This window comes from Scomber scombrus, chromosome 13, assembly GCF_963691925.1.
Source record: "Scomber scombrus chromosome 13, fScoSco1.1, whole genome shotgun sequence".
NCBI lineage: Eukaryota > Metazoa > Chordata > Actinopteri > Scombriformes > Scombridae > Scomber > Scomber scombrus.
The window spans coordinates 29,034,861-29,106,949 of record NC_084982.1 but is presented as its reverse complement, the minus strand read 5'-3'; the positions used below and the strand labels follow the sequence as shown (position 1 = coordinate 29,106,949).

General features: G+C 39.6%; 4 protein-coding genes across 5 annotated transcripts; 3 read left to right on the top strand and 1 right to left on the bottom strand.

The window, feature by feature from the left end:
• Positions 1–13,207: 13,207 nt before the first annotated feature.
• Positions 13,208–15,447, bottom strand: c1ql2 (complement component 1, q subcomponent-like 2). Its single transcript, XM_062431891.1, has 2 exons — positions 14,863–15,447; positions 13,208–13,387 (listed from the first exon to the last, which is right to left on the bottom strand). The coding sequence occupies exons 1-2, from the start codon at positions 15,442–15,444 to the stop codon at positions 13,208–13,210; spliced, it is 762 nt and encodes a 253-aa protein (XP_062287875.1). The 5' UTR covers positions 15,445–15,447.
• A 23,231-nt stretch (positions 15,448–38,678) lies between these two features.
• On the top strand, positions 38,679–49,714 carry LOC133993027 (metalloreductase STEAP3-like). Of its 2 annotated transcripts, none has more exons than XM_062431862.1 (6): positions 38,679–38,815; positions 40,050–40,541; positions 41,400–41,727; positions 44,327–44,526; positions 44,621–44,785; positions 45,884–49,714. In XM_062431862.1, the coding sequence occupies exons 2-6, from the start codon at positions 40,056–40,058 to the stop codon at positions 46,163–46,165; spliced, it is 1,461 nt and encodes a 486-aa protein (XP_062287846.1). In that variant the 5' UTR covers positions 38,679–38,815; positions 40,050–40,055; the 3' UTR covers positions 46,166–49,714. The 2 variants fall into 2 exon arrangements, with proteins under 2 accessions (XP_062287846.1, XP_062287847.1); XM_062431863.1 differs by having other exon boundaries at positions 38,711–38,815; positions 40,047–40,541.
• Positions 49,715–51,729: 2,015 nt separating this feature from the next.
• Positions 51,730–61,305, top strand: c13h2orf76 (chromosome 13 C2orf76 homolog). Its single transcript, XM_062431890.1, has 5 exons — positions 51,730–51,956; positions 56,756–56,806; positions 57,165–57,202; positions 59,057–59,138; positions 60,987–61,305. The coding sequence occupies exons 1-5, from the start codon at positions 51,824–51,826 to the stop codon at positions 61,061–61,063; spliced, it is 381 nt and encodes a 126-aa protein (XP_062287874.1). The 5' UTR covers positions 51,730–51,823; the 3' UTR covers positions 61,064–61,305.
• A 1,035-nt stretch (positions 61,306–62,340) lies between these two features.
• Positions 62,341–71,668, top strand: LOC133992970 (acyl-CoA-binding protein-like). Its single transcript, XM_062431779.1, has 4 exons — positions 62,341–62,462; positions 66,195–66,312; positions 68,200–68,262; positions 71,284–71,668. Exons 1-4 carry the CDS (start codon positions 62,448–62,450, stop codon positions 71,355–71,357), a joined length of 270 nt encoding a protein of 89 aa, XP_062287763.1. The 5' UTR covers positions 62,341–62,447; the 3' UTR covers positions 71,358–71,668.
• Positions 71,669–72,089: the final 421 nt, after the last annotated feature.

Here is a 72,089-nt window from a genome sequence, read left to right as displayed (position 1 = left end):
AGTACTACTACTACTACTACTACTACTACTACTACTACTACATAAAGTACTACTACTACTACTACATAAAGTACTACTACTACTACTACTACTACTACTACTACTACTACATAAAGTACTACTACTACTACATAAAGTACTTCATGTACTTCCCCACTCAGTAAACATGTCAGATATCTCTTGATATGAACTCAGACTGCTGAAGCTCAATAGAAGCTGATCATCTACTGTTATGAACTCCTCCTTGACATCTTTCCTTTGCTTCCCACTCAAACCTGTTTATATTTGGTTGGTCCTCGTTGTTTGACACCAATGTAGAGCAGCTGACCAGATCTTGTTTTGTCCACTTAAGAAATATTACTGAACTCAGATCTGTAGTTTCAACTGCTGAACTACAGATGATTAAACATACCTTTATCTCATCTCAACCAGGCGGGGAGCTCCGGTCCTCTGAAATGAGGCCAACGCGGAAGTAACTTAACACTGCATTCTATCAAAAGGCCACCAGGGGGCGACCGTTTTGGTGTCAAAAGGACTTCCGTCCCTATACAAGTCAATGGAGAATTCACCAACTTCTCACTTGATTTCTAACCTCAGTAAACGTTTTCAAAATGTGTTTATGGTCTCAATCGCTAGTTTAAAGCCTTCATCAATGCAGTATGATGTTCATTTGGGACATTTTGGCCTCCCTGATTTTATATGTGACGATAAAGCAGGGTATGCATTAGGGCGTGGCTACGTCGTGATTGACAGGTTGATTGGTTCACAGGTTCAGGAGGGCGCCTCATGCTCCTCCTGATGCCCATATAAGTAGAATCTGTGGGGGGGGGGGGGGGTTTTACCCGGCATGCACCGGAAATTTTCAAGATGGCGCTGCTCAGATCCGAAACTAATCGCTTCCAAGCAGCAGTCCACAAACCAATGGGTGACGTCACGGATGTTACGTCCATTTTATATACAGTCTATGATCTCAACACACTTTTTCTCTTCTGGTTCTTGATCTTCTGCACAATTCAATCAGATATGGGTCAGTGATAAATAAGATTTAACAAGATGAGGAATACACAATTATGTTAAACTAGTTTTAAAAGCAGCATCGGGTTTGTTAAAATGTACATTTAGTATTTTTGTTGGTTTTATATCATTTGAAATGACATTTGCACCATTTTTTACCAAAAGTAAGACTGAATGCTCCTGAAAATGTCAAATGGTGTAACCACAAAAGAATGATAAATATTAAATATGTTATCCACCTACAGTGTATTTAAGTGTATTCTTGCATATTTGTCATATTTCTTTTTTATGTAATTAAAAACCTACATACACATTGTTGAAGAAAACAGGAAAATATGTTTGTCACTGTAACAAAAGCAATTATAAAAGTTACTTTCTGCACCTGGAATTAGAGCAAGAGTTTTTTGTGATACAGACGAGAGTAAAATTAAGAAAGTTTTACTACCTGCAACAGAAATGTGCGTGAACCTGTTGAACTCGGCGACAGTGTGGCTCTCAGGTTTGCCCCAGCGCTCATCGAGGCTGCTAATTGATGCTGTTCTGTTTCAAGAGTGTGGGCCTGGCAGCAGCCGAAATCATCAGCATGCTGCCCCCCACCTCAGGAAGTGTTGGCATGCAGGACCGGCAGAGAAACCCCAGTTTAATCGGTCAAATGTGACCAGAAAGCTGAGAGGAAAAGAGAGGCAGCTGATATAGGGACAGTGTGGAAGTCATTTCTGTTATAATTAGGGGGGGGGCAGCTTGGTTATCTCCTCTCTCTGCAAAGCACTGTTCATATGTGTGATGCAGAGCTGATGAAGAAGAGACGAAAAGCAATCACATCACACATGAAATACATCTTTCATGTCCATACTGACTTAAAATGTAAATTCCCTTTGACATTTAGTTACATAAATGACATTTCAGTTGTTGTTTTGTTTAGTTTTTACATATGAAGAATTGCTTTGAGTTTATTGTGTGTTTTCCAACTGTTGTTTTCAGCTCAGCATTTTAAGTTTGTGGATGGAAGTGCCGACAAGACTGCTGTAGTTACCATTATCAGAGATTTATAGTCAGTTTATGAAGAGTCCAGCACAAAGCATTAACCCTCCTGTTGTCCTCGAGTCAAGGAAAGAAGGGAGGGAGGAGGCGGGGAGTTACGGCCAACGCGTAACTAACTTTAAACTGCATTCTATCAAAAGGCCACCAGGGGGCGACCATTTTGGTGTCAAAAGGACTTCCGTCTCTATACAAGTCAATGGAGAATTCACCAACTTCTCACTTGATTTCTAACCTCAGTAAACGTTTTCAAAATGTGTTTATGGTCTCAATCGCTAGTTTAAAACCTTCTTCAATGCAGTATGATGTTCATTTGGGACATTTTGGCCTCCCTGATTTTATATGTGACGATAAAGCAGGGTATGCATTAGGGCGTGGCTACGTGGTGATTGACAGGTTGATTGGTTCACAGGTTCAGGAGGGCGCCTCATGCTCCTCCTGATGCCCATATAAGTAGAATCCCTGTTTTTATTTCTCCCAGCATGCACTTGAAATTTTCAAGATGGCGCTGCTCAGATCCAAAACTATTCACTTCCAAGCTGCAGTCCACAAACCAATAGGTGACGTCACGGATGTTACGTCCATTTCTTATATACAGTCTATGATTTTTACATTGTAAGTAAACATCTGAGAATATGTTTTTCCATTATAACACACTCAATGATAGAATACATATCTGAACAGTATCTCTAATTTGCATGTGTTGTTTGGTTTTAACCTCACCGTATGATCACGTTTAATTATCGGGAAGGTGTTTTGCTGCCAGGTGGTGTTGATACATCATCCCTTGACAATGAGACGAAGTGACAATACATCAGAGTCTAATTAAGCGAGTCTTTAATCACACGGACAAGAAGACGTAACGTAGGAGAATCTTCAGTGTGATTTAGAGCAATGAAATGATTCTGTAAAAGATAAGAGAGGAGGGTAAGTGAGGGTAAGAGTGAGGGTGACTCTGTCAGTCGGGGTATGATATCGTCATCTGAGCTGTTTAAATATAAACTGCTCCTGAGGCCTACAGATAGTCATTGTGGGCTCAGCTGCAGCGCTTTGGGGACAAAATGCCTTTATCTGCGACACACTATCAACATCTCTCGCACGAAACATCCACTTTTTTTTCCTGCCAAATCATGTCAGAAAAAGCAGTCAGCCGAGTTATCTGCGTTTGACTTTGACGTGCAGCAGGTGAGTAAAAACGCCGCGTCATGACAACAACAAAAAAACAAAAAAAAGGGTGATGGCATTTCATGGAAATCGTGTTTAATATGCTAATCACTGCTCATGAATTTTAATGTTCCTGGAGATGAGCCTTGGGAAACCCGCGGACCCTTCCACACCGAGTCCCTTGATACAGTCGGGAAGCGTCTGTGCTGGCGACCTGCAGGCCGCACATGCACACGCCAGTCACATGCACACGTCAGTCACATGCCAGTCACACGCCAGTCACATGCACACGCAAGTCACACGCCAGTCACATGCATACGTCAGTCACATGCACACGCAAGTCACACGCACACGCCAGGCACACGCCAGTCACACGCACACGCCAGTCACACGCACACGCCAGTCACATGCACACACCAGTCACATGCACACGCCAGTCACACGCACACGCCAGTCACATGCACACACCAGTCACATGCACACGCCAGTCACACGCCAGTCACACGCACACGCCAGTCACATGCACACACCAGTCACACGCACACGCCAGTCACACACCAGTCACACGCACACGCCAGTCACGCGCCAGCCACAAGCCAGTCACATGCACACGCCAGTCACACACCAGTCACATGCACACGCCAGTCACATGCACACGCCAGTCACACGCACACGCCAGTCACACGCCAGTCACACGCACACGCCAGTCACACACAGTTGCTGCATGTTGTTGCTAAGAGAGGAAACGAGCTCTGTGTAACGTGACAAATGTATATGAAGCTGTTGAGAAGAAGAAGAAGAAGAAAGATGAACACGGAGTCTAATTTATCGAACAGACAGAAATCCACAAATCCTCCCATAAATCCTTTCACCTGCTCCGTCACACACACACACACACACACACACACACACACACACACACACACACACACACACATACACACATACACACACACACACACACACCTGCACTTTCAATCAAGCCTCAGACATTTTTACATTTAAACCCGGTTCTGTTAAAGCTATACACACTCGCCCAAATTCCCTAAGAGCCCATTCTTACTCTTTCCATTATTTATCAGCTCTCTGACGGCTAGAGCTGACTTCTGTTTTAAGATGATGACGCACAAATGGAATAAAGACAGAAACAGTTACTGTTCAAAGTCAGGCGAGGAAATACAAAACTATAAGACTCACCAGGAAGTAGAGGAGATTCCCTCTGATGTAATTAGCTGGATGAGCAGATGTGTGTTAACAAGGACACTGACAGGACATTACAGATGCATTAAGGACAGTTCTGTCAATATAATGGCTCAGTGACAAATAAGTATTGACAAGATGAGCAATTCATAAATCAGTTAAACTAGTTTTAAAAGCAGCATCAGGTTGGTTAAAATGTACATTTAGTATTTTTGTTGGTTTTATATCATTTGAAATGACATTTGCACCATTTTTTACCAAAAGTAAGACTGAATGCTCCTGAAAATGTCAAATGGTGTAACCACAAAAGAATGATAAATATTACATATTTTATCACCTACAGTGTATTTAAGTGGACTTATACTAATAATGACTTCATTTAAAACATGTAAATGTTTCCTGATCTCCATGGTAACCCAGAGTAAATGTAATATTTAGAAAAATTGTATTCCATTACCTTTATTTAATGTAATGTAAGATTATTATCTATAGAATGGAAGACAACATTCATACATATATATATACATATATGTATATATATATATATCACTCTGAAGCAGGAGGGAGGACGTCGGGATGGATCACAGGCATAAATGTTTAAAAAAAATATTGCTTTAAGTCACTGCAGACTTCTATCTGACACATTTACAGTCTTTTTAGCATCAAATTCCCTCCCTCAATGTAAGTGATGGAGGACTGTATCCACAGTGTTTCCACACAGTCATTTAAAAGTAGATGATCAGCTCCTATTGAGCTTCAGCAGTCTGAGTTAATCATATCAAGAGATATCTGACATATTTACAGTCTTTTTAGCATCAAATTCCCTCTTAGTGTTTCCCTGTAGAGCTGTGGTGGAAGAAGAGGAACTTTGGCTGGACTGTGGATTTTGTCCTGCATCATTGAGTGATTGTGAACCTGTCCTCTGAACACTATCTGTCCAGCTTTAGGGCAGACATGTGACCCTAAAACACCTCAAGATCCTTCAGTGAACCTTTTTAGATGTGAAGGATTCAGGAGTGATGCTGGTCTGTACAGTATGTGACCCTTTGATCTGCAGGGTGATGAGGAGGCGTGTACTTAGCTGATCTAAGTCTGAGGATTTCACAGATACAGTTTCTTATGACTCGTGTCTACAAACTAACTATACGATTCTCATGCAACATAACTACATAATTCGTACATATTTCAGAAGTATGATATTTAGGGTTTAACTAAATTTTTCACCACAAGAGACAAAAAAAGAAAGAAACTCCAGAATATTCCCGCAGTAATGCACCACTCGAGTCCCTTCTCCCTCTTTTCAGAGCATATTGGTATTCTTTGTAGTGAAATGTTTCCCCTAAGTGCTCTTTTTGCCTTCGCCTCGGTTTGCTCTCTAAGAGACAAACCTATTTTAAACCGTTGCCTCTTGTCAGAAAAAGTTAGTGTGTGATGCCAAACGCTCGCCGGCAGCAGCGTCCAGCTCCCCTGTTTGTTTCTGGGAGTGACAGAGAGCGTCTTGTTGTTTTATTAGTGCTGGTGCAGAGGGAATCGAGCATCGGTGTCAGACCTCTGGCTCAGGTGTCAATCAGGCACATAAAGGATGCACCTGCCCGCCCGCGGCCCCTCTGAAAGCAGGCTAAATGAGAGCGAGGCAAAGAAAGCAACAAATAAAGTGTTTTATCTCAGCAGTGCTGGGGTGTCCCGGCGTCGGCACATTTTTTTATGTAGCGCCATAAAAACCTGTTGCCTTTCATTTAGCAGAGAGGCTTGTGCGGAGGAGAGAGGGTGACAGTAAAGCAACGCGTCTAATGAAGTCTGACAGCTGCCGACAGAGATGGAGATTTCTGCCTCAATGGCTCACAGAGGATTTAACTTTTTGATTCAGAGGTCTGATTTGTGTATTCTGTAAAAAAAGAGGAAACATCTAAAGCTTTTTTTTAAATATAAATGTGTGGGTTGATTGTTTAACCCTCCTGTTGTCCTCGAGTCAAGGAAAGAAGAAAAGATGGAAGGATGGAAGGATAGAAGGATAGAAGGAAGGAAGGAAAGTTGGGAGGATGGAAGGAAAGATGGAAAGATGGAAGGATGGAAGGAAAGATGGAAAGATGGAAGGATGGAAGGAAGGAAGGAAGGATGGAAGAAAGGAAGGAAAGATGGACGGATGGAAGGAAAGATGGAAGGAAGGAAGGAAAGATGGAAGGATTGAAGGAAGGAAGGAAAGATGGAAGGAAGGAATGATGGAATGGAGGAAGAAAGAGAGAAGGAGGGAGGAAGGAAGGAAGGAAAGAAGGAACAGTCAAAACAGATGGGGTCAATTTGAGCCAGGAGGACGACACGAAGGTTAAAGATGCACTGTCTCAAATCTGAAATGTAAAGAGAATACATATACATACATATCTCAGGATTATTATAGTTTTGAAATTTTTATTAGTTTTTTTAAAGCTTAGTTTTACGGTCAGTGACAAATAAGGAAGATGAGCAATTTCAAACATATCTTAAAAACTAGTTTTAAAAGCAGCATCAGGTTTGTTAAAATGTACATTTAGTATTTTTTTTGGTTTTATATTATTTGAAATGACATTTGCACCATTTTTTACCAAAAGTAAGACTGAATGCTCCTGAAAATGTCAAATGGTGTAACCACAACATGTGGTTTATAACTTTACTGGTAGAGAAATATCCAAGTTGGGGAAGCTTGTCACATATTGGTTTATACATATATGGTTTCATAGATTTAGTTCTTTCTTTCTTTTAAGAGAGCAGAATGAGCAGGAACTTTGTCAGGAAGACAAATAAAGAGCCAGACTCCTCCAGATGTGAAGCTCAGAGCAGTCAGAGAGATAAACTGTATAAAAAAAGGCACTTAACAGAATGATTGTTCCTGTTTATGTTCTCTTGGTGCAGGAGATGTTAGGTTGTTGTATTTCGATTAAACTAAACATTTTAAATATTTTTTAAGACTGTATACATTTTTTATTTTTCCCCATTAAAATAACACAGAGACAACCAACCTCCATGATGTCTTACTGCCAACCTCCATGATGTCTTACTACCAACCTCCATGATGTCTTACTACCAACCCAACGATGGGGTTATTTGTCACAAGTGCACAAGACATATTTGACGGTTCATATTTTTAGAACAGAATCAGCTGAAGGACAGTAAGACCTCTCTATTACTACCTGACACTTTAGACTTTCATTACAAATTAAAAGGGAATTTATTCAGTACCAACCCCATTCTCCCCTACATGTTTATGAGCTCTAAAAAGGTTTTTTGTTACCAAGGTGAAACACAAGAGATATCTCATGATGGGTCAAAGCAAAGAGCTCTCCCAACACCTTCACAACCTGATTGTTGTAAAACGTATCAACAGGACTAGTTACAAATGGATTTCCAGTAAGCACCATTGGGACAACGTTTGTGGAAGGAAGTAGAGATCAGGGTTCATAAGATTCATGTTTTGATGTGTGGATTTCTGCAGTTAATACTAAAGTCTGGTGAAAATGTCATGTGAATGTCTTCATTGGAAATACACTACCGGTCAAAAGTTTTAGAACAACACAATTTTTCCAGTTTTTTATTGAAATTCAAGCAGTTCAAGTCCAATGAAGAGCTTGAAATGGTACAAAGGTAAGTGGTGAACTGCCAGAGGTTTAAAAAAAAAAAAGGTACGGTAACCCAAAACTGAAAATTATACAAAAACACTTAACCCTCCTGTTGTCCTCGAGTCAAGGAAGGAAGGGAAGAAGGAAGGGAGGAAAGGAGGGAGGGAGGGAGGGAGAAAGGAAAAGAGGGAGGAAGGAAAGAAGGAAAGAAGGAAGGTAGGACAGAGGGAGGAAAAAAGGAAAGAGGGAGGGAGAAAGGAAAAGAGGAAGGGAGGAAGGAAAGAAGGAGGGAGGGAGTAAGGAAGGAGGGAAGGAAAGGGCACAGGACAACAGCTTCAAGCTTCATAGTGATCGTAGTAAGCAAGTCTCAGTACTTGGAGTTGCAGGTCTGACAGGTTGAGTTGCAGCTAGAAAGCCATTGCTAAGATGTCAGAATAAGAAGAAGAGGCTTGCCTGGGCCATGAAACACCACCAATGGACTACTGAAGACTGGAAGAAGCTGTTATGGACTGATGAATCAAAATGTAAAATATTCTGTTCATCACGCAGGAGTTCTGTAGCCGTCGAGTAGAAAGGATGGTTCCTCAGTGTGTGACATTAACCCTCCTGTTGTCCTCGAGTCAAGGAAGGAAGGGAGGAAGGAAGGAAAGAAAGGAGGAAAGAAGGGAGGAAGAAGGAAGGAAAGGAGGGAGGAAGGAAGGAAGGAAGGGAGGAAGTAAGGGAGGAAAGAAGGAAGAAGGAAGGAGGGAAGGAGGGAAGGAGGGAAGGAAGGATGGTTCCTCAGTGTGTGACATTAACCCTCCTGTTGTCCTCAAGTCAAGGAAGGAAGGGAGGAAGAAGGAAATAAAGGAGGAAGGAAGGGAGGAAGAAGGAAGGAAAGGAGGGAGGAAGGAAGAAGGAAGGAAGGGAGGAAGAAGGAAAGAAAGGAGGAAGAAAGGGAGGAAGAAGGAAGGAAAGGAGGGAGGAAGGAAAGGAGGAAAGAAGGAAGAAGGAAGGAGGGAAGGAAATGAGGGAGGAAGGAGGGAAGGAGGGAGGAAAGAAGGAAGGAGGGAGGGAGAAAGTAAAAGAGGAAGGAAGGAAAGAAAGAAGGGAGGAAGTTAGGGGGGAGGAAAGAAAGAAGGATAGAGGGACGGAAGGAGGAAGGAAGGAAAGAAGGAGGGAGGGGGGATGGAGGAAGGAAAGAAGGAAAGAGAGAGGATGGAAAAAAAGAGAGAAGAAGGGAGGGAGGAAGGAAGGAAGGAAGGAAGGAAGCGAGGAAAGAGAGAGGAGGGAAAGAAAGAGAGAAGGAGGGAGGAAAGAAGGAACAGTCAAAACAGACGGGGTCAATTTGACCCGGGAGGACGACACAAAGGTTAACTGTTAAACATGGAGTAGAAAGGATGGTTCCTCAGTGTGGGACATTAACTGTTAAACATGGAGGAGGAAGCATGATGGTCTGATGTGTTTCTGGATCCAGGGTCGGCTACCACAGCATTCTGCAGCGATGCCATGCAGAACCCTCTGGTATGCACGTAGTTGGTCAGGGGTTCATCCTACAGCAAGATAATGACCCAAATCATAAGTCCAAGCTATGACACAACTACCTTAGGAACAAATACCAAGATGGTGAGCTTGAAAAAAAATTTTCAATAAAAAACTGGGAAAATTGGGCTGTTCTAAAACTTTTGACCCGGTAGTGTGTATTTACTGAAAGAAATGTTGACGCGTCCAATACTTATTTCCCCCGCTGTAGGTGAAGGAGTTCAGCAGTGTGACTCTTACATGGACTCAACTTTGAAATATACCTGAGATAATACTTTGATTCAAATAGGATTTTTCATGCAGGACTTTTACTTGTAATACAGTTTTTTGTTTGTTTGTTTGTTTGTTTGTTTTTTACATTGCTGTATTTTTACTGCAGTAAAGGATCTGAGTACTTCCTTCACCACTGCTGGGCGGCTGCCTGCTTGCCTGGCTGATAATATTACCATTTGAGAGAGAGACAATAAGACAGACAGAGCTTGTGTTCATGTGTGTCATCCCAGTGTGTGTGTGTGTGCGTGTGTGCGTGTGTGTGTGTGTGTGTGTGTGTGTGTGTGTGTGTGTGTGTGTAACAGACAGATGGCCTTGTCCTGGACACACAGCTCTGCATGCATATCTTGTGGTTGACGGTGATCCATTTGTGTTCTGATAAATGTGGAGATTACGTTTTTTGTCTCAGCGCCTCATGCTTTATGAGTGTCCCATTAATTAAGTCAACAGCTCAGCACATCAAACTCCGTCCAGGACCAACGTCCTCGTTAAAACCTGGACTTGGTGGCCATGGGACACCAGCCGCATGCTAAGCGCGCTCTTAAGATCCTTAAGGCATGGAGCGTCACATCCCGCGGGTAAACATGCGTTATTCATCCAGCCAGCTGTTACCTGGAGCTTCATGCTTGTGCAAGTGTGCAGAGGTTGATTAATTTTATTTTGTTTTTTTTAATATTCTTTTCACTCATCCTGGGACTGTTGGGCTGAGAAGTACTGACAGTGAAAATGTCACATTTACCTGCAGGGTTGTTCTCCTCCTGTCCAGCTTTTTTTACGAAACTTTTTTAAGAGTCTCAACGTAATAATGAACAGTACAAAGGCCCTGTTGAATCTGCAGGGATCTCATTCTTGTTCTTCCAAAATGAATACATTTTTGGTGGCTTAAACATGCCCGAAAATGTGCAGCTCTGCCAGACTGAGCAACAATTTTGATATTTTATGATTCACTGAAAGGGGGTGAGGCAAAATGGCCCAACAGCGCCAACTAGGCAAATGAAAAAAATTGAGCCCCTCGTTTCAGATTGACGTAGACGAACAAAATTAGGTACACTTATGTATCATGTCAAGAAGCACAGAAAAGTCTCTTGGACCCTTCCCCTAACTCCAACCAGAAGTCGGTCATTTTGATTAGAATTTTTACGATTTTGCTGCCATTTTCACGATTTCCATGCATCATTCGTTAACTAACTCCTCCTAGAGATTTCATCCGACTGACTTCAAATTCACTCAGTATCATCTTAAGACCTTGAATATGAAATGTTATAAAAATCTTTGGCCCCCGTTACACCTGGTCGGTGTGGCGGTGCTACGAATTTCGAGGTTTCACCATAAATATTGTTTTAATTATATATTTGCAAATGTGTTTCAACATACACTCTCCCAATAGTGTCCTCATATCCCAAAGCTTTGATGTTTTTTTCCCTTGTGTACTGTACACCCACATTATTCTTCTGGGACCCCAAAATGTCCCCAGTTTTTGGACTTTTTCTCTAATCTTTGATTTTTGCTGAAATATTGGATCATTTGAACATTTATTGAAATGAAAGCATGTGAGAAGTTTAGAGGGGAAAATCAGTATTTGGTGGAGCTGTTAACAACTCATAGACATCTGAAATGTGAGCCGACTACACACTGCTGTCTGGTTTCATCTTTAACAATGTGTTGTATTTATAAAGCTTGTTATATTATCCATTGTGTCAAATCTGCATCTGAAAAGTAACTAAAGCTGTCAAATAAATGTAGTGGAGTAGAACGTACAATATTTCCCGCCTGCATCCTGCTCTACAGTCACATTTTTCCTGATCACATTAACCCTCCTGTCGTCCTCCCGGGTCAAATTGACCCCGTCTCTTTTGACTGTTCCTTCTTTCCTTCCTTCCTCCCTCTTTCTTTAATTTTTTCCTTCGTTCTTCCCCTCCTTCCTTCTTTCTTTGCTCCCTCCTCCGTCCATACTTCTTTCCTCATTTCATTCCATCCTTCCTTGCTTCCTTCCTTCCATCCTACTTACTCCTTTCCTTCCTTCCTTCCTTCCTTCCTTCCTTCCTTCCTCCTTACCTTCCTTACTCCTTTCCTTCCTTCTTTCCTTCCTTCCTTCTTTCCTCCCTTCCTCCTACCTTACTCCTTTCCTTCCTCCCTCCCTCCTTACTCCTTTCCTTCCTTCCTTCATTCATTCCTCCCTTCTTCCTTTCCCTCTTTACTCCTTTCCTTCCTTCCTTCCTTCATTCCTTCCTTCCTTCCTTTCCTTCCTTCCTCCTTTACTTCCTCCCTCCTTTCCTTCCTTCCTTCCTTCCTTCCTTCCTTCCTCCTTTCCGTCCTCACTCCTTTCCTTCCTTCCTTCCTGCCTTCCTTCCTTCCTTCCTTCCTTCCTTTCCTTCCTTCCTTCTTTCCTTCCTTCCTTTCCTTCCTTCCTTCCTTTCCTTCCTACCTTCCTTCCTCCTTTCCTTCCTCCCTCCTTTCCTTCCTTCCTTCCTTCCTTCCCTCCTTTCCGTCCTCACTCCTTTCCTTCCTTCCTTCCTGCCTTCCTTCCTTCTTTCTTTCCTTCCTTCCTTTTTTCCTTCTTTCCTCCCTTCCTTCCTCCCTTCCTCCTCTCCTTCCTTAACCTGAGGACAACAGGAGGGTTAAACGTTTAGCTTCAGTTTCACAAAGTCCCAAACCAGCATAGAAAACATATCATTTATTGAAATTATTGATCATACTGGAATACGAAGACATATAGAAACATTTTTGCAACACTGGATTGACGGTTACTTGTGGCCTACAGCCTATATGGGTCCACTGATTTTTATTTCTTTTTGAATAAATATATACATAAGTGCTTATAGACTGCATATATCTTAGTGAGACACACTTTCAAGCAAAGAAAAATAGCATCACATCACACAGCAATGTCCTCTGTATACAGGGTGGGCATCAAGGCGTATTCAGTTCAGTTTAAATACACCCCTGAACAGGTCAATTAATAACCTCAACTCCACAAAATACACAAAGAGACAACGCAACAACACCTGCACTGCAAATATAGACTGTGAATCCGTCATGTGAATGCGGTTAATCTGGAGCAGAGTCTCTTATTTTTCACAAACCAATGGAGGAGAAATAAATCTGGGGTCGTTATTTTTTTGCAGAATCGTTAGCTGTGATTTCACTTATTTCCAAAGTTGAACAAACAGTTTCAGAGGAGTCCTTGAAGAGTGTGAAGCTGCTGTGGAAATAAATTGATTAAAAAAAACAAAAAAAACCCCCACAATAATCCACACAATTTAAAAAGAAATGTTGGGTTTTAAGACTGAATATGAAGCTATAAGTGGCATCTTCCTCTTGTCAGTCTGATTAACTGTGTGTCTTAAATTAAAAATGGAGTTTATTTCTGTCATTGCAGTTCTGGGATGGAGTGGTGAGAGTATCCCACATTAGTCCGGGTACAAAAGGAAACCGGAAAACGTGCTGTATTTGTTGTTATTTCCGCCGTGCGCCTTCCCGCCGTCCAGCTTCACGTAAATCTCGTCCCCGGAGTCCAGATGCAGGACGACGCTGTTGCTTGCGTAGTCGTAGTTCTGGTCTGCGTCCTGTGCTATGGCGCTGGCTCGGACCTGCAAACGAAGAGAGAGAGAGAGAGGGAGAGAGAGAGAGAGAGAGAGAGAGAGAGAGAGAGAGAGAGAGAGAGAGAGAGAGAGAGAGAGAGAGAGAGAGAGAGAGAGAGAGAGAGATTTGACCCCAGCAGTGAAACCCCTCCACCCACACTGTAAGAAATGTGTGTAGAATTAACACCAAAATGCTGTAAATTCATGACATCAAAAAACTGTAAATGGAGCATTGTTTACTTTACAATAATATTTAGTAAAATACTAAACCAAACATAACGGTTCATTTTAAAGAAAGAAAAAACAACATAATCCTTTGTAGAAATGAGGTATTAGTGTAGTTTAAACACAGAAAAACCGTAATACAAAAATCAATACAGTGCAGTTTAATGACATTATTAACATTATTATATTATATATTATAACGTTATGTGTCAGGTTGATTTTTGATCAGTTAAATATGAGTCTTATAATGAGGCTTTTTTTAGTTAAATAATGTTTGTTTGGTATTTTTCAGTGTAATTGAAACAACTGGATGTAAATCTTACTGAAAGAATTGGTTTAATAACATAATGCTCATGCTAATTTAGCAGAAATCCAATGGGTGAATTTACTGGATTAAAATGTGATTTAATGCATTTTTTTACTGTTACATTTACAGGTTGTTCTGTAAAGCTGATTTTACAGTTTGACCGTATTTTTTACAGTGTTATTCCGGAAACCACAGCTGCCAGTTTTTTTTTCCTTTAAAAACAACAGGATCTTTTTTTTTTTACAGTGCACTCTCCCCACCAATAGACTCACATGGTTCATTTACAGCAGGACAATCCCAACAATCACACATAAACTCCAGATCACCATAAAGCAAGTTTATACATTAACTGACCAAACTGGATAAAATAAAATAAAATAAAATAAAAACAACATCGATGCCACAGCCAGGGGCGATTCTAGGATCAGACCTTTAGAGGGGCCCCTGCTAAACTACTCATTTCACTGCATAACGTAAATTACAACAACAAGTATTCATACATAGTAGAGTGTTCCACTATAGTGTATAATAATAATAATAATGGTTCAGAATAAACAATGACAGATTTCTACAGAGAGGAGGCTGAGATAGTTAACAAACCCTGAGGGAAACACAATGTTAATGACAGAACTATCCAAAGTACATTAAAGCTGTTAATAAAACTATTAAAAGATGACAATGATCATTTATTTATTTTTAGAGGTGCTGAGATCAAATTTAGGGGTAGTTGAACCCTAAAAAGGGTCTAAAATCGCCCCTGGACCACAGCGTGCTCGCTCTCCATGGCTCTGTTGCGCATTAAACAGCTGATTCACGCACGATGCAATAACCGTAATTTATGTATATTTAATGCACACACACACACACACACACACACACACACACACACACACACACACACACACACACACACACACACACACACACACACACACACCAGGAGAATATTTACCTGTCCGTTTTTGCACAGGTCAGCCCACATGCTTGTCCCGTCTCCTCCGCGCATCAGCACGTGATAGGTGAAGTAGTAAATCCCAGACACCTGGCAGGTGAACTTGCCGGTTGTGGGGTCGTAGTGGTTCCCCAGGTTCGTGATGATGTCGTCAAACCTCAACACTTCATATCCCTCGTGAGGGTTTTTCAGACCCACATAAAACGCGATCTTTGACCCTCCAATAGCAGAGCCCGGTTCTCCGCTGGTGTCGGTGCGCGCTGTGCCCGTTAAGCTTGGGTACCCGATCTTTCCCGCGTTCCCTCTGTCCCCCGGTGGCCCTCTTGGACCGGGTGGGCCAGGTTCCCCCGGTGGACCCCTCGGCCCAGGTTTCCCCGGCCGACCCGGCTCTCCTTTAGTCCCTTGAACAAAACTCGGGGAAGGGATCGCGCTCAGGTCCTGCATGACCTCCAGAGCCGTGGCGCTGGGTTTGGGGTTGTACGGGTCACAGATCATCCGGCAGGTGCCCATCATCTCATAGTGCGCGTCGGTCTTGGAAGTTTGGACCAGAAGAGGAATCGCAATGATGAGAGCCAAAACCATGACGATGCCAACCACAGCAGCCACGATTCTCTTCCTCTGGAGAGTCCGAGAAACAAGCGCTAAAAAGTCCGTTTTACTTTGGGACGTAATGGTGGAAGAGGGTGAGAGCGCGCGCACAGAGAGAGAGATGGACCAACAGGGAGTCACTCAGTGTCAGGATGAAGGGACAAGAGAGAGAGAGAAACAAACACGCTGTCACCTCCAGCCCGGTGCAGCCTGCAGCAGTTGGGTGTCTGTGTCACTTCACTTCACGCAGCTGACAGCAGGAATATTGGGTTTGGCATGGCGGCACGCGGCGGGTCTCCGAGCACAAACAGGCTCCCAGCGGTTTTTGTTCGTCTGCAACAAGCGAGAGGAGTCGAGACCGCTGACGTAACGAGTTCAGGGCAAAGCCTGTTGCAATTTGGATTAAGACTGTGAACAATAATCACGCCATCTTTATGTATGAATTATAAATCCCTCTGCATAGCTTCCAGGGAATAGGATCAGGAAGCATCACTGACACTTTAGCAGACTGTGAGACATTTCCTCTCTTATCTCCTCTCCTTTAGAGAAAAGCATCTAGATGCAGGATGTGTCTTTGAGAGGAGGGGCTGAATAAATTAACTCACATGAAGCTGCTCAAAAGTACAGTTATTAAACTTGATTTAATTCTCGTTGACATTGAGATCTCAGAGAACAGCAAACATTGATAATCAGCATACAGAGATAATAAGACTAGACAGAGTAATGCAAACAAGGACACAAGCTTTAAAACCTCTCAGGGGAATGACATCATTTAGTTAAATCTACAATTTAGAAGGTGCAGAGTGCCTGAAACCAGCTGTAGTATTATGAGCGATGTAGTATGCAGTATAACAGTAAAAGTACTGCAGTATTATGAGCGATGTAGTATGCAGTATTACAGTAAAAGTACTGCAGTATTATGAGCGATGTAGTATGCAGTATTACAGTAAAAGTACTGCAGTATTACAGTAAAAGTACTGCAGTATTACAGTAAAAGTACTGCAGTATTATGAGTGATGTAGTATGCAGTATTACAGTAAAAGTATTGCAGTATTATGAGCGATGTCGTATGCAGTATTACAGTAAAAGTACTGCAGTATTATGAGTGATGTAGTATGCAGTATTACAGTAAAAGTACTGCAGTATTATGGTGATGTAGTATGCAATATTACAGTAAAAGTACTGCAGTATTATGAGTGATGTAATATGCAGTATTACAGTAAAAGTACTGCAGTATTATGAATGATGTAGTATGCAGTATTACAGTAAAAGTATTGCAGTATTATGAGCGATGTAGTATGCAGTATTACAGTGAAAGTACTGCAGTATTATGAGTGATGTAGTATGCAGTATTACAGTGAAAGTACTGCAGTATTATAGTGATGTAGTATGCAGTATTACAGTTAAAGTACTGCAGTATTATGAGCGATGTAGTATGCAGTATTACAGTAAAAGTACTGCAGTATTACAGTAAAAGTACTGCAGTATTATGAGTGATGTAGTATGCAGTATTACAGTGAAAGTACTGCAGTATTATGAGTGATGTAGTATGCAGTATTACAGTGAAAGTACTGCAGTATTATAGTGATGTAGTATGCAGTATTACAGTTAAAGTACTGCAGTATTATGAGCGATGTAGTATGCAGTATTACAGTAAAAGTACTGCAGTATTACAGTAAAAGTACTGCAGTATTACAGTAAAAGTACTGCAGTATTATGAGTGATGTAGTATGCAGTATTACAGTGAAAGTACTGCAGTATTATAGTGATGTAGTATGCAGTATTACAGTTAAAGTACTGCAGTATTATGAGCGATGTAGTATGCAGTATTACAGTAAAAGTACTGCAGTATTACAGTAAAAGTACTGCAGTATTACAGTAAAAGTATTGCAGTATTATGAGCGATGTAGTATGTAGTATTACAGTAAAAGTACTGCAGTATTATGAGTGATGTAGTATGCAGTATTACAGTAAAAGTACTGCAGTATTATGAGCGATGTAGTATGCAGTATTACAGTAAAAGTACTGCAGTATTATGAGCGATGTAGTATGCAGTATTACAGTAAAAGTACTGCAGTATTATGAGCGATGTAGTATGCAGTATTACAGTAAAAGTACTGCAGTATTATAGTGATGTAGTATGCAGTATTACAGTAAAAGTACTGCAGTATTATGAGCGATGTAGTATGCAGTATTACAGTAAAAGTACTGCAGTATTATGAGCGATGTAGTATGCAGTATTACAGTAAAAGTACTGCAGTATTATGAGCGATGTAGTATGCAGTATTACAGTAAAAGTACTGCAGTATTATAGTGATGTAGTATGCAGTATTACAGTAAAAGTACTGCAGTATTATGAGCGATGTAGTATGCAGTATTACAGTAAAAGTACTGCAGTATTATAGTGATGTAGTATGCAGTATTACAGTAAAAGTACTGCAGTATTATGAGCGATTTAGTATGCAGTATTACAGTAAAAGTACTGCAGTATTATGAGCGATGTAGTATGCAGTATTACAGTAAAAGTACTGCAGTATTATAGTGATGTAGTATGCAGTATTACAGTAAAAGTACTGCAGTATTATGAGCGATTTAGTATGCAGTATTACAGTAAAAGTACTGCAGTATTATGAGCGATGTAGTATGCAGTATTACAGTAAAAGTACTGCAGTATTATAGTGATGTAGTATGCAGTATTACAGTAAAAGTACTGCAGTATTATAGTGATGTAGTATGCAGTATTACAGTAAAGTAGTGGTTTGGTCCTCTGACTGATATATTATTATTATGACATCATTAGATTATTAATAGTGAAGCATCAGTGTTAGAGCAGCATGTTACTGTTGTAGCTGCTGGAGGTGGAGCTAGTTTACACTACTTTATATACAGTTAGCTAGTTTAGTCCAGTGGTTCCCAACCTAGGGGTGGGGCCCCTCCAAAGGGTCAGCAGATAAATGTGAGGGGTGGTGAGATGATTAATGGGAGAGGAAAGAAGAACAAACTAAGTTCTGATACATAAATGTGTTTTCAGTTTTTGGACTTTTTGCTTTTTATGATCATCAGTATCTTCTGTTAAAATCTGATGTTTTATTGTGTCCTCCATCCTGATTCCCTTCTTTTCCTCCAGTCATAATTGCTGCAGCCACTAGAGGACTTCTGTCACTTTAATATGGACGTTGTTCTGGAGCACTTGCTGAAATGACTGATTCTGACAGTTTTTCTTGGGAAGTCTTATTTACTGATTACAGGCTGACCCAGCTGTCTAAGCACAGACCATCATGAGTTCAGCAAACCTTTGTGTTCTTACTGTACTGAAATCAAAGCACTTTGTTTGCAAGTCTAGCACTCATTATACATTTGTATTAATATGGCATGGTACTTTTATTTTAACTCTATTAAGTCTTCTATGAAAACTGCTTTTTATAGACAAACCTTCTGAAAGATCTGTGTTGATATATATTTATTCAAAATATTTTCTTTATTTTACTATTCATTCATTTATGCTGCTCCCTTTGCTTCAGTGTTTTCTTATGTAGCCTATAATATTGATGTGTTAGTAATGCCATGTGTGTGTCCTGGGTTTTAGTTGTGTGTAATTGTGCAATATGTGGTTCATGTGGCCTCTCAGCACAGAGGAGGAGGAGCATTCTCCAGGAGACTTTCTGATGAAGTCATTTTAAAATTCACAACTTTCAAACAGCTGATGTATCCTATATTATCCATGTATTGAGCATCGTCCAAGACTTCATCCTCCTCTCCAATATGATGTCGAACCTGCCGACCACTTCATCTTTGTTAAAGTGTCAGTGATAAATAAAGGTTGGCAAGATGAACAATTCAAAAATATATTAAACTAGATTTAAAAGCAGCATCAGGTTTGTTAAAATGTACATTTAGTATTTTTGTTGGTTTTATATCATTTGAAATGACATTTGAACCATTTTTTAACCAAAAGTAAGACTGAATGCTCCTGAAAATGTCAAATGGTGTAACCACAAAAGAATGATAAACATTACATATTTTATCACCTACAGTGTATTTAAGTGGACTTATACTAATAATGACTTCATTTAAAACATGTAAATGTTTCCTGATCTCCATGGTTACCAGAGTAAATGTAATATTTAGAACAATTGTATTCCATTACCTTTATTTAATATAAAAGTTATAATGTAAGATCATGCCAAACTAGTTGATATGGTGTTTTATTGACAATTTACTGTTTTTAAGTAAGTTGAATTATTTGGTACAAAGTTTTTATGGTTACACCACTTAGACATTTTTGCCATAATCCTCTAATATATTCTCTCTAAATGGATTAAAAGCAGAAATTTGATGCTGGGTCCACAAAAAAAGAATGTGTGCAAGTTATTCATACGTTTATTTTCACATTTTAACTCCTTTAAATTTAAACTAAACCACATGGACACTAATAAAACATAATTGACCCATATGTTTATGTCCAACAGCAAAGTGAAGTTAGTCAGTCTGACCTCGTCCGTGCACGAAGACAAACAGCTGTTTATGAGCTTCAGACGGCTGAAACTTCATCTTGCGAGTTTCATTCACCACAAACATAAAAATATCTCATAATTTTTGAAAGTTTTCAGCAAATTTAGTCATAAACTTTGATTCCCTGTAGATTGTACAAGCAGAATTATGGAAAGTGCCACTCCACCAGTCCAAGCCGGATTGTGGTGGGAAGAGAGTTAAACTATTTATGCTGCAGTCGCCCAGTTGGGGCCCCCCCTCCACTTATGGGTGTGTTGAATAAAGTATGGAAGTTATGACTCGATTACTATGATGAGGTGTCCTGTGACCCTGCTAGAGGTTAGACATAGCAGCTCTAACACCCGGGAGGAGCTGCCTTCATGTGTTTGTCATCCAATGGTTTCAATCCTGACAGATCTTACATCATCTGGCTTCTGGTTTCAAACTAATTGAAGCTTAGAGGTTCCCGATTGGAGGACACCATGGGCTCTTGGAAGCGCCTCCATACGCTGCACCACCACCTTCAGCTTCTGGGTGAGGCAGTTGGAGCCTTCGAAAAGTTGGCTGGTGCCCATTTTCTGTTCACCTAATCTGCTATAGAGGCACGACTTGCTTTCTGTCGGCAGGATCAGCTAATCCTTATCTCCAAAGATCCGGGATTTAGCCTCTCCTCATATCCCCTTGTCTCAGCAGGCTAAGCTAGCAGCTAACAAAGCGCCCATGTTGATTCCCAGGAGCTCCTCCACACACACACACACACACACACACACACACACACACACACACACACACACACACACACACACACACACACACACACACACACACACACAGAGAGAGAGAGCGCTGCTGCATGAACAAATCCATGCAGACAAGTGCACACAAACAGGAAGCCCCAGAGCCCCCACAGTGCACAAATGAAATGATTATGTTGGTGATTAGCATCCGTGTGAAAGCATCAAGAGAAAAAAAGCTGAAATAAAACAGATTCACTCTCAGCTTGATTTTTAAAAATTGAGTAATGCATATTCATCGTGTGTGTGTGTGTGTGTGTGTGTGTGTGTGTGTGTGTGTGTGTGTGTGTGTGTGTGTGTGTACTACAGTATTCCCCATGGTAAACAAGGTCAGCGGTGGCTATGGGCAATGTGTGTCTTGCCCACCCAATTAGGATTTTTTTCTCCTTTTTCCAGCCAATGGAAAAATATTTTTAAAAATACCGGTAAAATGTCTAACTTCTGAGTGGGTGGGTAACCTACAGCCCCCCACCCCCCTACCCCCCCAGAGCAGACAGAGCTCTGAAGTAGACCCGTCTGCTGCACAGTGTCACTTGGAGGATGCTGAGGGGAAGGGGTGTTGCTATGACAACTATGGACTCTTATGGCTCAGGCTACACACACACACACACACACACACACACACACACACACACACACACACACACACACAGGTCAAGACAAAGGAAGTAAAAGCACACACACACACACAAACGCACCAACAACAAACCAATCAAAAATCACACAAACCTTTAACCAGCTCCTACTCATATATGTATTGGAACAAATTAATAAGAGGTTTAGAAGAGGGTGATTGCCATGAAACTTCACTATTAACCCTCACATACTGTTCATATTCTCTCCTCACAGTTTGTTCTCCTCATAAAAAGCATCTCTACCAAACATTGAACCACAGATGTGTTTAGAAAGCATCAATAGTCGATCTGACTGATCAATAAATGTGATTAAACCTTGATTCATGTTTCAGAGAGCAGAGAGAGTGTATTTTTTAGCTTTTACACCACTAAACATCTCCTATCACACAATATCATGTCCTATTTTACCTCAGACATGAAAATATAACACTGCAATAATGATTGAAATGTTATTTAACCTTTGTGTCGTCCTCCTGAGTCAAATTGACCCTGTCTGCTTTGACTGTTCCTTCTTTCCTCCCTTCCTTCCTTCCTCCCTTCCTTCCTTCCATCTGTCCTTCTTTCCTCCCTTCCTTCCTTCCTCCCTTCCTTCCTTCCATCTGTCCTTCCTTCCTCCCTCCCTCCTTCTTTCCTTCCCTCCTTCCTTTCCTCCGTCCTTCCTTTCTTCCTTCCTCCCTTCCTTCTTTCCTTTCCTTCCTTCCCTCCTTCCTCCCTCCCTCCCTCCTTTCCTTCCTTCTTCCTCCCTCCCTTCCTTCCTTGACTTGGGGACAACAGGAGGGTTAATGTAAAGTGTAAAATGAGCAGAACTTTCTGGAGCTGTGGGGTTTATTGTAGAACCATTAGAGCCATCAGTCTTCACTGCTACATCATAAAAAGAAATCCTCATAACTACTATCTTATTAAAACTATTAACTATTCATTTCACTAAAACACATGTCAATAGATACGGAGATAATCTGACCCAGAACAGCCTCAATGGACAAACATTTGGAGCATCTATACAAAAATATAACATTTAAACATATTTTCATTTTTGTGCATTTTGGGCCACTTTAGGAAAAGTCATCACATTTCAGAATAAAAGACATTTGGGGCGTTTTTACAGTTGTTAAATTAAACCTGAACAGTATGTAAGAGATTGACAAAAGGTTTATTTCAATTCATTAGGAAAGCTATTGGGCAATAAATGGAGAGAGAAAAAACACACATGCATCTTCATGTCTGAAAGAAACAAATACAACTTTAAATTTACACAATAAATCTCATACACGTTGACATGAGGTCAATGATGTTGTCAGTTAAACTAAATGTACTTAAGATGAGATGTGAACTAAACAATAAGATAAAACCTCTCACCAGGTCTGCTGCCTTGTGTGAAGGTGAAAGAGAATGAGTGAGAGGGAGTGCAGTCTTTAAATAAGGCTCGAGTGGATCAGTTGAGCTAAATCAGGACAATTAGGGCGACAGGGTGAAAATAAACAAGAGAAGGACAGGTTGAAAAAGGAAATGAGGTAGGTGAAGAAACGGAAGTGGAATGAATAAAAGAAAATAGTGAGTCTTTACTACATTCATGTGAAAATACAGTTTGAGCTACTCGTGAATTTCCACCAGCAGTCCATTTGCATCAATTCAAATGTAAATGATGAAGGGAGAAGGAAAGTCTGAGGAGACAGATCTGTGAGTGCCAGACACATCGACTTTATATAAAGATGGACATCATGACAGTTCCTCAAAAGCGAAGCCAAAACATCTCAATCGCCACCTGGTGTCTGACTGCAGTATAGGTCCTAAGTCCCACCCTCTCCGTGTCCACAGAGGGGACATGAGCCAAATGAACTGAGAAATCACAAGTGCACATCAAATAGATTTTTCCCAAAGATGGTTTCTATAATTTTTCTGAGTTTATTTTTAATTAGTAATTTGATGATATAAAAAGGAGGTGTGAGGTCATGATTGACAGCTGTGACAGCCGCTCTGAGACCTCCGTCAGACGGTGGGACAGCTGAGGGGTTGTGACCCTGTACCTTCCACAAACACTGCCCCAAAGCAGCTCCATCTCTGTGTTTGGTGTCTTGAAACCAGCAAAACAGCCTCAGTGTGTGGACATGTGCACTGCCGGTGAGAGTATTGGTGCTAGTCCTGTCACAATAGGTACTTTTATTGGACGATATATTGTCTCAGAAATAATCCCGATAAACGATATTATTGTCATCTGAAGATCATTTTATACCACTGATATAATGATAATATAATAGCATAATAATGTAAAACCACAGACTGCCATTATGGTTGGGGACAGAGTTATTTACCTTTAATTCTTCTGCAGTCTCCACTCAGGACGAGCACAGTGAGGAATGGAGGACACTACTCACTTAGCCAATGTGACATGATTAGCCTCTTAGCTGCTAATGTGAAGTGTGGTAATACTGAGGTCAAAGGTCATGTCCATGTATCATAACATTATTGTACGATAAGTCCATATATAGACGTGATTATGTCTATATTTACGTTATTTCTACGATAAGTCGATATAAAGACGTGATTATGTCTATATTTACGTTATTTCTACGATAAGTCGATATATAGACGTGATTATGTCTATATTTACGTTATTTCTACGATAAGTCGATATATACACGTGATTATGCAGATATTTACATAATTGTACGATAAGTCGATATATAGATACAATGATGTCTATAATAACGTTATGTACGATATGTCCATATATAGACGTGATGATGTCTATATTTACGTTATTTCTGCGATAAGTCGATATATAGACGTGATGATGTCTATATTTACGTTATTTCTACGATAAGTCGATATATAGACGTGATGATGTTTATATTTACGTTATTGTACGATAAGTCGATATACAGACGTGATTATGCAGATATTTACATAATTGTACGATAAGTCGATATATAGATACAATGATGTCTATAATAACGTTATGTACGATATGTCCATATATAGACGTGATGATGTCTATATTTACGTTATTTCTGCGATAAGTCGATATATAGACGTGATGATGTCTATATTTACGTTACTTCTACGATAAGTGGATATATAGACGTGATGATGTCTATATTTACGTTATTTCTACGATAAGTCGATATACAGACGTGATTATGCAGATATTTACATAATTGTACGATAAGTCGATATATAGATACAATGATGTCTATAATAACGTTATTGTACGATATGTCCATATATAGACGTGATGATGTCTATATTTACGTTATTTCTGCGATAAGTCGATATATAGACGTGATGATGTCTATATTATGTTATTTCTACGATAAGTCGATATATAGACGTGATGATGTCTATATTTACGTTATTTCTACGATAAGTCCATATAGACGTGATGATGTCTATATTTACGTTATTTCTACGATAAGTCGATATACAGACGTCATTATGCAGATATTTACGTTATTGTACGATAAGACAATATATAGGTACGATGATGTCTATAATAACATTATTGTACAATAAGTCGATATATAGACGTGATGATGCAGATATTTACGTTATTTCTACGATAAGTCGATATATAGACATGATGATGTCGATAATTACGTTATTGTACGATAAGAAAATATATAGACGTGATGATGTCTATATTTACGTTATTTCTACGATAAGTCGATATATAGACGTGATGATGTCTATATTATGTTATTTCTACGATAAGTCGATATATAGACGTGATGATGTCTATATTTACGTTATTTCTACGATAAGTCGATATATAGACGTGATGATGTCTATATTTACGTTATTTCTACGATAAGTCGATATACAGACGTGATGATGCAGATATTTACGTCATTCTACGATAAGTCGATATAAAGACGTGGTGATGTCGATAATGACGTCATTGTACGATAAGACAATATATAGACATGATGATGTCGATAATTACGTTATTGTACGATAAGAAAATATATAGACGTGATGATGTCTATATTTACGTTATTTCTACGATAAGTCGATATACAGACGTGATGATGTCTATATTTACGTTATTTGTATGATAAGTCGATATATAGACGTGATGATGCAGATATTTACATCATTGTACGATAAGAAGATATATAGACGTGGTGATGTCGATAATGACGTCATTCTACGATAAGTCGATATATAGACGTGGTGATGTCGATAATGACGTCATTGTACGATAAGAAGATATATAGACACGATGATGCAGATAATTATCTTATTGTATGATAAGTCGATATATTGTCATTGTATGATTACATGACCATAAGTTATCATGTAATGAGAAATAAAACATACCATGGCCTTTTTCTTCAGTCCTACCTGAATCGGTGTGGCGCACTGATATATTTTTAATAGTTTTTGGATAACAACGCAGGTCTACGGCACAGTCGCAGGTGCTCATGACTGCGATTGTAGGTGTTGAGATGGGGGCCCTGTGCTGGCCAAAGACCTCCAATATGGCAGCCAGAGAGTGTGTTGCATCATCTAAAGTCCCTCCATCTGTGCATAATGTTTGCATCTGTGTGTGTGTCCCTTGCCTGCGTGTCAATGCCCTTCTATATATAGTCGACTGTGCCTCAGGTCAGACAGCCACACACTGACATACTGGCTGCAGCTTGTTTATCAAGTGGCCTGTTCATTAGATTCATGTACTCTGCTGTCTGCCTCCATGACCAATACTGTTGTCATATTTAGTGACTGTTTACAAAATAAGATTGTCACATTTCATTAGAAAACATTTAAATTCTGCTTTTGTTAGACTTGAGTTGTGTTTAAACATTGAATTCAACAAATCAATATTTATCAGTTGGTAAATTTTTAGCATCAAATTCCCTCCTAGTATTTCCCTGTTGAGCTGTGGTGGAAGTATAGTAACAAAAAGAGGAACTTTGGCACTAAAAACACTGTAACGTTGAAACATAGAAGACTTGATTTAACTTGATTTGACTAATGTGGACGGCTGAAGCTTGATATTAGCTTCAGTTCAAGTTTTAAACACATTTTTGCAAATTTTTGTGGATTTTGTCCCCCATTACTTACACTTTAAGTGCATTATGATGGGATCTACACTGTTGAATAGCTTCAGAATGTATGTTAATACATGATCTGAATAATTAAAACTAAGGTATAGTTGGCTTTAAAAAAAACATACCATAAAAACCGGTGTATAAGATTTTTTGTTTTTTTTTCATTTAAAAGTGGGGTGCGTCTTATGCACTGGTGTGTCCTGTACAGCAGTAAAATGCAGAGAGAGGTCGGACCTGGATTTTAGGTATGTTAAACGCCTTCCACACTAAGATCAATAACTATAAATATAACAATGTGGGTATCCACATGTATGAACTATAAACAGCAGTGTCAAGCACACAGAAAAATAAATAAAATAATACCAGGCACGTTCACCGCATGTGCTCATTCAGTGTGTTGATCAGAAGTATTTCAGACACTAGTTTGGGACAGCAGCTGATGTTCAAGCGCAATATGCAAAGGATCAAAGATGAATAGCTTTTACTGAACTGTGACAGACACACAGTATCTGAAGCCTAAAAGGCCCTATGTTTCCTCAGGCCCACAGGTATGGCCATTCCCTTATGCACATGTTGTTTTTCATCTAAGAAAATTCTTGAAAGACAAAGGGCTGAGGGAACATAGGGCTGAGGGAACATATGGCTGAGGGAACATACGGCTGAGGGAACATAGGGCTGAGGGAACATAGGGCTGAGGGAACATATGGCTCAGGGAACATAGAGCTGAGGGAACATAGGGCTGAGAGAACATAGGCCTGAGGGAATATAGGGCTGAGGGAACATAGGGCCGTGGGAACATAGGGCTGAGGGAACATAGGCCTGAGGGAATATAGGGCTGAGGGAACATAGGGCTGAGGGAACATAGGGCTGAGGGAACATAGGGCAGAGGGAACATACGGCTGAGGGAACATATGGCTGAGGGAACATAGGGCTGAGGGAACATAGGGCTGAGAGAACATATGGCTGAGGGAACATAGGGCTGAGGGAACATAGGGCTGAGGGAACATAGGGCTGAGGGAACATAGGGCTGAGAGAACATAGGGCTGAGGGAACGTAGGGCCGTGGGAACATAGGGCCGAGGGAACATAAGGCTGAGGGAACATAGGGCTGAGGGAACATAGGGCTGAGGGAACATAGGGCTGAGAGAACATAGGGCTGAGGGAACGTAGGGCCGTGGGAACATAGGGCCGAGGGAACATAAGGCTGAGGGAACATAGGGCTGAGGGAACATAGGGCTGAGGGAACATAGGGCTGAGGGAACATAGGGCCGTGGGAACATAAGGCTCAGGGAACATAGAGCTGAGGGAACATAGAGCTGAGGGAACATAGGGCTGAGAGAACATAGGGCTGAGGGAACGTAGGGCCGTGGGAACATAGGGCTGAGGGAACATAGGGCTGAGGGAATATAAGGCTGAGAGAACATAGGGCTGAGGGAACATAGGGCCGTGGGAACATAGGGCCATGGGAACATAGGGCTGAGGGAACATAGGGCTGAGGGAACACAGAGCTGAGGGAACATAGACACGCTCCCTTTGATTCAATCATGAAGACAATGACCTTTGACCACTAAAGGGTGTTTGTACTGCTAAACTCGAATAAGAAAGGTGTAATACATAAGAATAAAAGTTACTGTCCAGTGTAAGAAGAGGCACATTGTCAGATGTCAAGAGTAGCACTGACTCAACTACATACCAGTACTAAAGGTTACAAAATCAGTTTGTTGGCAGTTTAATCACAAGACACCCAAAGCTGAGCATCACCAGCAGCCAAAGCCAAAAACTGTCTCTCACTCAACTTCTGCGTAAATGTCAGTTTGACACATTCAGCGAAGCAGTGCAACACGCTGTGGGCTAAAACTGCAGCACGTCAAGAAGTCAAACACAATTATACACAAAGAGCTAGAAGAAGTGTGTGTGCGTGCGTGTGTGTGTGAGAGATAGAGAGAGAGAGAGAGAGAGAGAGAGAGAGAGAGAGAGAGAGAGAGAGAGAGAGAGAGAGAGAAAGAGGGAGAGAGAGAGAAAGAGAGAGAGAGAGAGAGAAAGAGAGAGTAAGCACACAGTGTAAATACAGTCTTAATTTTAGATGCTTCGATGTATTAATAATGAAAATACAGATGAGATAGAGTGCACGGTATAAAAGATATATTTAAATGAAGCTTAGCGAAAGTTCAGACAGGAAGTCCACCTTTTTGTATGCTCACTTCATTGTTTTATTTCTCATTCTTTAGTCATCCTAACCCTTCTTACAGCTCATACTGATCTCTGTCAAAGCTCATATTTTCCTTGCTGTTATTTCTGGAGCATCAATTGACACATCAGCTGTTCACATACCCTGGTCAAGTCTAACCAATAGCACAGTGACACACCTTCATTGTCAGCCTATCTTATTGCAGCTGTCTATTTAAATGTTCTCCCTCTCTGCTCAGGTGCTCTCTTGATGATGTTCCTCCCCATCACCACCCAGTCTTAAGATTCCTCAAAGCAACACTTCAAATTCATCAGCCCAATCAGTTTCAGCCTTAAGATGACTTGTTGTGATTTGGCCGAGATTGATTGATCGAAGTCATCAGCCACCACCAGTGTCTGGACTCCATGGGGAGGATCTATCATGCTGATGCTCAGGATTTACATCCTTCGATTCAAAAATTCTCCCTGCAGAGTCCAAGCGCCAAAGACTATGACAATACCTAATCATTAATATCATCTGCATAATAAACATATTTTACTTCTCTCCTGATTGAAATGCAATAAAGGCTGATTTGTTGCAACACATTTTTAAATGTAACTTAAGGAAGATTCAGTGATCTTTAGGGGTATATACGAGGACCAAGTCTTACTCAACAAAGCAAGAAATGATCTTTGTAACTCTGAATGTCCAACACTGCTGGGTTTGGAGAACAGTGTATGAAAAGTGAACCCAGAGGCCTGATCCGACACAAACAGACACAACACCCATTTTCGGTCCCATCAAAGGTCAAGAAGAAATGAATGCTACTGCTTTACCTTCAGTGGGAAGTCGAAAGTTATTTGCCGTATAATAAGACATCTTTCTAAAAAGTCTCATCTCCTAATGCTTGTTGACTAGACCCAAAAGCAGATCCAACAGTATTGCTTCTGGGCTTCATCAAGTTGTTAAAGTAATAGCTTTTTGTCATTCAGACAGAGGTGACTTTTACATTAAACAGGACATATTCTTTTTCTTGTAATTATCGTTTACATACTGTTATGATGTCAGATGTTAAACTTGGTCAAAGTTCCAAAACTCACATATGTACAAGTGCTCACTGTAAGACAAAGCACAGGGGACAGTGAACTGAGCGGCTGCATAAAGGACCAGTAGAAGATAAATAAGGAGTTTGTAAAACTGGAAATCATGTAAAGATATTCCAGTAAAGACACAGAATATTAATATAGATCTGGAGATGTGAAGAATATGTCTCTTTAATGTCACTTATAGTTTCACGTAAACATGACAGGACATTTAATGAAAGAGACGCTAAAGCTCACACAATATTTAGCATCTGAGTTAAAAAGCAAGCAGCTGGTCAGCAAAGACTGAGCAGCTTTATATTTTTTACTAATACTAACGGTGTGCTGGAGTTAAATATGTGGATCAACACTTAGTTACCAAGGGCTGCACACTAGCCAGCTGCTGCTGCTCGACATTTAGTTACACATTGATTATTTGCATATACTACCTTATACTACCCACATCGTAATGACACAATGCTGGTTGAAAACTGGCTAAGTCAAATTAAAATATTTTAGCTTGCTGTGGGCATATTTAATGTTGCTTTTGTTTCTCATGACTGAGTTACTTTTTGAATCCAGTGTAGGTTTCAGGGATGTGTTGTTTGTATGATTGCTGTGTAAGCTGTGGTCAGAGTCATGCTCCGCTCCTTTCCAGGCAAAACAACAGCAGCGGGGCCTTGCCTTCAGTAGTGCTTAACTTTGGTTGTGACTTGGAGGAAGGTCACTGCACAGGAATGTAAATAAAAAGATGCCTCAGTCAACATAAGCCTACGATTCAATAGTGGAAAGGAAGACAAAAAAAGACAAAAGTAGCTACAAAAGCAGCATTTGCGTACATTTGTGTCTGTGTGTTTGCCTCAAGAAAAGAGTGGAGTTAAAAGAAGGAGAGGAAGTTAATAATGTGTTTGCCTTCAGCTACATCACTGACTGAATCTCTGCTTGAGAAAGAGGGTTTGCTCTTTGCTCTAATTTTCTTCTGTCTCTTTTATGTCTTTTTAGTAAAATGATGATTCCCATTTCTCTCTGGAGACACACTAACAGAGCTGCAGCCAAATGACAAAGAGTGCAACAGAGAGAAGAAAAAGGAATTATGAAATAGCAATTAGAATAAAAGAAAACAAGCAGAGATTATAAAACAGAGGGGAATAAAATGAAGTTACTCAAAAATATGAACTGTCAGAACTGGGATAATAAAATACAGCAATATATCAAACGTTCATGGAAGTTTTCCAATAACAGAATGATTTTAGAAGAGATTTAAAGATGTTGCCTGTCTGATCTGGATTGGCAGTCAGTTTGGTCTATCGGATTGCTCAATTGTTTTTTGGTAAAGGGATCAAGAATTTTAAAACGTTTTTGGAAAGCCTGCATTTAACATCACTGAGGCAGGCAAACTTATTATCAAGGCTGCTGGTGTTGTTGGTTTGAAGAGGGACTGATGACTGTGTGTCATCTGTCTAACAGTGGTGCGAGATGCTGTGGTTCTGACTGATCTGGCTGAGAGGAAGCATGCATATTTAAAAGTGGGCCAAAGATAGAGCCAACAATTAAAATGGGCAACAGAGAAATATGTATTTGCTCTGGCCGCAGAAAATGTTCTATTGGAGAGGTTTGAATGGATTAGATGTAGAGCAGTTACCAACCCAGGTTTCAAAATGGTGTAAGAAAATGGACTGGAGTGTGACTGTAGAGGCAGGAGACAACTCAGCCAGTACGTCCATGTGGCCCCCACATGAGTTAAATGCAGGCTATGTGGGTACTGAGTGGGCATGGGCTTGAACTGAGCAAATTTAGCAGGGCCCACATTGTTTCAGTAGCATGGGCCCCACATGTGAACCCATGTGGGCTGACTGTATGAGCCCCATAAGGGATGTAAGTGGACTAAGCTGGCATGGGCATAAACAGGCAAAATCATATTTGAAGCCCATGTGGGCTGGCTAAATGGGCCCTATTTAAGGTCCATTCTGGTCCCACTGCGGAGCCCATATGAGGCCTACAGTGTTGTATTGGTATACTTTAAGGTTTTATGTAGTGTTTGTATTAATGATCTTACTGTCTGTCCATAATTTAATATCCAAATATATGTAGATGTTGCCCCCCTAACTTGATGGGAGTTAGGGGGAGTGGTTGGAAACCCGGCTGCTTATTGGGTCGCTGTATATATTAACACAGAAGCAGACAACAGTAGCTTCCTTTCCACTCGGCTGCAGGATTTATTCTGCTTCACAAAAGTATAGTGAACAAGTATACAATGTTACAGTGCAAAACTACTTATTTCTTAATTATTCATTACACAAATGCATACTCTTTAGGGGAATATTAACCCACCTGTATATATTAACACAGAGGCAGACAACATGAGCTTCCTTTCCACTCGGCTGCAGGGTTTATTCTGCAGCGCTGCCTCTATGGGGTTCTAGGTTCCTCCTAACCGCTATGCGCCCTCTGCTGACATCTTTTAGTATTACACAACCACTGTAACCAGTACACTGTAATTGGCATTTAAATCACGGTTTCGAACACAATTAAAATCAATTATTATTTTTAACAATCAACTGTAACATAGTTCCTTAATTAACTTACTTTTTTTAACATCTTTGAAACTTCCTTTATATCACCTTTCAAATACATATGCTGCATTTTTTTTTAACCCTTTACATAGATGTAAATTCTATTAAACCACAGACTGCATGCTGAAACATCATTTTTTATATCTAAGCCATTGTTTATGTGCCCATATAAAGAATACTGCTTTGTAAGACAGAACTAGATATTTTATCAATTTTACTACATTCTGCATTCATGTACTCATACACAGGACAATTGTTGTACACGGAAATAACTTTAGAAACGCAACCAAAGCCAAATTTGCCTCAGGGACGTACTCGAGGATAGAAGTATGCTCAGCGAGATTTCCACAGACATACAGATGCTACCCACATCACTGTCGCTCACAAAATCACTGTAATTACACATCTCCTCTTGGGTATTACGGCTTTGATAAAGTAGCTTAAAGTCTTTAAGACCATGGCAATACAGGTCTTCTGTCTAATGTCATTATCATACAGGAGATTTTCTCTTGTCATGTATTAGCGGTCCCTTCATGTTGGCATCATTTGGGGTCGACCAATAAGGAAATATTTTGATTACAAAAATTTATTTTTACAAAAGAAATTGATAAATGAGAGATTGAACTCTTGCCCATATGTATCTAATTCCTAAGAAATACCTAAAATGTTCTGAAGAGCCAACTTAGAAGTAAACATATTTCTCACTGAGTGTGAGCAATACGACATTTATCAAGAGGTGTAGTCCTACTTAAAGCCAAGCATAGGAATAACCTTTAAAATCACACTGAAATGAAACGGCATTTTAGTTTTGTCTGCTACAGCAAGATATCTTCTCTGTAAGTTACTTGTCTTGTGATGTCCTTTGAGAAAAATCAGAAACCTAAAGGTGGAAAATTACTTAATAAAGTCTTTGATTTCAGATGGCGCGCTACATGATCCACAGTTCAGTCCAGTCTAACAGGAACAAATAATATTAAGGAGCCTAAAATGAAAATTACAGGATTTGACTGGCAATTTTTTAGATTTTTCTTATTGTCATCAAATCTCATGTGTGTGGCCAAACCAACAATGAATGGGTCCCAACACTTCGACATCGCATTACATTTGCTGAAATGACACTGTAGAGCTCCAGTGCATGCCACATGTGAAAGCTGTCAGAATATTTCTGTATCACACCATCATACAGTTTCTTCTGATTTGGATTGAGAGATGATGCTGGGAACCCTCCAGTTTTATACGTGGTGTTCAGATGAAGCAGAATGCTGCGTTGCTGTTGCTTAAACTTTGTCCGACAGTAGCAATGGGTCAGTGGACCATGACCCCAGAGTCCAGTTCACCTTCACAGAGACATTTGCCCACTGGTGCTGTTTTACAATGCAGATTAGTGTGAGAACAGAGCGGCCTGCAGGTCCTGTTTCAGTTCACTCCACTAGATCCAAAAGGTGTTTTGTAAAAAATAAAAATAAATATATATATATAAATGGAAAAGGTCAAAATCCTATAAAATTCCTTTGGTTGCAACGAGCAAGAATATGCTGCACACTGTAGATTAACCCTAAACCAACTATCCTTTTTTACTAGCATTTTTTTTAATAGGTTTTCCAGTTTATTGACATACAGTAACTGAAAATGACGAATAAGGCACAATTGTGTAACGTTATATCAGAAACCCTTTTAACCTTTATCCACCTGCAAGGGTGGGTAAGTGTGGAGTTAAGGGTGAGCTGCTGCTGTAGGAAGTTTAGGAATGGGAGCTTAGTCTGCTTCCGAGTCCAGAGACAAGTTAGGGCAGTCTCTAATCGAGCAAGATCAATCGCCGGGCCAACAAGGTTGTAAAAGCCATAGCTGACCTCGTCGTCACAGAGAGGTTAGTGTCAGGAGAGGTTGCCCAAAGTGGTTGATAGTGGGTTGGGGAGAATAGTCTGGCCATAGGCTCTGCTTATGGTCAAAGCGCTCTCCCCAAAGGTAATCAATTTAGGTCAAGACCAAAACATGTGAGCATGAATAGCAGGGGATTGTTTGGGTCTGTTGCAGGGGTCACTAACAGTTCAGTACATTCTGGATCATTTTGCATTAACGTAATGGACTTTGTGGAAGACTTTACATTGGATTAGATCATGAGTCCCTAATCTGGAAGAAACAGAAAAGATGGGAGTTTGGAAAATGATATTTGCACGAGAGTTCTGCAAAGGGTGTATTTGTATAGTTTGTTGATACTGATGATACCATAACTATGCCAGGTTTTGAATGCCAGGTCTGTACTTGATGTTGTCCAGTATTTAACCAGTTAGAGGTTCTTATAATTGTTGCTTGGATTCAAATTCTATGATAAATGCCTCCTTTCTTAAAAGATATGTCTGTATCTATCTATCTATCTATCTATCTATCTATCTATCTATCTATCTATCTATCTATCTATCTATCTATCTATCTATCTATCTATCTATCTATCTATCTATCTATCTATCTATCTATCTATCTATCTATCTATCTATCTATCTATCTATACATACATACATACATACATACATACATACATGCATACAAGAGACATAAGTACAAGGGTCAGTAGATAGACACAAGCACAGGAACGATAGGAAAAACATCGGTCAGTAGACACAAAACAACGTAAAACAGTATTGTGTTGATCTGTTTACAAGAAATAATCAGTCTGTTTTGAGTGGTGCACTTGTAAAGGAAGGAAGGAAGGAAGGAAGGAGAGAAGGACAGAAGGAAGGAAGGAAGGAAGGAAGGAAGGCAGGCAGGAAGGAAGGAAGGAAGGAGGGAAGGAAGGAAGGAAGGAAGGAAGGCAGGAAGGAAGGAGGGAAGGAAGGCAGGCAGGGAGGAAGGAAGGAAGGAGGGAAGGAATGAAGGAAGGAAGGAAGGAAGGAGGAAAGGAAGGAAGGAAGGAGGGAAGGACAGAAGGAAGGAAGGGAGGCAGGAAGGAAGGAAGGAAGGAAGGAAGGAAGGAAGGAAGGAAGGAAGGAGGGAAGGAAGGCAGGCAGGGAGGAAGGAAGGAAGGAAGGAGGGAAGGAAGGAAGGAAGGAAGGAAGGAGGAAAGGAAGGAAGGAAGGAGGGAAGGACAGAAGGAAGGAAGGAAGGAAGGAAGGAAGGCAAGAAGGAAGGAAGGAAGGAAGGAAGGAAGGAAGGAAGGAAGGAAAGGAAGGAAGGAAGGAGGGAAGGACAGAAGGAAGGAAGGAAGGAAGGAAGGAAGGAAGGAAGGAAGGAAGGAAGGAAGGAAGGAAGGAAGGAAAGACAGATGGAGGGAACATTTACCCTAACAGCTGAAAACATTGGTTAGAAAATTAGAAAAGTCATCAAAAGTAATAAGTTACATTATTTTGATGAAGTCATTGAAATAGTTACATTACTTATTACATTTTAAACAGAGTAACTAGTAATCTGTAATCTATTACATTTCCACAGTAACCTTTCTGGAATGTATTTAAATGGATTTTATGAGCTTTATGTGCCTACTACTGCTCTACAGTGACTGCTATAAAGACACACACACACACACACACACACACACACACACACACACACACACACACACACACACACACACACTCACACACACACACACACACACACACACACACACACACTCACACACACACAGCAGCAGCAGCAGCAGCAGCAGCAGCAGACCTGCAGGATGCCTGACTTCATCTACAACAAATTAATCCACAGCTGAATATAATTTCCTGGCGAGGATCATTAAACATTTCACCTAATCAATCATTTGAAGGAGCTGGTGAACATCACTCAACTGTCAGACATGTTTTTGAAGATGTGATGAATAAACATATCTCTGAAATAAATCAAGCAGTTATCACATGACCATCAATCCAAAGCGGAACACAGGGAAGCATTAGTATAAATATCTTATAAATGCTGTTGAATCCTCGTCTGAGCCTGAAATGCCAAACGATCCAACCGCAGGGAGCCTATGAGAGGGACTGAGTGGAAAGGTCAACACATCCAAATACACTAATTAACAGGGCCTTGGTTTTATTTATAGTTATAGTATAGTTAGTAGTAAGTCTTATTCAGTTGAGGAAAAGAGTCTTTTCTTTTTGGTGTGCTTGTTTCAATCTCAAACAGTGATTTCTTTATTTAAAAGTGTATTTAACAGTTATTAACGTGTCCTAAATTAATACAGGAAGGAAGGAAGGAGGGAAGGAGGGAAGGAAAGAAAGAAGGAAGGAAGGAAAGAAGGAGGGAGGGAAGGAAGGAAGGAAAAAAGGAAGGCAGAAAGGAAGAAAGGAAGGAAGGCAGAAAGGAAGGAAGGAAGGAAGGAAGGAAGGAGGGAGGGAAGGAAGGAGGGAAGGAAGGAAAGAAGAAAGGAAGGAAGGAAGGAAGGAAAGAAGGAAGGAGGGAAGGACAGAAGGAAGGAAGGAAGGAAGGACAGAAGGAAGGAAGGAAGGAAAAAAAGGAAGGCAGAAAGGAAGGAAGGAAGGAAGGAAGGCAGAAAGGAAGGAAGGAAGGAAGGAAGGAGGGAGGGAAGGAAGGAGGGAAGGACAGAAGGAAGGAAGGAAGGAAGGATGGAAGGAAGGAAGGAAGGAAGGAAGGAGGGACAGAAGGAAGGAAGGAAGGAAGGAAGGAATGAAGGAAGGAAGGAAGGAAGGAAGGAGGGAGGGAAGGAGGGAAGGAAGGAAGGAAGGAGGGAGGGAAGGAAGGAAGGAAAAAAGGAAGGCAGAAAGGAAGGAAGGAAGGAAGGAAGGCAGAAAGGAAGGAAGGAAGGAGGGAAGGAGGGAAGGACAGAAGGAAGGAAGGAAGGAGGGAGGGAAGGAAGGAGGGAAGGACAGAAGGAAGGAAGGAAGGAAAGAAGAAAGGAAGGAAGGAAGGAAGGAAGGAAGGAAGGAAGGAAAGAAGGAAAGAAGGAAGGAGGGAAGGACAGAAGGAAGGAAGGAAGGAAGGAAGGAAGGACAGATGGAGGGAAGGAAGGAGGGAACATTTACCCTAACAGCTGAAAACATTGGTTAGAAAATTAGAAAAGTCATCAAATGTAATAAATTACATTACTTATTACATTTTAAACAGAGTAACTAGTAAACTGTAATCTATTACATTCCCACAGTAACTTTTCTGGAATGTATTTAGTCTCATTGATGTGCATGTAAAATACTGCAGAAAAGCATGCTCATTTAAGTGGCAATTAAAAAAATAAAATATTTTGTATTATATGTGTAGATATTACAGAATGACATTGAAAGCTATAGATGAGACAGCGTCAGCCCTGTGTAATATAGAGAAAGAGCGACACCCAGTGGAGACAAACTGTATGTGCAATTATCATTTTCCTTTCTCTTGCATTTAATAAGAAATAAATATTATTACAAAGAAGAATGAGCCTGTGTCTCTTGGTGTGTAGTGTGTGTGTCACTCTTGTGTAACTTTTGCATTATCAGCAGACTGAATCACCTGTGAGTGTTATCTTCCACTGTCAGACGCGATGCCTTCACTTGCTGTCGGAAATACAGAAGTTGCACACGAAGGACAAAATGTTAAACACTGCAACTAGTTATATAAGGAGACGTCATTTTGTGCCGTGAAGTCATTTCACAGCTGAAGGTCGGGATAAATATAACTGTCCCATGCAAATAAGAGATGTAATAACTTGCCAGTTGGGCACAATATCTTAATCCATTTACTTAAATACTGTACTTCAGTAACATTTTGAAGAACTTGTACTTTCCATTTGATGGATTTCCACTACAAACTACTACTACCACCTAGGTTGGGAACCACTGGACTAAACTAGCTAACTGTATATAAAGTAGTGTAAACTAGCTCCACCTCCAGCAGCTACAACAGTAACATGCTGCTCTAACACTGATGCTTCACTATCAATAATCTAATGATGTCATAATAATAATATATCAGTCAGAGGACCAAACCACTACTTTACTGTAATACTGCATACTACATCACTCATAATACTGCAGTACTTTACTGTAATACTGCATACTACATCACTATAATACTGCAGTACTTTTACTGTAATACTGCATACTACATCACTATAATACTGCAGTACTTTTACTGTAATACTGCATACTACATCACTCATAATACTGCAGTACTTTATACTGTAATACTGCATACTACATCACTCATAATACTGCAGTACTTTTACTGTAATACTGCATACTACATCACTCATAATACTGCAGTACTTTTACTTAAGTAAACTATGTGAGTACTTCTTCCACCGCTGTATCAGGTTATTGATATGAGGTTTATTAGTATATCAGCTCAACATTGGCACTATTAGCACAATAATATCCAGGTGAGTTTAATGTAATTGAGTTCATTGTGACCTTTAACAGAAGTAAATCTCTATCAGTTTAAAAAGGGGGTAAAAGCTAGCTTTCCCAGTCTCACTAGGAGCACTTGAAGGCAGCAGCAGCAGCAGTGGGCGGGGCTTAGCATGTGACAGGATATCCTCTGTCGATCAGCTGGATCATAAAGTGTTTACATACATACATAGTGTCAGTGAATGTAACGTGTCAGCCTCAGGTTCATTTCTTACAATATTATTCGCATCGTCTTTGAACCCGGGAAAACACGGTGAGTGACACACACACACACACACACACACACACAGACACACACACACACACACACACACACACGTTACACACATGTTACATATGTGTGAGTGATGTAACCGTTTCCTTTGTAGATGTTATCTGTAACACATCTCAGTTTGTGTCCTTCTCTCAACATTATTGTCACAGTAGAGCTTCAACTAGATTATTGTATATTATCTATAGTATTATATTATCTATCACATTTCCTTTATCGATTCATCTGATCGATATTTACTGCATGCTTTTGGTGTAAACTGTCAGAGAATAGTGGAAAATTTGTGTTTCTCAAAAACTAAGGTGGTGTCATTCTTTAATTTTTGTTTTTGTTTTGTCTCAAAAAGATCAAAAAACAAAGATAATTAGTGTATTCTGTTGTTATCCTACTTTTCTATCTATTTGTTAATGTATTGATTTATTTATGTATTTATTTATATGTATATTTCTATCTTAGAAGCTGTAACCAGCATTTGTAAAACTATTAGTCAATTATAAAAATAGTGAACATTCATTCAATTTTTGGATCAGTGATAAATAAATGTTGGTAAGATGATCAATTCATAAATCAGTTAAACTAGTTTTAAAAGCAGCATCAGGTTTGTTAAAATGTACATTTAGTATTTTTGTTGGTTTTATATCATTTGAAATGACATTTGCACAATTTTTTTACCAAAAGTAAGACTGAATGCTCCTGAAAATGTCAAATGGTGTAACCACAAAAGAATGATACTTATTACATATTTCATCACCTACAGTGGATTTAAGTGGACTTATACTAATAATGACTTCATTTAAAACATGTAAATGTTTCCTGATCTCCATGGTAACCAGAGTAAATGTAATATTTAGAACAATTGTATTCCATTACCTTTATTTAATATAAAAGTTATAATGTAAGATCATGCCAAACTAGTTGATATGGTGTTTTATTGACAATTTATTGTTTTTAAGCAAGTTGAATTATTTGGTACAAAGTTTTTATGGTTACACCACTTAGACATTTTTGCCATAATCCTCTAATATATTCTCTCTAAATGGATTAAAAGCAGAAATTTGATGCTGGGTCCACAGAAAAAGAATGTGTGCAAGTTATTCATACGTTTATTTTCACATTTTAACAACTTTAAATTTAAACTAAACCACATGGACACAAACAAACATCACTGACCCATTAAAGGGTTACATTAAATCCTAATCTTTGTCTTCCTCAGCAGAACATCATGGAGACTGACATGGAGACGCCCTTGTTGCCCAGTTCTGCCTCTGACGCCTCGGAGCCCCCGCCCCGCCACCAAGGAGGCACCGTGATCGCCATCATAGGCTCAGGAGACTTCTCCCGCTCCCTCGCCATCCGGCTGGTGGCCTCTGGTTTCAGGGTGGTGGTGGGCAGTCGAGACCCAAACCGCGTCGCTGCGGGTCTGTTTCCCGATGGGGTGGAGCTGCGGTCGCATAGGGAGGCGGTGAGCAGCGCTGAGAGAGTGGTGTTTGCTGCAGTCTACCCGGAGCACTACTCCACCCTGTTGGGGATGAGGGAGCAGCTGGTCGGGAAGGTTCTGGTGGATGTGAGCAACGCCACAGAGATGAACAGCGAGCGGTCGAACGCAGAGAAGCTGGCAGAGCTGTTCCCAGAGAGCCGGGTAGTGAAGGGCTTCAACGTCATCTCTGCGTGGGCGCTGCAGGCCGGAGCCCACGATGGAAGCAAGCAGGTGAGGTTTGGGGACAGGTGAGGCGCAACAAGCATTTACTGAACATGGGCCAGTGATATATAAATGTTGGCAAGATGAGCAATTCAAAAATATGTTAAAAATAGTTTTAAAAGCAGCATCAGGTTTGCTAAAATGAACATTTTGTATTTTTATTAGACTGAATGCTCCTCAAAATGTCAAATGGTTTAACCACAGTTCCTGATCTCCATGGTTACCAGAGTAAATGTAATATTTAGAACAATTGTATTCCATTACCTTTATTTAATATAAAGTTATAATGTAAGATCATGCCAAACTAGTTGATATGGTGTTTTATTGACAATTTACTGTTTTTAAGCAAGTTGAATTATTTGGTACAAAGTTTTTATGGTTACACCACTTAGACATTTTTGCCATAATCCTCTAATATATTCTCTCTAAATGGATTAAAAGCAGAAATTTGATGCTGGGTCCACAAAAAAACAATGTGTGCAAGTTATTCATACGTTTATTTTCATATTTTAACCCCTTTATATTTGACACATGGACACAAAAAAACCTCATTGACCCAGATATAATTTAGCATTTCCCTCCTGTGGCAGTGCAAGAATCACTCGGATTAAATTCGATAAAAAATGAGAAAGAGAATAAAAACAGGAGAATAAAAGTTACGGAGCGGTATGAATTAAAAACCTTTCATTAAGCAGCAAACAGAAAAGTCTTCAGCTGTGATTTAAGAAAACTGAGAGTTGCAGCAAACCTCAAATATTCTGCGAGTTTGTTCCAGATATTGAAAAAAAACCTTAAAAAATATATAAAAATAAAACTCTTACAGGAAGTGGTGTTTACGATTCATTAAACCCCCCCCCCCCCCAACAGGTCCTGATCTGCAGCGACTGCTCCGTCTCTAAATCCTCGGTGGTCCAGCTGGCTCGTCGTCTGGGCTTCAGTCCCGTGGATCTGGGGGGTCTGTGCTCCTCTCGGGACATTGAGGAGGCGCCGCTCCTCCTCTTTCCCTCCTGGGGAGCCCCCATCCTGGCCACCTTCCTCCTCTTCCTCTTTTTCTATGGTTACAACTTCCTGAGGCGCATTCTGCTGCCCTACCTCGATCATGGGGAGAACAATTTCTACCAGCTCCCCCTGGTGGCGGTGAATCAGACGCTGCCGGCGGTCGCCCTGATCACACTGGCTCTGGTCTATCTGCCAGGTACTGAACCTCAAGCAGTCACTTGATTCAAAGTGTAAAATGGTTCCTGAGCAGATGTGTTAAAGTCTTTATCTGAAGTCTCCAGAGAGAAACCGCTGAGTTAGTGCAGACGAGACAATTCTGTTTCCAGTATGAACAAACTGTTTGAATGACCTCCAGACATATTTTAAGACATATGAACATATTAGAGCTGGAAAATAGGGACAAAATCACATATGAGAATATGATAAATAATCATCAGTAATGTGGGTATAATGACTAAGTGGGTAAAGACAAATAACTGCTACAACAGTCTGGTCAGTTCATAAAATGCAATCATATAAAATTGCATCAATAATGCAGCGTTTAAAACCAGGAAAAGTCACTTATGTCATATCGCAATATTACGATATTCAGTCTCATATTGTTATATTACGATATTCAGTCTCATGTTACGATATTACGATATCCAGTCTCATATCTTTATATTACGATATCCTGTCTTATATCTTGATATTACGATATCCAGTCTCATATCTTGATATCACGATAACCTGTCTTATATCTTGATATCACGATAACTTGTCTTATATCTTGATATCACGATATCCAGTCTCATATCTTGATATTACGATATATAGTCTCATATCTTGATATTACGATATATAGTCTCATAACTTGATATTACGATATCTAGTCTCATATCTTGATATTACGATATCTAGTCTCATATCTTGATATTACGATATCCAGACTCATGTTACGTTATTACGATATCTAGTCTCATGTTACGATATTACGATATATCGTCTCATATCTTGATATTACGATATCCTGTCTTATATCTTGATATAACGATATCCTGTCTCATATCTTGATATCACGATATCTAGTCTCATCTTGATATTACGATACATAGTTTCATGTTACAATATTACGATATATAGTCTCTTATCTTGATATTACGATATCTAGTCTCATATCTTGATATCACGATAACCTGTCTCATATCTTGATATCACGATAACCTGTCTTATATCTTGATATTACGATATCTAGTCTCATGTTACGATATTACGATATCTAGTCTCATATCTTGATATTACGATATCCTGTCTTATATCTTGATATAACGATATCCTGTCTCATATCTTGATATTACGATATCTAGTCTCATCTTGATATTACGATACATAGTTTCATGTTACGATATTACGATATATAGTCTCTTATCTTGATATTACGATATCTAGTCTCATATCTTGATATCACGATAACCTGTCTTATATCTTGATATTACGATATCCAGTCTCATATCTTGATATTACGATATCCAGACTCATGTTACGTTATTACGATATCTAGTCTCATGTTACGATATTACGATATATCGTCTCATATCTTGATATTACGATATCCTGTCTTATATCTTGATATAACGATATCCTGTCTCATATCTTGATATCACGATATCTAGTCTCATCTTGATATTACGATACATAGTTTCATGTTACAATATTACGATATATAGTCTCTTATCTTGATATTACGATATCTAGTCTCATATCTTGATATCACGATAACCTGTCTCATATCTTGATATCACGATAACCTGTCTTATATCTTGATATTACGATATCTAGTCTCATGTTACGATATTACGATATATAGTCTCATATCTTGATATTACGATATCCTGTCTTATATCTTGATATTACGATATCTAGTCTCATCTTGATATTACGATACATAGTTTCATGTTACGATATTACGATATATAGTCTCTTATCTTGATATTACGATATCTAGTCTCATATCTTGATATCACGATAACCTGTCTTATATCTTGATATTACGATATCTAGTCTCATGTTACGATATTACGATATATAGTCTCATATCTTGATATTACGATATCTAGTCTCATATCTTGATATTACGATATCTAGTCTCATGTTACGATATTACGATATATAGTCTCTTATCTTGATATTACGATATATAGTCTCATATCTTGATATCACGATAACCTGTCTTATATCTTGATATCACGATATCCAGTCTCATATCTTGATTTAACGATATATAGTCTCATATCTTGATATTACGATATCCAGTCTCATGTTACGATATTACGATATATAGTCTCATATCTTGATATTACGATATCCACTCTCATATCTTGATATTACGATATCCAGTCTCATATCTTGATATTACGATATCTAGTCTCATATCTTGATATCACGATATATAGTCTCATATCTTGATATTACGATATATAGTCTCATATCTTGATATTACGATATCTAGTCTCATATCTTGATATTACGATATCTAGTCTCATATCTTGATATTACGATATCCAGTCTCGATATATTGCCTGGCCCTAGGAAATACTCTGCTTTGTCTACAACATACAGCAGTAACAGGTCATCTATATCTGTTTTCATTAGCTGCAGACACAGCTGTTCATAAGTGTGGACGCTCACATCCTTATCTTTATATTTATTGTTATAGTTATTGTTCTTAGTGTGGACGGCCCTTTACAGAACACATTCAACATAAGTGAAATAAAAGATGATAACTGCACTTGTTTTTTGTTTTTTGTTTTTTTCAGGTCTGCTGGCGGCTGTCCTTCAGCTCAGCAGAGGAACCAAATATAAGAGATTTCCTGGTTGGTTAGACTTCTGGCTGTGCAGGAGGAAACATCTTGGCCTGCTGAGCTTCCTGTGTGCTGCCCTCCACGCTGTGTACAGTATGTGTCTGACACTGAGGCGTGCTGCGGGATACACACTGCTAAATGCTGCTTACCACCAGGTGAGACTGGACAGGTGTACACACACACAGTGTTTGAGTTACTGTTTTACATCAGCTCTGATTTTCGTTTTAAATGATAACCTCTTTTTTTTAGGTGAAAGCTGGTGTTGAAAACTCCTGGGTAGAGAAGATGGTGTGGAGGTCTGATCTCTACCTGTCCTGTGGAATTCTGGGATTTGGAGTCCTCTCTCTGCTGGCTGTTACCTCTCTTCCCTCTGTGGGAAATGCTCTCAACTGGAGGGAGTTTACATTTGTTCAGGTCAGCAGATTACCATATTAACCATCAATCAATCAATCTTTATTTGTATAGCGCCAAATCACAACAAAGTCATCTCAAGGCACTTTACACATAGAGCAGGTCTAAACCGAACTCTTCAGGTTTAATTTAAAGAGACCAAACATTCACACATGAGCAGCACTTGGCGACAGTGGCAAGAAAAAACTCCTTTTTAACAGGAAGAAACCTCAGAACCAGACTCACAGTGGGAGAACATCTGCCTCGACCGGTTGGAGTAGAGAGGAGAGAGAGGAAGGAGAGGAGAGAGAGAGAGAGGAGAGGAAGGAGAGGAGAGAGAGGAAGGAGAGGAGAGAAGCATATAGTAGCTCAGGGACTGGAATCTGTCATCCAGACGTCTACAGGACCAGATTACCTGTGAGACTAAAAAGCACAGACAACTCCGGGGAAGAAGTTTAGCTTATTGATGCATTAATGGTACATGAATGTTATTGGATATAGATGGATGGATAGAGAGAGAGAGAGAGAGAGAGAGAGAGAGAGGAGAGAGGAGCTCAGTGCATCATGGGAGTCCCCCGGCAGTCTAAGCCTATAGCAGCATAAACTAGGAACTGGAACCACCACAACTATAAGCTTTATCACAAAGGAAAGTTTGAAGCCTACTCTTAAATGTAGAGAGGGTGTCTGCCCCCCCGACCCAATCTGGGAGATGGTTCAACAGGAGAAGAGCCTGATAACTGAAGGCTCTGCCTCCCATTCTACTTTTAGAGATACTAGCAACCAGCAGTAGGCCTGCATGCTGGGAGCAGAGTGTTCTGGTAGGTTCATTAGGTTCTATAAGCTCTTTCAGATATGATGAAGCCTGACCATTAAGAGCTTGTGGGTCACATTGTGGGTCACCTTAGGTAAAGTCATCACATTTCAGGCTAATGGAAAGAAGTATGTTTAAAGCTCTCAGATATAAAAATGGGTCAAATTGAACCTTGAACAGTATGTGGCCATTTTCTGGCCACTTTTTTGTACGTACCAACCAATTCTCCTCTCTGTATTTTGTCATCTTAAATAATTTAAACTCTCTGAGTATTAAAGAGTTTTTTGTGTGTGTGTGTGTTTTTTCTCCAGTCAGGACTTGGTTACGCTGCCTTAACTCTCTCCGTCATGCACACGCTCTTCTTCGGCTGGGACTTTACCTTTTCTGCTGAGGCCTACCCTTACTACCTGCCACCTGTGTACCTGCTGGCTCTCATCCTGCCCTGTGTGGTCCTGGTCGGGCGGATCCTCTTGGCTCTGCCGTGCCTGGCGTTCAGGCTGGCAAAGATTCGCAGGGGCTGGGAGAGTGCACGACACCGGCCCCCAAATAACCGAAAGGAAGCAGACCCACCTCGAAACTTTGGTGACGTCTAGTGTTTCAGGTAGTAGGAGAGACCAATCAGGACAACCCAGAGGTGTTTCTCCTCTCTGTGAGAGTCTCTGCCATTCTGTCACTTCCTCTGTGTGTTTGATAGGCTGCAGCTGGACTTTCCTTCTTCATACTAACCTGCGTTGTCCACCGGGCGTGTATGCGCCACGATCATAGACTGTATATAAAAAATGGACGTAACATCCGTGACGTCACCCATTGTTTTGTGGACTGCTGCGTGGAAGCCAATAGTATCAGATCTGAGTGCGCCATCTTGAAAATTTCCGGTGCATGCTGGGTAAAATAAAAACACGGATTCTACTTATATGGGCATCAGGAGGAGCATGAGGCGCCCTCCTGAACCTGTGAACCAATCAACCTGTCAATCACCACGTAGCCACGCCCTAATGCATACCCTGCTTTATCGTCAAATATAAAATCAGGGAGGCCAAAATGTCCCAAATGAACATCATACTGCATTGAAGAAGGCTTTAAACTAGCGATTGAGACCATAAACACATTTTGAAAACGTTTACTGAGGTTAGAAATCAAGTGAGAAGTTGGTGAATTCTCCATTGACTTGTATAGAGACGGAAGTCCTTTTGACACCAAAACGGTCGCCCCCTGGTGGCCTTTTGATAGAATGCAGTTTTTAGTTACTTCCACGTTGGCCTCATTTCAGAGGACCGAAACTCCCCACCTGGCCACGATCCATCCTCTGCACTGCGTACTACCCACAGGGAGCAATCTGCCTTTTAAATGAAGTTGTACTGTTAATATAGTAATTACGGCAGCCCAATCAAATCCAAACGAGTGTCTTTAGGCTACCGTAATTACTGTAGAAGCAACACAACTAATCAGCCCGATTTTGTTAACTTGCTCAAATTTAGTTGATTTGGTAATTTTCCTTCATGTTCACAGCTCCAAGAGGCCTTTTCGGAGCCGGAATGTGGCGCACCCGCACCCGGTGGAATCAAGGGGTAACAGGGGAAAGCGACAGTGAGCGTAGAAATGTCACCTGATCATGTCGTAGGGTCCAAGAGAACGCAACATGTGAAACTGATCTTGCACAGTGTGAAGCGTGCAGGGAGAACTTACTTGCAAATAGTCTAATAATCAACAAAGAGCATCACCAGGAAAAATATACTCCAAACCAGGGACTGAAAAGAGGAAAGTGTTATATACAGTATAAATGAAATGGCTGAAGGACGGATCAAATGTATTTTTGACTTTGGTTAAAGGTGCAAGAAGCATCCGTGCACTTAAATGGTCCTGAAGGTAAAAAGAAGCAACTTCATTATCCAAAAATCATGCAACATAAACTGTGTTGCTCTATGAAAGTAAATGGCAGTAGCTTTGAATGAGAAAACAGGGCCATCTGTCTGTAGCCGGGCTCACATGCACTTTCAAAGGTTTTCAAACTGTGAGGAGGGAGGGACAGATGTACTGCCTGAGGTGAAAGGGATACTTTACTCATCAACACAATACGGATCTGTATCTTTGATGTCTGTCACAAATAAACATCCATAAACGCTCTTAGAGAAAAAAACGCTGCTCATAACTCAAGAACTCGCTTGAGAATCATCCAAGTTTCTAATAGTCCGGTCACCATAACTACTTTAGTTGGACGATATATTGTCTCAGAAATAATCCCGATAAACGATATTATTGTCATCTGAAGGTTATTTTATACCACTGATATAATGATAATATAATAGCATAATAATGTAAAACACACACTGCCATTATGGTAGACAGAGTTATTTACCTTAGAGTTAACCCCACATGGGTTAAATGTGGGCTACTTGGGTACTGAGTGGGCATTGAACTGGGCAAATATTGTGGGTCCCACATGGTTTCAGTAACATGGGCCCAACATGTGAAGCCCATGTGGGCTGACTGTATGAGCACCATAAGGGATGTAAGTGGGCAGAAACAGGGCAAATTGTATGGGCCCCATATTGTTTCAGAAAGTTCTGGCTAAATGGGCCCTGTTGAAGGTCCATTCTGAACCCACTTAAACCCCATATGGGCTAATATATGGGGCCTACATTGGTCTCACCCAGTTGGGCCCCACCTGAAACCCAATCAGAACCCATTTGAAGCCCATATGGGCACACACAGGTGGGGTCACCATGGATACTGCAGAAAAACCCACCCATATTACAGCCCAAATGTAACCCTTATGGGGGCCCACATGGACATGCTGGCTGGGATAAGTCGATATATAGACATGATGATGTTGATCGACTTATGGTACAATAGTTATTGTGACAGGCCTATTTTTCAAAGTGATCCAGTGATACTTATCTGTACATCATGATACACTGCAAACAGGAGCTGCTAACTAAGCACACTTTTAATGATGCCATATACATATAAACATATGTAGGGAAACTATTTAGAAGTTAAAGCTGAAATACAGACGAACCACATTAAAATGTTGCTTACATGAATCCAGATCCTGCCATATCAACCATATAACCACGATGAGAAACATTTCCGCTTTGTGTTTATGCTCAAATATTATATTAATATTGCTTTCAAGGTTATGTGCATATATTTGTCAGTTCATAGCAGCTTGCTTCTGTGCCAGACGGGCAGAGCTTAAGTTCATTTTGATCATTAGCATCATCAACAAGAGTGAAAAGAAGAGTCCGAAACCAGCAGATGCTTTTCTATCAGTGTCAGCAGTCGTATCAGAGGAGCTGAAACTGTCAGAAAATATGAATGCAATCACTCGTAGGTGCTGAAGCCCGAAGTGAAAATCACCTTTCGTACTCTGAACTTTCAGAGCAGGTTAAAGTCTACTGAAGCAACACACTTTACTTTTAAAGGGACAGACTTGTATATATATTTTCATCACAAATCTTTATTTTTGTAATGTTCTGTTTAAACTGTGTTTGTAGTACAGAAACACTGAACATCCAAAAAAAGAAAATATTTTGGATACAAGCCTATTAATTCAACATGACCAGATTTGAATCCTTATGAAGCGTGATCATATTTGGGTCAATGATGGTTTTTATTGTCTCCATGTGGTTTAGTTTAAATTTAAAGGGTTAAAATGTGAAAATAAACGTATGAATAACTTTCACACTTTCTTTTTTTGTGGACCCAGCATCACATTTAGATAATATATTAGAGGATTATGGCAAAAATGTCTCAGTGGTGTAACCATAAAAACTTTGTACCAAATAATTCAACTTGCTGTTAAAATGTACATTTTAACAAACCTGCCTTTAAAACTATTTTTTAAGATATATTTTGAATTGCTATTCTTGCCAACTTTTATTTGTTACTGAGCCGTAAACAGATCTGATAAAAGAAAAGGGACATACACTATGACCATTGGCTTTAATTGTGAAAATCAGGCATATTTGTCACTTGCAAACTTCTACATCCAGCTGATAAAACAACGACTGAGTCTGTAATTCAAGCATGAGGCAATCCACTGAAGAACAAAGTGCCTAACGTATTAAATACACCTGCTGGATATGAGAACATCCTGTATAATGTAATGTGTTCCAATAAATCCTGTCTTTAAATCATAATGTTCATTTTGTGCTGTTTCTGGGGGACGTTTGTGCCCCTCAGGTCATGTTGGAGGTTGTTTGTGCTGCTGCTCTAAAACACTGATGATAAGCTGTGATGCATGCTATGTTTATATATGTTTCAATGAAAATGTTTCCATCAGCCAGGTCTCCATATAAACAGTAACAAGGTTTTCCTCTCTGTAATCATTCCTCCTGTTCATACTGACTATTAACAGATCTCACTGTTCATACTTCCTTCCTTCCTTCCTTCCTTCCTTCTTGTCTTCTTTACCAACCTTTCTTTCTTTCTCACTTCCTTCTTTCCTTGTTTCTTTTTCCTTCCTTCCTTCCATCTGTTCATACTGACTATTAACAGATCTCACTGTTCATACTGAATATTAACAGATCTCACTGTTCATACTTCCTTCCTTCCTTCCTTCCTTCCTTCCTTCCTTCTTGTCTTCTTTACCAACCTTTCTTTCTTTCCCACTTCCTTCTTTCCTTGTTTCTTTTTCCTTCCTTCCTTCCATCTGTTCATACTGAATATTAACAGATCTCACTGTTCATACTTCCTTCCTTCCTTCCTTCCTTCCTTCTTGTCTTCTTTACCAACCTTTCTTTCTTTCTCACTTCCTTCTTTCCTTGTTTCTTTTTCCTTCCTTCCTTCCATCTGTTCATACTGACTATTAACAGATCTCACTGTTCATACTTCCTTCCTTCCTTCCTTCCTTCCTTCCTTCTTGTCTTCTTTACCAACCTTTCTTTCTTTCTCACTTCCTTCTTTCCTTGTTTTTTTCCTTCCTTCCTTCCATCTGTTCATACTGAATATTAACAGATCTCACTGTTCATACTGAATATTAACAGATCTCACTGTTCATACTGAATATTAACAGATCTGCTTCTAATGTGCTTCCAGTGTTCAGTGATGGAGGACTGTATCACAGTGTTTCCACACAGTCATTTAAAGTAGATGATCAGCTTCTATTGAGCTTCATCAGTCTGAGTTCATATCAAGAGATATCTGACATGTTTACTGTCTTTTTAACATCAGATTCCCTCTTAGTGTTTCCCTGTAGAGCTGTGGTGGAAGTATAGTAACAATCACAACGATAGAGTAGTAGTACTTTATGTAGTAGTAGTAACAGTTGTCGTCCTTTTTGTAGTAGTATAAGTAGTACAGTAGTAGTAGTAGTAGTACTACAAGTAGTACTTTTTGTAGTAGTAGTAGGCTAGTTATTGTTATAGTAGTAGTAGTTACAGTGGTAGTAGTAGTAGATGTAGTACATTTTGTAGTAGTAGTAGTAATAGTAGTTGTTACAATAGTAGTAGTACTTTATGTAGTAGTAGTAGTACTTTTTGTAGTATCAGTCTTTTTAGCATCAGATTCCCTCTCAGTGTTTCCTGTTGAGCTGTGGTGTAACCATAGTAACACAAAGACTTTGCTACTAAAAACACTGAAACGCTGAAACATAGAAGATGAAGATTTGACTCATTCAGACGACTGAAGCTTCATATTAGCTTCAGATCAACTTTTAAATCCATGTTTCCACAGAAGGAGGACTGTGGGTTTAGTCCTCCATTACTTCCATTGTAAACATGATGAAGGGATCTTCTAATGCTCAGTATGAACAGGAGGAATCATTACAGTAAACATTATGAAGGGATCTTCTAATGCTCAGTATGAACAGGAGGAATCATTACAGACACATAAACACACTTCATGTTACTTTGGGCTCCTGACTTCTGGTTTAAGATGCTCTTTAAAAAATGTGATACTGTACTTTAATACTAAATGAAATGAGGTGCTGCATTAAGGGCCAGCATAAGATAAATAGGCCTAGAATTTGTTGTTGTTGTTGTTTTTTTTTAAACTGTAAATTATGTAAATATACTCCAGAAAAGCCCCAGATGAAGAATATAGACCTGCATGATTATATCCTCTTTAATAGATCCGCACTGCAGCATTGTAGGCGCGTGGATGAATTATAAGAGCAGTAATGACGACGCGCTCGGTTATCGGCTGCTCGGGTCTTGATGGATGAAGCTTTATCGACTGCTCAGGTCTGATCAGATATAAGTCATTTCCTCACATGTGAACTGGAAAATAAAACAACACATCAGCTGGACATGGCCTCTGATGCAGCTGTGGTCACGGTTCGGCTGGTGAGGTCCTTCGAGCACAGAAACTTCAGGCCGGTTGTGTTTCACGGAGTCAGTGTGGAGCAGACTGTGCAGGAGTTCATCCAGCTGGTCAGACACGGTGAGGAAATGTCATGTGTTGCTGTGATGCTGCTTCATCTTCCATTGAGCTGGTTTTACTGTAGGAACCTAGTTTAAATCTTGGGGATACACCATACCTGCCAACATTTGAGTAGTATGGGACAGCAGGGTTCCCACAGTCATGAAATTCCTTTTTTTCCCCCTTTTTTTTTTTTTTTTTGTCAAACTTTATTGAAGTTTGAAATGTACAAAAAAAGAAATCAGTCACTCCAGTTCACAGTTTTTGCAATAACAACAACATGGTTTACAGTTATGTGAAGGCATAATAAGGGTCATTAACTGTAATAATAAATGAGAGACAAAGGAAAGAAAAAGAAGAAAACCTGGTTGAAAACCTCTCAATGGATATCCATCATTGATATACACCAGTGTTCCTCAAATACAAATCTTAAAGATCCACAAAATGTGTTTTCAATGAGTCAAAGGTCCGTTTATTAGTCGCTCAACAAAGCCACAACAAATCAATATATCCACCACCAACCAACTTAACAATACAGTGGTGTATAGTAGAAAAATAGAATATATGACTCAACTATAAAAATGTATTTTTAATTTTAACAACAAAACAAAAATATCCTTTTCATAAAAACAATAAAAATAATATACTAAAAAATGTCCTTTTCATAACAAAATATACAACAAATAAATACAAAAAAAATAAACTTATTTTTCGTTTTAACATAAATTTAAATAAATACTTATATAAAACAAAACAAAATACATTCACAACCCCTGCAAATAATCCAAAACAAATATCAACACTTTTCTTTTAAAATACAGGCACAAAAGACACAAGAAAGGAGGAGAGAACTAGTGCTGCAGTAAAAATGTGGGTCGCGCTGCAACTGCGCTTGCGCAACAAGTCACAGCCAATCAGCGCACTGTTGCCATGGAGACCAAAATACACACGGTGAAGGACTGGAGTCACACATCCATACCAGCGATGAAACGGATAATTCCGATTTGCGCGAAGTTCCGGTCCTCTGAAATGAGGCCAACGCGGAAGTAACTTAAAACTGCATTCTATCAAAAGGCCACCAGGGGGCGACCGTTTTGGTGTCAAAAGGACTTCCGTCTCTATACAAGTCAATGGAGAATTCACCAACTTCTCACTTGATTTCTAACCTCAGTAAACGTTTTCAAAATGTGTTTATGGTCTCAATCGCTAGTTTAAAGCCTTCTTCAATGCAGTATGATAATGATGTTAATTAATTTTTGTTGCTGTTTGTTTTAAAGAATATAGCTGAATTAGTTTGATTATAATATCACCATAAATGTAGTTAATTTGAGTACTGGTTTATGCTTTTGTTTTGAAGGTACTGGGCTACTATTTATACATCCATGTATTTATTTATATGTAATATATACACATATATATTATGTATATGTGTATGTATATACATTATATACATACATATATTTTTAAATTTTTATTTTTTTAAATTTATTTATTTATTTACTTACAGGGAAACCTGAACAAACATTGTATTTAATGTGCAATGACAACTAACGAACTGACTAACTAACTAACTAACTAAGTCACACAAGGTGAATCTATTTCTATAGTTAGGCAGGTACAGGACCAGCAGGGTTGATGGGTTTTTCTTTACCAGGGTGAGTGACTGAGTGAGTGAGTGACTGAGTGACTGAGTGACTGAGTGAGTGAGTGAGTGAGTGAGGCAGCAGACACCATTGTTCTTTGTCTGTTTGCTTTTTCTTAAGGTTTGTTTGAATTTTCAAGTGTGATTAGCAACACACGGCTGTATGACTGTTCCTTTTGCACTGTTTCTGTCACAAACATATCTTACAGAACTTTTGCTGCCATTACTGACTGCCTTTTTGCACCACCACAACATAACTTATACAGAAACTTATGCTGCTACTTCCTACATATACAAAGTAGACTCCTAGACCTTATATTCATTGTCTATCTTTTTAGTATTAGGAAATGTCTTACCTGTTGTGCCTGTGCACTTTATCTGTTTCACCGTGGGATAGTGAGAAACGTCTTCTCGATTCCTTTCTATGTCGGGTACATGTAAAGAAATTGACAATAAAGCTGACTTTGGACTTTGGTATGACTGGATAATATTGAAATAACTAACTAAAATGCACATATTTTTTGATGACATATATGTATGAAGATGAACACCTTTTTAACAGTTCAGTGTCAACTCTCTGAATGCTCAAGAAAATAAAGTCAAAAATGAGTTTTCAGCTGTACAACCACCCACAACTGTAAGCAAACAGTGTCTCAACTCTGTGTCTGTACCTATCTGTGGTACAGCTTTCACCTCCTGGAATAAACTAATCAGTGGCCGGTGACCTGTGCAAGTTGCACATTTTCTTACATACAACTACTTGTGGAAATACTGTACTCCAAAAATGACAGTTAATCCCTCTTTGTCTAGCTGGTAATACTTGTTTCCTGCAGGTAAACAGCCTGAGGTGGTAAACTCTTTAGGTTTTGTCATCTCTGTATGGAGAAGCATCACAGCTATGTATAAGTTCTTTTGTTTACTTGTTTACTGCACTAACAACTATTTTCTAACTGCTTTTTGAATGTAAAAGAGTCAACAAAGGCGAGGGAACTCAGATTTTTAGGGACTATTCCAAAGCTTAGGCGCTGCTGACTGGAGAGTAGGATCTCCCTGAGTCGGGGTCACTCCGAAGACCCTGGTTGGAGGACATAAAAGCTTGGCTTGTGGTGTCAGGGTGCAGAAGGTCCACAATATAAAGTGGAACTTGGGCACATGTATGGCTGTATAAGTGAGCATTAAGATTTTAAAATGAATCGTGAGATGAACAGTGCAGCCAATGCAGAGAGGTTAGAATAGGTGTAATGTGTGACCACCCGTTGGACTGTTAGAACATATTTTCACCGTCAGAGACTGATAGAGTCCCATCACTGAGAAAGAGGAAGAAACACTGAAACACAGAAATGCCCACAATGTGTTTGAGCCTGTGGATTCATACGTGTTTGTCATTATCAAATGCTGCACTAAGGTCCAATACAACCAAATCAAACACTCTCCAGCATTTGATGCCATTAGAGCGTCATTTGAACTTTTAAGGAGAGCTGTTTCATTTGAGTGTCACTTAAAAAAAATAAAAATAAATAAATAAAATTTAAACACAATACTTTGATTATTTTAATGTGATTATGCTCATTGTCAGAGAAAGCATAATCGCAGTTAAATATGTGGATTATTCCGATCTTACCCGCATTATTTAGAGCCAGTCGGAGGGTGAGGGCTCTCCTCAGGACTTTTTATGATTTGTGGTTGTTTCGGCCATCTTGTACACTGTGGTCTGCTGGAGAGGGGGCAGCACGGTCAGGGACAGGAAGAGACTCAACAAACTGATCAGGAGAGCGAGCTCTGTCCTGGACTGTCAGCTGGACTCCATAGAGGAGGTGGGTGAGAGGAGGATGTTAGTAAAGCTGACATCCATCATGGACAACACCTCTCACCCCCTGAGTAGCTCCTTCAGCAGCAGACTGTTATGGCGCTTTTCCACTACACAGTTCCAGCACGACTCGCCTCGACTCGGCTCGCCTCGGTACGGTTCCAGAACAGACCTTTTTCCATTACAAAAAAGTACCTACTCAACGTGGGCGGGGTCGTCATAGCACGGCTAGTGGAAACGCAAAAAGAATGCAAAAAGAACCAAGGCGAGGCGAGTCGTGCTGGGACTGTGTAGTGGAAAAGTGCCATGACACCCACAGTGTGATTCAGCAGGTCTTTCATTCCTACTGCTGTCAGACTCTACAACATCTGCACAACCTCAACATGTTGTAGTTTCTTCTCTCAATCACAACCACTACTCACCATATATTTATATTCATATATGTATTTATATTTTCACATCGCAAACTGTTTATCATGTGCAGTAGTATTTATATTCTGGTCACTTTACTTCTAGTACTTGTTTTGGCTCGGTTAGCATGTATATGTTTAACCCTTACATACTGTTTAGGGTCTAATTCGACCCCCAACTTTCTAAAAATATTCTTGTGCAGCTGTGACACATATTTTTTGTGGAGTCATTGACTCATATTTATGCAAGTATTCAACAAAAAGTCTGAAAACTAAAGAATGTCTGCTCTCTGAAACTTTCATTGAGAATTCATCACTAATTTATTAATGACCGATAAGGTATTCATGTCCAAAATGATGTAATAATAGACTAATTATGAGGGTATACTGTGAAATACTCGTATGTATGTAAGGGTTAACGGTTTCTGTAGTGTATATTACCGGCTTTTGGCTTCTGTTTTGCTGCTGTTACAAGTGAATTTCCCCGTTGTGGGATTAATAAAGTAAAATCTAATCTAGTCTAATCTATACGCCTGAGTCAAATTACTGAAACTCTAATAAAGGTGTGTATGTGCACAAAAGCACGGCAGAAACATGGCATGTGGAAATTTGAGGAGTCAGAGTTCGTGTTGCGTGTCGTGTGTAGCAGTCAGGTTCTCATGTGTTCATTATTGATTTAAAAGTAATGGAAAAGAGAACAGGAAGTAATGACTCTCTAGATAATTGAATTAACCATATGACACTTTGCAATTATGTAAACAGCATAATCGCACCAATGTCTTAATCGCAGTATTGTAACAGCAGAAAAAGGTCAGCACACTGTAGCTCCCAACACAGGTATAATTTAATGGGATACTCTTATAGTTTCTACTATCTTTCTTTTACACATAGTAGTCTGTATATAGAAATAGTCTGAAGAAGAGCAGGAGAAATTAACCAAACAATCCTTCCTGTTTTCCAGATATTGCAACAAGACCAGGACTTCCTCCACCTTTCAAGAAATATGCATACGGTATGTTTTCTTTGTTGGGTTTTTCATTATTTTGTGTTTCTGCATGTCCATATTTTATGTTTATGGTTTGGATCTGTGTGTCTCTGCTTGTTAAAGTGGTGAGTATATGGTGGAAAGGGTGTTAAGTGTAGGTTTTTTAGAACAGACTGAGACCAAAGTAATCAGTGTTAGATTTTCCCCCAATCGAGGGCGTTGGTTTGGTTGTAACTTTGGTCGAGGCATGTAAGAACTGCAGCATCATTTACACACAGTGATGTGGTAAAAGGCAACTAAGTGAGGCAACAGGTAATTATGACTAATCCTTTAAAGTGGAGGTTGTCATTTTATTTATTTTTTTTCCATCCTCTTGTATTTACAGACACAATGAAGATTATCCACCAAGCACACGGAGCAAAGGTACAGCTACTTTCTGTAATAATGTCCCAGTTGCCAACTCAAAATAATATAAGTAAAACAGTTTGATGGTTATTTCGGGTATTGATTACTCTGGTGATCATTTTCTCAATTAATCAATTCATTGTATGATCAATAAAATGAATGTAAAATGTCAAGCATTTGTCCCAGAGCCCAAGTTAAAGTCTTCAGTGTCTTATTTTGTCCCGCTCAGGCGTCCAAACACCAAATATATTCAGTTTACTGTCATAGAGAACTAAATAAACCAGGAAATATTTACATTCTAGAAGTTGCAATCAGATAATTAGTTTTTTTCCCCTCAATAATGGCTCAAAATAACAAATGAATAGGGTTGGGTACCTTTTTTTTAAGGTATCGACTGAAATAAATTGATTGATACAATAAGTATTGAAACGTCACCCATCAAATTATACCTCCAATAGAAAATATGACTATTTGTATGGACTTCCTCACAGCCAAATTAACACAATGTTCTCCTATTTATTGCAATGGCTTTTTAATGAAGTACTCAGTTGGTATCAGTATCACTTTAAGGGTACTACTACTATTTGTACAGGTATCATAATTTTTTTAACAATCCCCAGACCTACAAATTAATGATCAAAATAGTTGATGAATTAATTTCCTGTCAGGGATGTCCGATATTATCGGCCCTCCGATATTATCGGCTGATATTCACTTAAAAATGTAATATCGGGGAGTATCGGTATCAGGTTTTTATAACCGATGTTTGTTCTGTAGGCTTCAGCATTTCCGAGCCTGCATGAATGCAGCATGGGACGTTTACCGGCGCGCGCTTGATGACATATAACAACAACACGCTAGACTCGTGGGTCTCTAACCGTGGCTAACCGTGGCTAACTGTAGCTAACAAGTTCATAGCGTCCACCGCCATGTACACGAACACACAAACAGAAGGTTTACCTCCTCGTTGTCATTTTCTCTGTTATGCTTTCGGCGAGTCGCCCCTGTGACGTCACCGTCAGAGTCTGGTGGGTCCTATCTGGGTCCTATCTAGGTCCTATCTGGGTCCTACTCTGGGTCCTACTCTGGGTCCTACTCTGGGTCCTACTCTGGGTCCTATCTGGGTCCTACTCTGCTGGAGACACAACAGCTGAGAGGACCGAGTGAGAGGACGTTCCTATAAAAGGTCCCGCCTCTAGAAACGGGGCTTATGTCTGTGGTTTGGAACTATTTCCAAGTGTTCCCTACGGATAGTAAATGTGTAATATGCAATGACTGCAAAGCAGCATAATAAATATGGCAGTGCCATATTGGCACTTTTTTCCATGACTTAAGTTGAAGTTGTTCTCTTATTTTGCACAGACAGTGTTTACATGTGGAAAGCCACGTTGCATTTATTTGTGCATCCAGTGGGGCATCACAATAAAATTAGGCATAATGTGTTAATTCAACAGTAGGAGATATGTTATGTTGTTACCTAATAGTTTTGGTGTAAAAAGCCTGCAAATATCAGTATCGGGTGATATCGGTATCGGAAATTAAGAGTTGGGGAATATCGGAATATCGGATATCGGCAGAAAAGTCAATATCGAGCATCCCTATTTCCTGTTGACTAATCGTTGAAGCTCTACTTTAGACATTCAAACAGGGATAATATGCTGATGTGTAGCTATGACTGGCACTGGAGCGGTTGCACAGACAGCTCAAAGGTTTAGGATGTCCATGGAATGAACTCAGTCATATACATTAACAAGCGATCAGCACAGAAACGATTAGATTGGTATTATAGTTAATTGTAGATTTAACTTTACATTTAGTTGAGGAATTATGTGGTTCCCTGAAATCCAAAGTGGTTTTTTTTTCCTTTGGCAGACAAATGAGCTGGTGATGAGTTTAGAGGACGATGAAAAGCTCATTCTTCAAGAAGGCCTGACCCTCAGAGCTGCTGGTATTGGTAAGTTTGTCATGACTGTTCAAGCGCTTTCAACATGTACAGGGAAGTCTTTATCCTAAAATGAAACGCCAGTCATGAAAAGTTAGTCTTAGTCAAACATTCATCAACTAATCACACCTTATCAGCATATCATGTTTCATGCTGCATTTAGTCAGACACAAATTGAAGTGGAGTAAAAGCCTTACTATTCTATTTATTCAGTTAATAATCAGTTTTGAATTGATTTTTAATTGCATACATAAGACACCCTAATGAACCACAGCCTCCAAAATGACCATAGAGATTAATTAGCATCTATTTAAAACAATTTTAAAAATGTAATATAAACTGTCATGAAGGTAGGATTTATTGCAGTTAATGACAACAAAGTCTTTGTTGTCATTTTATGACTGCAATCGTCTCAGCCTTTGTTCTGTGTTCAAAGGTCATCAACAGCTGTTTATCAAACCAGGAAAAAAAGGCGGGACCCAGGCGTTTTCTGGCTTATATCAGCTCAAAAACCCTAAATATTAGTTGTGCTGCATCTTGTAATATAATTTCCAAGAAATAAGTCTCCATTCTCCAGTACTAAGGGTCTGATTTACTAAAAGGCTGCGTGTGTAAAAACGTGAGCAAACTTGACATCACCTGCAAAAAAATGTGCAAGCTGATCTACTAACGCAGCGCACTGAGGTTTGCGTCTTTCAACTGTGCAAAAAACGTGCATGAACGCGCTGTTCATTTAGTACGTTTACCATAATGAACGTAATATTATTAGTTTACCATAATGAACGTAATATTATTAGTTTACCATAATGAATGTAATATTATTAGTTTACCATAATGAACGTAATATTATTAGTTTACCATAATGAATGTAATATTAGTAGTTTACCGTAATGAATGTAATATTAGCAGTTTACCGTAATGAATGTAATATCAATAGTTTACCGTAATGAATGTAATATTGGTAGTTTACCGTAATTAATGTAATATTAGCAGTTTACCATAATGAATGTAATATTAGTAGTTTACCGTAATGAATGTAATATTAGTAGTTTACCGTAATGAATGTAATATTAGTAGTTTACCGTAATGAATGTAATATTAGCAGTTTACCGTAATGAATGTAATATCAATAGTTTACCGTAATGAATGTAATATCAATAGTTTACCATAATGAACGTAATATTATTAGTTTACCATAATGAACGTAATATTATTAGTTTACCATAATGAATGTAATATGAGGCGTTTTAACCTTAGTGTGCAAAATACAGGGAGGAGAAAAATGCAAATATGTTATTTAGCACGCGCATTGTGATTTACCAAACCTGAAGGTATTATTTCTGACGGTAACTGCGTCTATAAATAATAAGTTTGAAGGGCAGGTATTAACCTGCTGTTACCATGGAGACGAGGAGACAGAGGCACAATGACAGAATACACACAGGACGGAGTTTTTCCACCCCGTTAATATTATTGGAGTGTTATATTTCTGGTTTTACTAACAGCATTGACTTTGTCACTAATACTCTCCCATATGTGGGTTTTTCTGGTAATATTAGTTTTTGTTATAACTCAATATATTAGTTAACCTCTTCCACTAGAACCTGATCACATTTCTGCTCGTCCAAACTCTCCTTTAAGACACAAAACCCTCATTTAAATACTGCTGTCTGCACCTGTTGCACCTGTTTTCATTAAGCAGTTATTCTTAGTAGATCACCTGCATCGATTGCACTGTGCACGCAATTTAGTACCCACTATTTGGGATCTTAGTAAATCAGGCCCTAAGAGCGTAATATTGATGCATCGCTGCAGTTTCATCACAGTTTAATCTCCATGTTTGTGTTTGTGTCTTTTCAGCAAATGAGACAGAAGTGGCCTTCTTCAGGAAAGAAGACTATGGTCTCTATAAAGCAAATCCACACACTGCATGGTGAGCAGATGAGATTCTTAAAGGACAGAGGTCAAAGGTCAAGCATGCCGAGAACAAAAGGAAAAACAGGATGATGATGATGATGCCATAATGTTTAATTTGTGGGTTTGTTATCCACCTCACTGGTATGTCTGTTTATTTCAGTTTTTTTCCCCAGTTTTTTTATCCTCTGGTATTTGTGACCATGGACATTTATTTTCTATATGTTGTTTTACAATATTCTGAATAAAGTTTTCTGACAGCGGACATTTTTTTGAATGTTGTTTTTTTAAAGTGTTAACTTAGTGATAGTTACTGCGCTGTACTCCAGAGGATGAGCTGTTGTCAGTATTTATTATGGTTATTAAAAACAAAAACAAAGGTGTGATGAAGTTTGTCAAAGTCTGTGAACTTGTTGACCCTCCTTAACTTGTGTTTGATGTATGTTATGTGGAGCTAAATTGATTAATCGATTAGTTGAAAACTGTTAAACAAATCACTTAACGATTTTGATTATTGATTAATCTTTTTGTGTCATTTCTTTTAAGAAAAGGTCCCAATTCTTTGATTCCATCTTCTCAAATATATATATTTATCCATCCTTTCTTCCTTCCTTCCCATTCTTCCTTCCATCCTTTCTTTCTTTCCTTCCTTCATTCCATCCTTCCTTCCATCCTTTCTTCCTTCCTTCTTTCCTTACTTCCTTCCATCGATCCTTTTTCTTCCATCCTTCCTTCTTTCTTCCTTCCTTCCATCCTTTCTTTCTTTCCTTCCTTCCATCCTTCCTTCCTTCCTTCCTTTCTGTCTTTCCATCCTTCCTTCTTCCTTCCTTCCTTCCTTCCTTTCTTTCTTTCCTTCCTTCCTTCTTTCCTTCCCTCTTTTTAATGATACTGTCCTCATCAGATCATATTGTTCTGTATGTGACTCTTGAATGAAGATGAGTTTAACCTTCCTGCTGTAAAGGATGAAATAATGCCGACACACTTTAGTTTTAGTTAGTTTTGCATTGTTCATTGTAGTTTTATTTAGTTTTCTCTCTTTTTCACTGCTAGTTTTAGTGAACTGTAATAACCTTGGTGCAAACAGCGGCTCACGGCCCCAAATCTGGCCCTCCAGCAACAAATATTTGGCCCTACTGCCTGTTTAAGGGTTAAATAACTACATTAATGGTTGCATTAAAAATGAATCTGATTACTCTCCTTTGTCTTGATTGGTTACAATTTTCACGCCACCCAATGAATGACCGTAGATTTATGACAGCTCATCGAGTCAGCCAATAGCGTTAGAGGGGGGCGGGGTTTAGCTGGTGCCACTGGAGCAGCAGCGCAGGGCGGACATTCACTCTCCCACCGTCCGCTGAATCGTCTCTTTGTGCGGCCAGCTTTGCCTTGTCGGACCCGTAAGTGAAGATGGCTGATATAAAGGTGTGTATGAAGCTAGCAAGCAACGTTTAAGGGCATTTCAGAGCCGTGTTTATGTTGGTAAATGGTCGGTAAAGGATGATTGATGTTGGTTAACTGGCGGAAATAAACAGCGCCTCCGGTAATGGTTTCCGTTAGTTAGCACATGGCTGCTAACTACTTTTAATATTTTTTGTTTAGTATCTACAAACAACCCCTCACATTTATCTGCAGACCCTTTGGAGGGGCCCCACCCCTAGGTTGGGAACCACTGGACTAAACTAGCTAACTGTATATAAAGTAGTGTAAACTAGCTCCACCTCCAGCAGCTACAACAGTAACATGCTGCTCTAACACTGATGCTTCACTATTAATAATCTAATGATGTCATAATAATAATATATCAGTCAGAGGACCAAACCACTACTTTACTGTAATACTGCATACTACATCACTATAATACTGCAGTACTTTTACTGTAATACTGCATACTACATCACTCATAATACTGCAGTACTTTTACTGTAATACTGCATACTACATCGCTCATAATACTGCAGTACTTTTACTGTAATACTGCATACTACATCACTCATAATACTGCAGTACTTTTACTGTAATACTGCATACTACATCACTATAATACTGCAGTACTTTTACTGTAATACTGCATACTACATCGCTCATAATACTGCAGTACTTTTACTGTAATACTGCATACTACATCGCTCATAATACTGCAGTACTTTTACTGTAATACTGCATACTACATCACTCATAATACTGCAGTACTTTTACTGTAATACTGCATACTACATCACTATAATACTGCAGTACTTTTACTGTAATACTGCATACTACATCACTATAATACTGCAGTACTTTTACTGTAATACTGCATACTACATCACTCATAATACTGCAGTACTTTTAATACGATAGGATTTTTACTGGTAATGTATTTTTACATGATGTGGCTCTGCAGGTCACATGTTGCAGGATTGAGTAGTAATGTAAGGGAGAGTTCATGAGCTGCCTCACAGTCCGACACACAGCAGCAGACCGCCCTCCCCTGACCTTTGACCTACAACCATCCAGCAGGTGACTCAGCCCGTCCTTGAGATTTCTTCACAGATGTCACAACAGTCTGGCAAAATGTTCTTGCGCACACTGGCAGCACTTTTTTTTTTTGTATGAATTGTCAAGTTTTGCAGTGCAGTTTGACCTATTTCATGCAGAGTTTTCTGTGCATTTATACAAACAATCACCCGTAGTGCTTCTCTGGCAACATCCAGAGTGACAGGATCACCGTTTGCATGAATCCAGAACTGTCACAGATCATTTCTCCGAGACTTTAAAGTATCTGATGTCCAACCCTCTGGCCTAGTTGGCACAGAGTGACACAGCAAAGGGGTTTTGTTGTTTGTGGAGGGGGGTCCGTATTAATCAATGAGCTTTTTGTCCCCATACGGGTTTTCTTCTTCCTTTCCACAGTCACAATTTGAGTGGAGAGATTTCTGGGTTATCTCAGGTCGTGCTGAAGCTCTGTCGGTGTAACCACAAATCCCATTCATGTGCAAAGTTTAACACACAATCTATCCTTTTTCTTATCAGAGACTCTGGCGTTGGAAGGGTGAACATTGATTTATTGGCTCACGCTGCGTTAAAAAATAAAAATTAACCCTTTAGTGGAGGAGTGGAAAACACTTCTACAAATATTTTTAAGATATTTTTTATATTTTTGGATTTTATGAGTTGTTTCTCCCCCAGGATACGTTGCCCCTATTGAGGTATAAAAATGGTAATAATGGTAATGGTCTTATTTAATAAAGAGAAGTGATACATTCTTGCTTTCTCTGGTCATTAATATCACACATACTAGTTTCTAAACTGTTTTTTTATCATTTCTATCAAAGTATAAACCTATCACAAGCTTCAAGTCTACCTATCCACTTCAGTTTTTTTTTTTTAGCTAATTAGAAAACGGACAAAGCACACACAATTAAACCACCACCTTAACTAATCATGCTCCTAACATGGTGTTAAAGAGTCTGTATCTGCCTGTTTAAAGGTTAAACAAACCGTCAAAAGCAAGACAGGAAACATGAAACTCACAGTAGCCTCACTCTTAACAGTTTTTCTCCAACATCCACTCTGTACTGTGAACAGAAGGCCAAGTCATTAAAGTAATATAACAATAACTTGACATTAATTATAGAGCTCAGTGGTTCTGTCCACATTTGTGACTGTATTTATATCTGCTTTAGTCTGTTATGGTGCTTTTCTACTACACAGTTCCAGCACGACTCGCCTCGACTCGCCTCGGTTCTTTTTGCGTTTCCACTAGGGAAAGTACCTGGTACCTGGTCCTTTTTTAGTACCTGCTCTGGTGAGGTTCCAAGCGAGCCAAGCCGGTACTAAAATGTGACGTCGACACACTGCTGGCCGCTGATTGGTAGTTGTCGCTGGAAGCGTCATGAGCCGTCCCACACAAGAATCAAACCCGGCATTTTTAAATACCGGCAGCAGCGTTACCATAGTTACAGCCATACGGCTCAATTTTCTTGCTTTGTGTGAGACAGAAAGCCTCATACAGCAGCAAGTACACCACTGCCTCAATGTCCTCCATTGTTTATGTGTTTTGTGTCACGTATAAAACGAAGTCACGGCAGTTTCGCGGAGCCGTGATATGACGACCCCGCCCACGTTGAGTAGGTACTTTTTTGTAATGGACATGGTTCCTGGTACCGTACCGAGGCGAGTCATGCTGGAACTGTGTAGTGGAAAAGGGTTAGGGTTAGAGCATTAGAGCACTTTGAATTAAAGCAAATAAGTAGGGATGCATCGATGCCGAATAGGGGAGACCGGGGTCGGTTGTCACACTTTTTACTCTTGTGAGAATTGCTGATCTTCAAAATATCTTTCAATAATCATTCCTACATTAAATGGAAGCTTAAGGTCTTGGTTTGAAATGGGTTTCACGTTCACTTTTACAACTTATTATAACAAAAAACGTAATTAACCATAAAAAAAAACAAGCCAACACCATCACTGTGGTGGTTGTCACAAGGTATCGGGTTGGTTGTCCTTATAGCTATCAACAGGGTTCCAGTAAAAATAGTACTCATTAATGCCCCATGTGTTTAAACCATGAATTTGCACCTGGTGATTATCTATTTGAATTAGCCTCTGTAATAAGAAGTAAAATGAAGGAATTTACAGTGCTGGAAAAATCTAGCCTTTATTAAAACCATTGTTTCATAACATATCAGTGTATGGACCAAACCTGGGGGAAAGCAAACATGTCCAACAATCCTAAACCACCAAATAATGAGTTTATTATGACAAACAAAAGCACCAAATAGTCACTTTTGGCATTTTTGCTGGAAAACTTACTGAAACAATTAGTCAGTTATTGAAATAGTTGCAGATAGTTTCAGCACTAGATTAAAGTGGAGATTATTTTTTTCAATTGTTTCAGCTACAAAAGGTCTGAATCACAATCATAGTAACATCATCCAATGTCCAAATATGTCATTTACAATAATGAAAGGCCATGAAAAGCAGCTAATTTTAAGAATCTGGATCAACCAAGTAGCTGTAAAGCCTTTTACTTTCTGTTATATAGAAGTATTTCAGAAAGGTTTGATGATGCTACGATTATAAACATACTACAGTGATATTTCTGGCCACAATAATCATTATTTTTTTGATATGATGAGTATTGTTCTGATGCAGTTGTCTTCTCCGCTGCAGGCTAAATTTGATGCTGCAGCAGAGGAGGTGAAGCAGCTGAAAGCGAAGCCTGCCGATGAAGAGATGCTGCAAGTCTACTCGCTGTTCAAGCAGGCCACCGTGGGTGACGTCAACACAGGTGGGAACGCACTCAGAGCCTCTGCAGTGTCACCCACTGCACTCCAGTCCCTTTAAATTTGAGTAGTTTTACTAGTGGTGTAAATCACGATACGGTATTATATTGATTCAATGCACAACGATTCAATGTTTGCCGTTATCACAAAGTGTCACGATACGATTTCGATTGGATTCAGGAGGGAGCGATCGATACCACAGCTGATTTAACACAATCACTTCCATTTATTTAAAATCACAAAATCACATTTCAGGCAGTTTATAGTCTGAAGCATCTGATGATAGACTTGCATCTCTAATCCAGCTGCAGACGTGTCGCTGCTGAAATGTGAAATCACAGCAGTGGGAATTGTCGCTCTTTTAAAGTTGGGGTTTTTGTTTAAAAAAAGCTGCTCAGGATCTTAACCATAGACTGTACATAAAATGGACGTAACATCCATGAGGTCACCCATTGGTTTGTGGACTGCTGCTCGGAGGCCAATAGTATCGGATCTGAGCAGCGCCATCTTGAAAATTTCCGGTGCATGCTGGGTAAAATAAAAACAGGGATTCTACTTATATGGGCATCAGGAGGAGCATGAGGCGCCCTCCTGAACCTGTGAACCAATCAACCTGTCAATCACCACGTAGCCACGCCCTAATGCATACCCTGCTTTATCGTCACATATAAAATCAGGGAGGCCAAAATGTCCCAAATGAACATCATACTGCATTGAAGAAGGCTTTAAACTAGCGATTGAGACCATAAACACATTTTGAAAACGTTTACTGAGGTTAGAAATCAAGTGAGAAGTTGGTGAATTCTCCATTGACTTGTATAGAGACGGAAGTCCTTTTGACACCAAAACGGTCGCCCCCTGGTGGCCTTTTGATAGAATGCCGTTTTAAGTTACTTCCGCGTTCGCATCATTTCAGAGGACCGGAGCTCCCCGCCTGGTCTTAACAGGCTTTTGTCTGGCCGTTGCCATGGCACCGCTTGCATTTCATTTGGGCGGGGACCAATGTGCCAGGGGAATTTCAAAATAAAGGCACGTATTAAAAATGATGATCAATGTTTTCATTTGGCATTGAACAGATGTATGTTTACACTCCTGCTTTATATATACATTTTAGTGATTTAGTAGTTCAGGAGAGTAGCAGCCAGGTTGAAACTGTCCCCATACTTAAAGGATAGCTTTGAGTTATTTAGCATTTGTCTTAATACAATACTAATGCACTCACACGTGCATGGAAACGGGTCTTGGTTGCTGTAATAATTCCTCCTCCCCACACTGATCCTCAACTCATTCTCTATGAATGAGACACACAATAAGACTTACACCGTAAGAGATGACAGGATTCACCCTCCTTCCCTAAAATGAAGCTTCAGCAGTCTTGAGTTAGATAAATCCAGTTGATATCTTCTAAAGTTACAGGCTGTAAATTAGAGCCTGATCGATACTGGATGTTTGAGGCATATACCGATATGTTGGTCGTCACAGAGCCTACGGAGGTCCAATTATTTATTCAATTAGAATATGCTATATCAGGACATATATCATTAACGGGCTATGAAAGGACCTACATCAGGATATGAGATTTTGGTCATATTGCCTAGCCCTAACCCTCAGCCAGACATCGCCGTGAATTTTGTTCTGAACAGCTCGTAACTTTGTAGAAATAAGACAGGATTTATCTAACTGAGTCTGCCGAAGAAGAACTTTGGAGGGCTGCAGAATACAGTCCGATCTTCGGGGGCAGTATAGAGAGAGTAGTAGCTGTTACAGCGTATAACATCCATTTCCATGTACTTATGAGCAGGTCAGCCCCTTTCTGAGTGTTCTTGAGTTTTCTGCTAACTTGTTTCATACACTTAAACCTACTCATCACTCTGTCTCTCCTCTCTCTAAAGCTCGTCCAGGGATGTTTGATTTCACTGGGAAAGCCAAATGGGACGCCTGGGAGAAGCAGAAAGGTACGCTTTCAGTTCTGTACATTGTGACGGTATTAAACATGTGCTTTTTCTCTGTTCATTGAAAAGTTACAACATGACTACACAAATAAAAATAAAGCAGGTTCTCCACAGCAGAACTCTGACCTCCAATCCACTTGTGCAGATCTTCACATCAGTTTAAAACAACTTTTTGTAATCAGGGACTGTGAATGTGGAGGATTGAACATTGGTTTATGGTGTTAAAGGCTTTTTTTCATTCAAAATGCAGGAAGACAAAAACATAATTTTATATTCATGCCTGCATGTGCAATCTGGATTAAAGCTGCAGTCGGTAACTTTGAGGAGAGAGGACTTGGCGTCAAATTTGAAGAAGTACAACTTTCAGATCCCTCCGTCTCCGCTGCACTCCTGCTCTGCCTCCAAAGCCCCGCCCCCAGAGGAGGCTGACGTGCGCTTGACGGCACGCGACCGTGTCTGCTGTTGTTGGTAACGGAGGTATCGGTAGTTTTGTCCTCGCTGATAGTTGTCGCTGCACCATTACTTTCTCTACGGGGTGGGGGGCTGTGTGTGTGAGCAGTGATTGACAGCTGTCAGACACTCCATCAGACACCATCCTGGCTCTGATTGGTTCTCTTTGTCCGGTCGCGTTGGATTCTGGCAATTTGCCAATTTGCAGTAGGAGCAATAGGAGCAGTAGGTGGGGCTAAATGAGCCTGTTTTTTTTTTTTTTTTTTTTTTTTACAGATTACTAGTTTCATGTAATGCTGTCTTTACATAGTGACAGTCTTAGCAAATATGACAAAAAGTTACTTTTATAAGACTTACCAACTGCAGCTTTAAGAATGATTGATGTTTGATAATTGATGTCGATTAAGACTTCCTCCACCTGAACCCTCATTCACTTTAATAATCAGCTTCAGGAGAAACTTACGATGGTCGGGAAATGCAAAACATTACAAAAAGTGAAACACTTTTACAAAGTTTGAGACAAATGTACATTTTGGAAAACATTTTTACATATTATAAACAAAATAACACTAGAAAAACATTTTTACCAGTCCTGAAACAAATTTACATTTTAGAAAACAAATTAACAAGACGCGAAACACTTTCAATGTACCAAATACCGGACGTGACGAGTAAGTGATAAAGTGAGCAGTCTGTACCAGTCCACCAGTATGTTTACTCAGCTGTTAAATAAACCACAGACATATGAAACAATCTAGCTGCTACTATGTACACTATGCTGTGTACAACACTGAACAGAGTTTTATTCTCTCAACACTTTCACAACTCGTTTCTTACTGACTCTACAGCACCACCTGGTGGCGGAACTTATACAACACTCATCTCATGATTGAACCAACTGCAATGCAAATTAAAGAATGGCACAGACAGTCGCCGCTCACTTTATCACCTCCACGTCACGTCCGGTATTTGGTGCTTTCCCTTTCTGGAGAATTGTATCATTGGTAAATTTGTCTCTGTGCTTGTAAAAGTGTTTTTCGCGTCTTGTTAATTTATTTTCTAAAATGTAAATTTGTTTCAGGACTGGTAAAAGTGTTTCACTTTTTGTAATGTTGTTTTGCACTTCCCAGCCACCGTAGAAACTCAAGAGTCTGCTCACAAACTGAACTGCTGTGTCTTTCGAAAATATGAGCCTGATAGCTGCAGACTGGGGGAGACGCACTGAAACAAGCATACAGGTCAATGACGTATGAGGATTTACAACAACTCAATCTTAGAATAATAAAAACAAGCCAAACATTCAGAATGTTGTGTACCTGAACATTCATTATATAAATTTGAAATTAAGTGATTTTAGTGGGTTTATCAAGATTAATTGGCACTGGCCTTAAAAAAAGTCATGTGGTGCGACCATGATTCATCTTGAAATAAATTAATTTACTTAACACGCTTCACATCTTTCTTTTTACAAGTTTTCAGTAATGTAAAGTGTTTGGAAACAAAGTATTTGCATTTTTTTTTTTAAATTTTTGTAAATGATGATCTTTTATTTATATAAGATATTTCAAGATGAATCATGGTTGCACCACCATGACTGTTGCACCACACACACAGTCAACACCCACAGCTTCACCTCTTTTCACCAAATGGTCACAAGGCGCTGCTGGTTTTCTCCACTTATGCAATGACTTGCCAAAAGAGTGCAAGCCTATTTTCAATCTTCATGATTTCAACATAATCAGGCTAATCCTTTAAAGTCCCCCTACAGTCAAAAACATATTTCTCTTGTTCCTTCAGTAGGACGTTGTTCTCTTCTCTGTACAGTTTTTTTCACATTCATCTGCTGAAGGAGGAAAGTTTGTCTGTGCTCAACTTACAGTGTTTCCCCTTTAATTGCTGAGGCCTGGCGTATTCAATATCCATTCATTCTGAAATCAATAGTGTTTGGGAGCCTCTGTGCAGCGCTGTTGCCGGGGAAACTCTTGTTTAGTGTTGCTCCTTTAAGGAATGGAGAGCCAGAACAAGCTGCAGATCTGCCAGGCAGCTGAGTGAAGAGGAGCTTGCGGAGGGATGTACCACTCTGTTTGAAAAAAAACATTATTTTTGGTTTAGAACGGAGGTTGGGGACCAGCGTGATTAGATGCATTACAGCTAGTTTCTGCTCGGCAGTGTGGACCAGAGATTAAATCCTACCCTTTAATCCTGTCTGTCTAATAAACTCAAAGAAAACTCAGGTTCATTAAAGTTTTAATGCTGAGCTCCTGAACTCAAGTCCTCATCAGTTCTTTCTTCTGTTATTTTTGTTATTATTCTTCCTACAATGTATGAACATGCTTTTATCTGTATAGCCAATCGTACAAAATGAGTTGGAAAATGTCAGAATATAGGCAAAAAAAGTCCAGTATCATGCACGATAGTTGCTTTGAAACCTAATAATTGGGTCTCATGACAGAAACCAGCAATGCTGGTTCTTAAGTGGACTTAAAGTAAGAAAAGTACTAATTTATTCATTAATTTGTCTTTTCATTTGTCATTTATTTATGTGCCTTTTTGTTTTTTTTAATTTACTGCCAGGCAAGAGCAAGGAAGATGCCATGAACGAGTACATCAACCTGGTGGAGCAGTTTAAGCAGAAGTATGGAGTCTAACATGCTGTTAGAACCACAAACTGCCCGGGCCAACTGCTGGATGGACAGAGTCGTGGGACCATCACGTGTCGGATATCAGCCCGACGCTGTGAAATGCCTTAAAACCCTAATGAGTGTGTCCTTACATATTAAAATATGAACGCCTGCTGGACTGCTCACCAGTGGTCTCAGTGAGATTAAAATAGAGCTGAAGAACCACTGATGGACGAATAGAGACTGTCCTCCACCAGAGTACCAAGTCACATTTCAGTTTCCAACCATGTGTATCTGCACAGACTCCTGTCATTTCAATATAAAATCACTCTTCTCTACATGTTGTGTTTGGTGTACTTTGATTTTCAGTTTCAGTGGTCTAGTTTTACACATAATATACATGTTTTATTTGCATGATGAGGTCAAACAGAAACAATGATTCACAATGGATTGGATATTTCAGGGAGTTTTGGCAGGAGCTGTATTCAACAACGTAAAAGATCTTAACATTTTTAAGTCCAAGGTGACGTCTTCAAATTACCATACCAACAAATCTTCATAAATGACTGGCTGGAACTGGGAAATATTTGAGTGTTGTCTTTAAAAATGACACCAAAGTGTAAGTCACACTTAATATCAACATGGGTTCTCATGTTTGTTCAGATATGACTGAGAATTGAGGACAAGTTTAGCTTTTTCTCCTCCGTTTGGCTTTGTCCTGCTGAATGTTGATGTCTCTTACAAACCACATATTTCCCC

Bases quoted from the DNA above. Each gene is read 5' to 3' on its own strand.
- c1ql2 (XM_062431891.1), bottom strand. From the start codon at position 15,444: ATGGTTTTGGCTCTCATCATTGCGATTCCTCTTCTGGTCCAAACTTCC. The intron at 13,388-14,862 runs GTAAATATTCTC...CTTCGTTTGCAG, and splicing joins ACCTGTGCAAAAACGGACAG to GTCCGAGCCAGCGCCATAGC.
- LOC133993027 (XM_062431862.1), top strand. From the start codon at position 40,056: ATGGAGACTGACATGGAGACGCCCTTGTTGCCCAGTTCTGCCTCTGAC. The intron at 40,542-41,399 runs GTGAGGTTTGGG...CCCCCCCAACAG, and splicing joins CCCACGATGGAAGCAAGCAG to GTCCTGATCTGCAGCGACTG. The intron at 41,728-44,326 runs GTACTGAACCTC...TGTTTTTTTCAG, and splicing joins GGCTCTGGTCTATCTGCCAG to GTCTGCTGGCGGCTGTCCTT.
- c13h2orf76 (XM_062431890.1), top strand. From the start codon at position 51,824: ATGGCCTCTGATGCAGCTGTGGTCACGGTTCGGCTGGTGAGGTCCTTC. The intron at 51,957-56,755 runs GTGAGGAAATGT...CCTGTTTTCCAG, and splicing joins CATCCAGCTGGTCAGACACG to ATATTGCAACAAGACCAGGA. The intron at 56,807-57,164 runs GTATGTTTTCTT...TTGTATTTACAG, and splicing joins TTTCAAGAAATATGCATACG to ACACAATGAAGATTATCCAC.
- LOC133992970 (XM_062431779.1), top strand. The intron at 66,313-68,199 runs GTGGGAACGCAC...CTCTCTCTAAAG, and splicing joins CGTGGGTGACGTCAACACAG to CTCGTCCAGGGATGTTTGAT. The intron at 68,263-71,283 runs GTACGCTTTCAG...ATTTACTGCCAG, and splicing joins CGCCTGGGAGAAGCAGAAAG to GCAAGAGCAAGGAAGATGCC.